Source organism: Theropithecus gelada, chromosome 8 (assembly GCF_003255815.1).
Source record: "Theropithecus gelada isolate Dixy chromosome 8, Tgel_1.0, whole genome shotgun sequence".
Classification (NCBI taxonomy): Eukaryota; Metazoa; Chordata; class Mammalia; order Primates; family Cercopithecidae; genus Theropithecus; species Theropithecus gelada.
The window spans coordinates 123838117-123910205 of record NC_037676.1 but is presented as its reverse complement, the minus strand read 5'-3'; the positions used below and the strand labels follow the sequence as shown (position 1 = coordinate 123910205).

The window sequence follows — 72089 nt, the reverse complement described above, 5'->3', positions numbered from 1 at the left end:
CAACTTACTGTTTAGGACAGTGGAACTATCAAACAGGACAAACTGATAAGCTCACAAAGTCAGGTAACCTAAAGATAACTAGGAGTTGCTCATTCATCTCTGCAGCATGAGAAACACTTAAAGCACAACATCTTGAGAGAGGAAAGAGACAAGCTGCCCTTAAGAACAGAAGATACTCTTTTCTTTAGGTAGGTCTCCAAAAATCACCAGCCCAGAACTTAAAATCCGTAACACCTAGGCTGTTGAGGTGTTGAGTCCTGTAGGAAACAGAAGACAGAAGCTAACCGTCAAACCATCACAGAGCTGTCACGGATTTTAGATTTCTAATCCAACATTCTTGTGTTACAGATGATGAAATCAGGACACAGAGAAATGTTTAAAATCTAGTCCCAATACAAATCGCTAATGGAGAAGGACAGAGATCTAACACTAATTTCAGTACCTCAGGAAACCCAGCTATTTATTGCCACTTTTAGCATAAACAAGGCTACATGTCAACTGACACACAGTTTATCTGCTTTTGACTGGAATCACATCAGCTCAGCATGGTCCATTAGTTTCTCATGGTAAGACGAAATAAGAATCAGATGAATATAAGATGGTCTGATAGAAGAAAAAATATGACTTTAATCTTGGCTCTATTAACCTTTAGCAAATTGGGCAAGCCACATAAAGCCTCTGAGTCACAGCTTTTTCACCTACAAAACAGAAGATAATTCTCACCTGAATTGAAAGGATTCCAGATGAGGTATGAAAAGAAGTCAACATAGCGTTTCGCCCTGTTTGTGCTCAATAAATAGTAATTGTTGTTGTTGTTGTTAAGCACCAGAAAGACAAATTGCCAAATTGAAGTTGAGAGGGTAACTCGCTGAATCCTTTCTCTATAGATTGCCAACTTTACAGAGAAACTGTTTTTTCCATTTTTGAAGAAACCCTAGCTTGTCTACCTGGGAGCTCGTATTCAAGCCTTCACTTAAGCTCTTGAATCCTCCAACGAAATGCTGCTCAAGCCTTCTTGTCCTGAATTACACTGTGTTCTTGGATACACTTGCATCCCACATACATTTATTGTGTTCTAAATGTTTCTGGGGTTGCCATGGTTTCAAATACTTATTTCTAATCTGCAGCAGAAAGTTTGAACTAAGTTTGCTAGTTAAAGGGAGGGAAGAGACACGATCATGACAGATTTTACTGTTTTATATTTGGTCACAAATTACCAATCAAACCTTATATTTTTCTTATTTATAAAATAGAATCATTATATACCCACCTCATGTTCTTCATATTTATAAAATAGGACCATTATATGCCCATTTCATATGTTTGTCATGAGAATTACAAAAACTAATACATGTTATAACATGTAGCTTTCAGTGTATCAGGTATTTAATACATATGATTATTCTTTATTCCCCAGGATGTCCTATCATAAACACTACATTACCATTACTCTGGTTAACTCATCCTATCATAGACACACAGATATTTTTACCTCTCTTTTCTCTGCTGTCTTTCCAGGCAGGTTTTTTCCCCCCTCTCCTTTTTAACTACTTAATCAGTTGTAATTAGCAAACAGTAAGATTCCTTTTATTACTGGCTTTTTGTTACTGGTTTTATTTCTCTTTATTACACCACCTGAACTAAGCTGCTAAATCATTAGGTACGCAAGAAAAGATCCCAGAGAGGACAGACTGTCAGTCTTAGTCATTTACATAATTCCACTGTTGAGCAAAAAGCCAGACATTTAATAGGCATTCAGTGCGTATCAAAAGTTAGGCATGTGACTTTAGAATCTGAAATCTTCTTGCTACCTTTGAACTTCAGACAAGTTACTTAACCTTTTTCATCTCTACTTCCTTATGTGGAAAATAGAGATAAAGATGGAACTTTCCTCCCTGCTGTGTTGAGGATTGTGAACTGAAATTTATGGGAGGTCATTATTTTGGGCTAAGCCCCAAAAGAACGGACAAAATCAAAATGGAGCCACTTATGCTAAGATTCCACATCACCAAACCAAAACCACATTGTTTATCTGATCTTCTGAGAAATCAGGAGACAGATCATAGTCAAATTCCCACACAGGCCAGTTTTAGCCAGTATGAATGAGGAAATCCCCTCTGCTTTAACACTAATAAGGAAAATTACCAGAAACAACCTGATGTCAGCCAATCTGCTCTTTGTATTATGCATTTCTTTATTCCTGCTCAAGCTATCTGATAAAAACCAACCATTCTGCCATGGCCATAGGAGTTCCTTATCTAAATCTTTAGATGAAATGCTGCCCAGTGCATAAATAGCTAACAAAGGCCAACTAGATCTTTAAATTCAATTTGTTGAAATTTTATGTGTGTAGTTTTTTTTCTTTCTTTCTTACTTTTTTTCTTTTTTTGAGATGGGGTCTTACTCTGTCACCCAGGCTGGAGTGTAGTGGCATGATCACTACTCATTGCAGCCACTAGCTCCCAGGCTCAACTAATCCTCCAACCTCAGCCTCAAAATTACCTGGGGCTACAGGCACATGCCACCATGCCTGGCTAATTTTTAAATTTTTTGTAGAGATAGGTCTCATTGTGTTGCCCAGGCTGGTCTCGAACTCCTGGCTCAAGTGATCCTCCCACTTCGGCCTCCCAAAGTGCTGGGATTAAAGGCATGAGCCACCATGCCCAGTCACATTTTTTTTTAAATAAAATACAAAATGCTTAGCAGGTTGCATATGTAAAAATTTTACATATTTATAGTCATTATAACTAAATAACTATTAAAGTATCACACATAATTGGCAGAAAATGCACAGGTAATTTGATATTACTTACCCTCTAGATCAAGGATTAGATGAACAGCTAGCTCAAGGCTTTTACAAAGAGGGTTAGATGGACAGCTCCCTCCTCTGACCCTTTACAAAAGGGCACCCCAGGCAAACCACACTTTCCTGTTATAACAATGCGTTTGCAGAGGCACTTTATTTCATTTTGAATGCCACTTCCTTTTCAACTTTCAGAAATCCTATCTTCCTTTCAAGATTCAAACTGAATACAAAGATCATCATCGTGTCTTCCTGGATTCTCCAGCCACCTGCCTCCCACAGTCCCCTTCTCTCCCTTCAAAATACGCAAGTCTCCCCATCTCCCCAACTTCCACTATTCTGTGACAACCTGCTCACACCTCCCTGGCAGCACTGAACATAACTACTTGGCTGGCTTCTATGGCTTATCTCTATTAGATTAGAGACTTCCTGCCAGCCAAGTCATCTTCATTGTTTATCTCCCAGAGTAGAGAACACAGCAGGCCTCTGTTCCATTCCATTGGATACATTGGATTGATTTAGTTGGAATTGACAGCAGTTTGTGAAATCATTTGCCTCTGCTGTGTCTCATTGCCTTGTTAATTTGACAATTTACTCTGATTACATCTTACTGGAAGTGTATTGTCAGTTTCGTTTCTAGAAATTCGTAATTAAAACAATAAATAGGATTGAATGGGGTGGGGCTGACTTAAGAGTGATTATAAAGGGATTTAAAAGCAGTATTGTAGAGACATGCAAATCAGTACTAAGATTCCACCTCACCTTGTAAAGTCTCTATTCTTTTTTAGGAGCTGATGAACTGAACACAAGTTTTGGTGTAATTAACAAGCTGCCTGGAATATGCATGAACTCCCCTAATTTTATGGATGCCTTTAATTCTGAAAGCATCTTCTGGGAGAGCTTAGCCCTTTCCATAAGTATGGATTTGAAAGCAAGCAGAATGGAAATAAGTCTGTGTTGTTCACATGTGCTTTAGTTTATGTGCACTTAAAAGTTTTAAAGAACTTTTTTTAAAAAAAACCTTTTAATATAACTCTTTTGTAAAAGTAATACTTAAAATAAAATGTTTAATGATTTAAAAAAATCTTAGAGAAAAGAGCCTCCCATTTCTTTTTCTTTTTTTTTTTCCCCCGAGACGGAGTCTCACTGTCACCCAGGCTGGAGTGCAGTGGCGCAATCTCGGCTCCCTGCAAGCTCTGTCTCCTGGGTTCAAGCGATTACTCTGCCTCAGCCTCCCGAGTAGCTTGGATTACAGGCACCCACCACCATGCCTAGCTAATTTTTGTATTTTTAGTAGAGACGGGGTTTCACCATGTTGGCCAGGTTGGTAGTCTCAAACTCCTGACCTGGTGATCCACCCACCTCGGCCTCCCAAAGTGCTGGGATTATAGGTGTGAACCACCATGCCCGGCCCTCTCATTACATTTCTAAAAAATATTTGCACAATTAAAATATCTCCATGTGGGCTGGGTGAAGTGGCTCACACCTGTAATCCCAGCACTTTGGGAGGCCAAGGCGGGCAATTCAAGACCAGCCTGGCCAACATGATGAAACCCCGTCTCTAGGAAAAATACAAAAATTAGCAGGGTGTGGTGGTATGCAGGTGTAATCCCAGCTACTCAGGAAACTGAGGCACGGATCCCTTGAACTCAGGAGGAAGAGGTTGCAGTGAGCTGATATAGTACCACTGCACTCCAGCCCAAGTGACAAAGCGACATTCTGTCTCAAAACAAAACAGAGCAAAACATAACTCCAGGCACATTGGTATTATATTTTAATGTTTTTTTAAAAGCACATGGACTTCTTTCTGATTTTTAATGTCTTGAAAGTAAACACTCTTATTCCATATAAAGTAGTATTTTGAAATAATACCTCAATTGACATAAAATAATTGTTACAATGAGAAAATAATGAGCCATATTAACATTGTGTGAATAATTGTAAATGAACTTATCACATTTTGAAAATGCCCCATGTTTTGAAGACCAGTGTATTAGTCTGTTCTTACACTTCTAATAAAGACATACCTAAGACTAGGTAATTTATAAAGGGAAGAGGTTTAACAGACTCACATTTCCACATGGCTGGGGAGGCCTCACAAACATGTAGAAGGTAAATGAGGGGCAAAGTCATGTCTCACATAGTGGCAGGCAAGAGAGCGTGTATAAGGAACTCCCACTTATAAAAGCCTCAGATCTCGTGAGACTTACTCACTACCAGCAGAGCAGTATGGGGGAAACCACCCCTCTGATTCAATTATCTCCACCTGGCTGCTTCCTTGCCATGTGGGGATTTTTACAATTCAAGGTGAGAGTTGGGTGAGGACACAGCTGAACCATATCAGCTAGTGCACTGCATGAGTCTGTGCCTCCTTCGAGGTCTAAAAATTAAGCAACCTCTCAGGGTTACACAACTGAACGTATTCTCAGTCTCTCTGTGCTTCCCAATTAACTGGGATATTATTGGTACCTCTCTCATAAAGTGGACATGAGAATTAAAATTGAAAAGGAGGCCTGGTGCAGTGGCTCACGCCTGTAATCCCAGCACTTTGGGAGGCCAAGGCGAGCAGATCACGAGGATAGGAGATTGAGACAATCCTCAGGTGATTGAGACATTCTCAGGTGTCTCAAAATACAAAAAATTATCCAGGCGTGCATGCCTGTAGTCCCAGCTCTCGGGAGGCTGAGGCGGGGGAATCGCTTGAACCCAGGAAGCGGAGGTTGCAGTGAGATGAGATCATGCCACTGCACTCCAGCTTGGTGACAGAGTGAGACTCAGTCTCAAAAAAAAAAAAAAAAAAAAAAAAGAAAATGCACATAAAAGGTTTAGCACAGTGACTGATTCCTACAAATACTCAATAAACATTTCTTTTTATTGCTAAAAAATATGTTAAGTTTCCACTCTTTTCTTGATGTAAAGAAATGGGTGCCATCCTTTCTCCTCCTTTATTTAGAAGAAACCAAAAAAGCTGGAAGAATTAAAAAATACCTTCTAACTACTGATGGCAGGAAGTTGGCCACTCAAAGCAAATAAAAATTGTTATGTTTCTGAAACTGCAGTTAACCAAAACATTCTATTAATTTTGACACTTAAAAGGCTAACGATTCTAATTCCCAAATGGAGTTTGGAGTCTTACATTGATCACATAAACTTGCAGCTTGGCGCTTAGGTGGCCTAAAGGTTACCAACCAGGAGGGTGGACAGTGGCTTTGAGCTGGCTATCCTGGATCTGCAACTTGAACAACCAGTTTTCACTGTCTCGATTGATCTGCTTCTTTGTCTTCAAAGCCACTTCTATTTATTTTTCAAGAGTTCAAAAGTTACTTCCTCTCTGTGTTTTCTATTTGCCCCACACACTTTCAGAAGGATGAATGACCCTGTCTCAGTGTCTCCACTGCACTCTCTTAATATTTCTGTATTATCTACTCTGAACCTACTCTCTCTCTACCTACTATATACTACTCCATACCTCCTGCACTCTAGACCTTCATCTACTATATATCAACTATATCTATTCTATACCTACTTCCATCTACAATATGCCTCTATTAGTATAGAGGTTAATGTGCTCTTTATTTTTTATTTTTTTGAAACAGAGTCTCACTCTGTCAACCAGACTGGAGTGCAGTGGTGCAAGCTCAACTAACTGCAACCTCTGCCTCCAGGGTTCAAGCAATTCTCATGCCTTAGCCTCCTGGTAGCTGGTATTACAGGTGTTTGCCACCATGCCTGGCTAATTTTTGTATTTTTAGTAGAGTCGGGGTTTCACCATGTTGGCCAGGCTGGTCTCGAACTCCTGACCTCAGCTGATCCGCCTGCCTCGGCCTCCTAAGGTGCTGGGATTACAGGTGTGAGCCACCGCAACTGGCCTCATTATTTATTTTCTAAACATGAAAGCAGGACTATTGTATCTGACCATGTTAATATGCATGTCCTTATTAGATGATGTTTCGGAGATTCAGTAAAGATTGTCTTCCAAGAAACTGGAGGACCTAGGATTTAGGTTGTTCATTAATTGTGTCACCATGAGGAGGCTGCTTAATATTTAGACCTTAGTTTCGTCTAAAATGTTAATTTGGACTACACATGCCATGTGATCCCTTTCAGTTCCAGAACCCTATGAGTTTGTAGCATTAAGTAAATTAAAATCAGCATTTTTGTTACCTCTTTATTTCAAGAGTTAGAAGACCAGGGCTCAGAGAATTTCAGCGATGTTAATAGGCCTTAGTAAATAGAGCCTGGCATTTTAGAGATGGGCTCTGGAATCAGAATGCCTAGGCTGGAGTTTCTCCTCCATCACTTGCTCTATGATTTTAGGCAAGTTGTTTAAACTTTCTGTGCCTCTGTTTCGTTATCTATAAAATGGGAATAATAATGCATATCTATGGCATATGATCTTCATATAAAGATTAAACTAACACATGCAAAGTGCTGATTCATTCATAAGTATTAAATGTTAGCTTTCATCTTACCCTGATATTTCACGCCAGTTTATAAGACAGCAGGTCCTGGAACTTAGTCTCCTCACCACACAGATAGTGCTTTTGAAACTATACCACATGCTCTCCAATATGGTGGTTTAATTAATTACAAACATATACATACATACAGGGAGATTGAGCCTGCTATGTATGCAGCACTGTGCTAAGCACTTAACTGTCACAATGATTTTAATATGAATATTACAGGTCCACGATACCTTAGGTGCAATTTCAAAATCAAAGAAGCTCCAAACACCAAAAGTACTTCAAAATTCATTGGATGACTTGAACTCCCCTAGAGGCAAAATCTGCCTTGATTGACATAAAGCTATTTGTAGACATACTTTATTCCATTTAGTGTGAATATTTATCTGATTCACTATAGAAATATTATTAATGATATATTTGGTTGTCTTTCTTTAGAAATAGGAGCCTCGCTCTGTTGCCCAGGCTGGAGTGCAGTGGCACAATCATAACTGCTGGCTCAAACTCCTCGCCTCAAGTGATCCTCCTGCCTCAGCTTCCTGAGTAGCTGGGACTACAGCTGCAGGTCACCATGCCCTACTAATTTCTTTTTTAAAATTTTCTTAGAGAGAGGGTCTTGCCATGTTACCCAGGCTGGTCTTGAACTCCTGGTCTCAAGCCATCCTCCTACCTCCCCAGCTTCTGGAGTAGCTGGAATTACAGATGACAGCAATATCCTTTATAATGCAATACTGTCCCAAATCACCTGATAATGTTAATATGCATTATTACATTGTTAGATAATTATATGATTTGGATCTGTGTCCCCACCGAAATTTCACGTTCAGTTGTAATCCCCAATGTTGGAGGTAGGAGGGCCTGGTAGGAGGTGACTGGATCACAGAGGCAGTTTCACATGAATGACTTAGCACCATCCTTTTGGTGCTGTTCTTGTGATAATGAGTGAGCTCTCATGAGATCTGGGTTTTGAAAAATGTGTAGCACTTCCCCACCTCTCTCTCTTGCTTCTGCTCCAGCAGTGTGATGTGGCTGCTCCCACTTTACCTTCCACCATGATTGTAAGTTTCCTGAGGTCTCCTCAGAAGCTAAGCAAATGCCAGCATTATGCTTCCTGTATAGCCTGCTGAATCATGAGCCAATTAAACCTCTTTTCTTTATAAATTACCCAGTCTCAGGTACTTCTTTTCAGCAATGTAAGAATGGACGGATACAGATAATATACAGTGTTTGCACCTCAGTGACTTTCTATCTTTCAAAACTTCTACATTCTCAGGTCGGACGTGGTGGCTCACGCCTGTAATCCCAGCACTTTGGGAGGCCGAGGTGGGCGGATCACGAGGTCAAGATATTGAGACCATCCTGGCTAACATGGTGAAACCCCATCTCTACTAAAAATACAAAAAAATTAGCCGCGCCTGGCAGCGGGTGCCTGTAGTCCCAGCTACTCTGAGGCTGAGGCAGGAGAATGGCGTGAACCCGGGAGGCAGAGCTTGCAGTGAGCCGAGATCGCGCCACTGCACTCCAGCCTGGGCGACAGAGCGAGACTCCGCCTCAAAAACAAAAAAACAAAAACAAACAAAAAAACAAAAAAACGTCAACATTCTCTCTTTTTAGAATGAGGGAAATGTTTAATAACTCGGTTGTGCTGATAGCTATATATCTGTAAATTTACTAAAGATCAACTTAAAACAAATACATTTTATGGTATGTAAACTATACCTTAATAATGCTATCTTCATGATACCATTAAATTGGAAAACATATATAATTATTAAGAATAATAAGGTTAATCAGGTACACTTGTAACCTTTCAAGTTTAATATTACCACTGACTGTGATGTTTAATGTTTTTAGCCTGAAGTAGGGCTTAGCTGATACAAATACTTCAATGCCATCCATCCAGGGTTTGAATTTATAATGACATGAATGGGACTACTGTTACAATTTTCACAAAAGAGAGAAGAAAAGACAAATATTCTAAAAAGAATAGTAAAAGGAATGTGAAAAATTAATGAAATTGAAGAAACAAAATGGCATAAGATGGTATAAGTCCAAATATCATCTCTTTCCTACTTTTCCCTGAGTTATCCCACTCCATCAGAATTCATTTTCTCCCTCTGAACTTCCACAGAATTGTATATCTCTATAATGAAATTGAATAACTCATTCCAGTCATCTGCATCTATTATACAGAATAGGGGCCTACCCTAGACAGCAAAGACAATTTGTATTCATTTTTGCATTATTCATGGTGCCTAAAAAATGCATAAATAGGAGTTTAATAAACATCTAAATTATACTGAACCATTGTCTCAATAAAAGTTTGTACATAAAAATGTTTTTCTTCTAAATTCCAAAACACATCTGAGTTCCAATAGTTTTGATTAAGGAATGATAGGTCATTATTATCACATCGTTTTATAAAAGCAGAAACCAAAAGCTGGAAATTTTAAGTTACTTGTTTAAAATGACACAGCAGTGACTGAGTGTGGTGACTCATGCCTATAATCCCAGCACTTTGGGAGGCCAAGGTGGGGGACTGGCTGAGCTCAGGAGTTCGAGACCAGCCTGGGCAACATGGCAAAACCTGTATCTACAAAAACACAAAAAGTAGCTGGATGCAGTGGTGTGCGTCTATGGTCCCAGCTACTCAGGAGGCTGAGGTGAGAGGATCTCTTGAGTCCAGGAGGCAGAGGTTGCAGTAAGCCACGACTGCACCACTGCACTACAGCCTGGGTGACAGAGTGAGACCCTGTCTCCAACAGAAAAGAAAAAATAAAAAAATGATGTGGCTATCAAACAGTAGAGCTGATATTTCAATCTATGTCTAGCTGACTTAGAACCCAAAACTTTATCTGCTTGTCTTGAAGATATTTGCAATTGTGAGTACAATATTAACAAATAAGTCATCTTGATTTAAAAAAATTCTCTGTAATAAATTAGTCAATGTTACAGACATGTAAAATTTTCTAATAGAGTTGGAAATATTTTCAGTTTGGGGGGTCAGAACATTATTTGGTTTACTTTCTTCTCTTCAGAACCTACCTGTTCTAAAGGAATACTCAAAACTATTGAATTTTTATTATTTTTCTTTAACTATTCTCTTTAAACAGTAAGAATTGTGTTATTAATCTGTGAACTAAACAAAACAGTCAGAAATAGATAAGCTAGTAAAGAAAACACCCACAAAAGAAAACAAAAGTGTTTATCATCAATTCCGTTCTCTTTTTATAAGGCACTTTAGCAAATTATCTCCCAAAACCTATCTTAGCATGATCCAGTTGGGTCCTTTGCCACAATGAGAAGCCACAAGATGAACCATCAGATTTAAAAGGCAATAAATATACTATAGTCCAGTTTCCTGGGAAAGATAAAATGTTTTGAATTTGACTTCCTCTGTATCCCTAAAATTACTTCGGAAAGAAAATACTGATGAATTCCTCATTGGTCTTTTTCCTTTGTATGTTTTGTTAGTTGTTTTTTTCTGAAAAAGAAACAAAAAAGGAGGCTGTGAAAAGTTGTTGTTCATTAATAAAACTCAAAAAGTAGTCAAATCCCTTTGAAGTTTAAGACAGCATCTGTTCCAGTGTCCAAAGAGAGTAGAAAATTAACATCTCTATCACATGGCTTTGAATGTCAAGTTACTGCCACCCAGAAGTTGCAGGTGCAAGGATATAGTTTTGTTTTATAAAGCATATTTGTGTGTGTGTGTGTCTGTGTGTCTGTGTGAGTGCATGTGTACAAAATAAGGACCAGGTCTCAAAAAAATTCATGTTTTTAACTAACTTGCAAATATACTGAGACTTATTAAGCTAAAATTGTCTTCAGGTGGATTTTTCTCAGTTCTCTGTCAAAAACCGTTTAGAGTTCAGTCAATAATGATCTGGGTCCTATTGTAGAAAATGAAAACTTTCTAGTGGACAACTTCACTTTACCAGTTCAACTAATTGAAAGAAATATATTTAATAGTGGGAAGTCAGATTTAAGCAGCATGTAGAAGATGCTTATATCTCTTCTCTTTCTCAGTCGAGGTTTTTAAAAGTTCCATTCGAATATTATAAAAATAATGATAAATGCCATATTTTATTTTTATTTATTTATTTTTTTGAGACAGAGTCTCACTCTGTCGCCCAGGCCCAGGATGGAGTGCAATGGCACTGTCTCAGCTCACTGCAACCTCCACCTCCCAGGTTCAAGCGATTCTTGTGTCTCAGCCTCAAGAGTAGCTGGGATTACAGGCATGTGCCACCACACCTGGCTAATTTTGTATTTTTAGTAGAGATGGGTTTCTTCATGTTGGCCAGGCTGGTCTTGAACTCCTGGCCTCAAGATATCTACCTGCCTTGGCCTCCGAAAGTGCTGGGATTACAGGACTGAGCCACCGCCGCCAGCCCCATATTTTAACTTCAACTTTATATATATATATATAAAATATATTATATAATATATAATATATAAAATATACAGATATATTATATATAAAATATAAAATATATAATATGTATAAAATATATAACATATATAACTTGATATATATAAATATATAACACATATGTTATGTATATTATATATAAATATATAACATATAACTTTATATATGTTATATACAACACATAACTTTATATATATTATATATAACACATATAACTATATATAATATATAACATATAACTTTACATATTATATATAACATATATAACTTTATATATATAACTTTATATATATTATATAACGTTATATATGTTATATATATGCATTAATTTGTCCATAGCTTTTTTTGTTAGTTTTTTACGGTATAAGGTTAGGTCATTTATTGGAGACCTTTCTTCTGTTATAATGTAGACATGTATTGCTATGAACTTCTCTAGTAGTATTCCTTTTGCTGTATCCCATAAGTTTTGGTAAGTTGTAGTTTCTTTTCATGGGTCTCAACATATTTTCTAATTTTCTTTTTGATTTCTTATTTGACCCAATGATTTGACTGTGTTGCTTAATTTACACATATTTGTAAATCTTCCAGTTTTCTTTCTTCTTTTTTTTTTTTTTTTTTTTGAGACAGAGTCGCACTCTGTCACCTGGGCTGGAGTGCAGTGGTGCATTCTCCACTCACTGCAAGCTCCACCTCCTGGATTCACGCCATTCTCCTGCCTCAGCCTCCCAAGCAGCTGGGACTACAGGCGCCTGTGACCATGCCGGGCTAATTTTCTGTATTTTTAGTAGAGACGGGGTTTCACCATGTTAGCCAGGATGGCCTCGATCTCCTGACCTCATGATCCGCCCACTTTGGCCTCTCAAAGTGCTGGGATTACAGGCGTGAGCCACTGTGCCCAGCCAAGTTTTCTTTCTTCCATTAATTTCCAGTTTCATTCCATTGTATTCATAAATGATATTTGATATGACTTTAGTCTTTTTACATTTATAAAGACTTGTTTTATGAGCTAACATGTAGTATATCTTGGTGAAAGATCTGTGAGCACATGAGAAGAATGTGTATTCTGCTGCTATTGGGTGTAATGTTCTATACAGGTCATTTAGGTCCATTTAATTTATAGTGCTATTTAAGACCTCTATTTCTTTATTAAAAGCCCAGGGCTGGACAGCTCCAGTGATGATTTATTCCAAATATTTAAAGATAGATTAATGCCAATTCTTCTGAAACTCTTCGAAAAAATTGAATAGAAGGGAACACCTTCAAGGTCATTTTGTGAGGCATTACTCTGATACCAAACATAAAGGAATCACAAGAAAAACAAGAACAACTATAGACAAATATCCCTGATGAATATAGATGCTAAAATCTCCAACAAAACATAGCAAACCAGCCAGGCGTGTAATCCCCGCACTTTGGGAGGTCGAGGCGAGCGGGATACCTTAAGTCAGGAGCTTGAGGCCAGGCTGGCCAACATGGCGAAACCTCGTCTCTACTAAAAACACAAAAATTAGCCAGGCGTGCTGGCGTGCACCTGCAATCCCAGCTACTCGGGAGGCTGAGGCAGGAGAATCACTTGAACCTGGGAGGCAGCGTCTTCAGTGAGCCGAAGTCACGCCACTGCACTCTAACCTCAGCGACAGAGTAAGACTCTGTCTCAAAAAAACAAAAACAAAAACAAAAAAACCCACAGCAAACCGAATCCAAAAACAAATTTAAAAGATTATATACCATGATAAAGTAGGATTTATCCCTGGGATTCAAGGATAGCCCAACATACAAAAATCAATTAATGTGATTTACCACATTAACAGAATACAGAAAATAAACCACATGAGATCAATCACATCATCTCAACAGATTCAGAACAAATGTCTGGCAAAATTCAACACCCTTTTCACAATAATAAGTCTCAACAAAGTCGAACCAGGAGGAAATTACTTCAACTTAATAAGGGACATTTATGAAAAACCCAAGCTGTCACCATACTCACAGGTGAAAAACTGAAAACTTTTCTTCTAAGATCATGAGATCAGGAACAAGCCAAGGATGACTGCTCTTACCACTCCTGTTTAAAATAGCACTACAAGTCTGAGCCAGAGCAACTAGGCAACAAAGACACAAATGGCAGCTAAATGATGAGAATTTATGGACACAAAGTGGGGAACAACGGACACTGGGGCCCACCTGAGGGTAGAGGGTGGGAGGAAGGAGGAAACCAGAAAAAATAATATAACTATGGGGTACCAGGCTTGGTATCTGGGTGACAAAATAATTTATACAACAAACCCTTGTGACATGAGTTTTCCTGTATAACAAACCTGCACATATACCCCTGAATCTAAAATAAAATTTAAAAAAAAAATACAAATCAGAAAGGAAGAAGTAAAATTGTTCCTGTTTGCAGATTATATGGTCTTATATATACAAACTAAAACCTCCATTAAAAAATCTGTTAAAACTAATACATAAATTTAATATAGTTGCAGGATACAAAATCAACAGCAAAAAATCAGTTGTCCGATATACTACCAATGCATTATGTGAAAAGGAAATTGAGGGGGCTGGGTGCGGTGGCTCACACCTGTAATCCCAGCCCTTCGGGAGGCCAAGGTAGGTGGATCATGAGGTCAGGAGTTCAAGACCAGCCTGGCCAAGATGGTGAAACTCCCATCTCTATTAAAAATACAAAAAAAAAAAAAAAAAAAAAATTAGCCAGGCGAGGTGGCAGGCGCCTGTAATCCCGGCTACTCAGGAGGCTGAGGCAGGAGAATTGCTTGGAGGTTGCAGTGAGTTGAGATCGCGCCACTGCACTACAGCCTAGGCGATAGAGTGAGACTCCATCTCAAAAAACAAAAAAAAAAAAAAAAAGGAAAAGGAAATAAGGGAAATAATCATATTTCAAATAGTACCAAAAAATAAAATAGCCAGGTATACTGGCTCATGCTTATAATCCCAGGACTTTGGGAGGCCGAGGCAGGAGGATCACTTGAACCCAGGGGTTTGAGACCAGTCTGGGCAACATAGCAAGATCTTGTCTCCACTTAAAAAATTTTTTTTAAATTAGCAGGGAATTGTGGTGTGCCCCTGTGGTTCCAGCTACTTGGGAGGCTGGGGCAGGAAAGTTGCTTGAGCCCAGGAGGTCAAGGCTACCATGATCATGCCACACTGCATTCCAGGCCTGGGCAACAGAGCTAGATGCTATCTCAAAAAAAAAAAAAAAAAAAGAATAAAATATCTAGGAATAAACTTAACTAAAGAGGTGAAAAATCTGTATACTGAAAACTACAAAACATTGATGAAATGAATTTAAAAGATAACAAACAAATAAGAAGGCATCTTGTATTCTTGGACTGGAAGACTTACCATAATTAAAATGCCCATACTACCCGAAATGTTCTACAGATTTAATGCAATCCAATCAAAATCCCAAATGGCATAGTTACAGAAAGAGAAAAAAAAAGGATCCTAAAATTCATATGGAACCATGAAAGACCACAAATAGCCAAATCAATCTTGAGGGAGAAGGACAAAGCTGGAGTCATCACACTTCCTTATTTCAAAATATATTACCAAGTTACATAACAGAACTGACATAAAGACAGACATATAGACCAATGGAACAGAATAAAGAGCTCAGAAACAAATTCACACAAACACAGTCAACTGATTTTCAATAAGGGGATTAAAAATACATAATGGGGAAAAGATAGTTTCTTCAGCAAATGGTACTGGGAAAACTGGATATCCACATACATAAGAAAGAAATTGGACTCTTATACCACACACAAAACTATACTGAAAATGGGTTAAAAATTTAAATGTAAGACCCAAAACTATAAAACTGGAAGGAAATTTAGAGAAAAAGCTTAGTTTTGAGGATACCATGGATATAGCACTGAAAGCACAGGTAAAAATAATAATAATAAACATATAGAATTACATCAAACTAAAAAGCTTCTTCATAGCAAAGGAAACTAACACAGTGAAAAGGCAACTTGTGGAACAGGAAAAAATATTTCCAAACCAAATATCTGATAACGGGTCAATCTTCAAAATAGAGAGAGAACTTCTACAACTCAGTAAAAACCTAAAATGCCAATTAAAATATTAGCTAAGGACTCGAATAGACATTTTTCCAAAGACACACAGGCTAACAAGGATATGAAAAAAATGTTCAACATCACCATTCTCCAGGGAAATGCAAATCAAAACTATACAATAGCATCTCATACTTGTCAGGATGGCTATTATCAAAACAACAAAAAACAAGTATCGCAAAGGTGTGGAGAAATTGGAATCTGTGCACACTGTTGTTGGGAATGAAAAATGTTGCAGCCACTGTGAAAAGTAATATGGAGATTTTGCCAAAAAAAAAAAAAAACTTTAATGTATTTCAACAATCTTTCTATTGGGCATTTATCCAAAAGAGTTAAAATCAGAATTTTGGCCAGGCACAGTGGCTCATGCCCATAATCCCAGCACTCTGGGAACCCAAGGTGGGAGGATCACTTGAGCCCAGGAGTTTGAAACCAGCCTAGGCAATGCAGTGAGACCCCGTCTCTATAAATTGCTTTTTGTTGTTTTTGTTGCTTTTTATTAGACAGGTGTGGTGATGCATGTCTGTAGTCTCAAGTACTCAGGGGGCCAAGGTGGGAGGATCCTTTGAGCCCAGGAGTTTGAAGCTGCACTGACTGTGATTGTGCCACTGCTCCAGCCTGGGCAACAGCCTGTGCAACAGAGTAAAACCCCATCTCAACAGACAAAAAAAAAAAAAGAAGAAGAAGAAGAAGGAAGTTAGACAAGATATTAGCACTCTTAGTCCATTCAGAACAAAATATTTTAGAGAATTTGTCACCAAGCAGACCCACCCGAAAAGAATGGGCAAAAGATGTTCTCTAAATAGAAAACTAATAATAAAAGAAGGAATCTTAGAAAATTAGGAAGGAAGAAAGAACAAGAGAAAGAGTAAAGGTATGAGCAAGTGCAATGCATTTTCTTTTTCTGCTTGGGTTTTCTAAATTATGTTTGATAGTGGAAATAAAAGTAGCAACTTACATGATATGATTCTAAATATATGGAGAAGAAATTTTTAAGACAATTATAAAAGGTGGAGGCTAAAGGGAGTTAAAGGGAGGTAAGGTTTTTACATTTTACTCAAGTTGATTGACTCTCAACACTAGTAGTCTGTGATAAGTTAGGTATATAAAATGAAATATATATATTATATAAGAGGTATATGTATATATAAGAGATAGACTGAAAAAAATTATAGATGAAATTTTTTAAAATGTTTATGCATCCCATCAGAAGCAAGGAAAAAAATATAGAAATGGAAATCAGAGAGAACAAGCAGAAAACAAAAATTTAAACGGCAGGCTAAAGCCCTAATATAATAATAACATTAAATGTAAATGGTCTAAATACAATGATTAAAAGACACAGATAAGCACATTTGAATAAAAAACATGACACAAGTATGTGTAGTCTATAAGAAACTCATTTCAAATATAATGATATAGGCATGTTGAAAATAAAAGGATGGAAAAAGATATACTATGCAAACATTGAAAGAAAACAGGAGTGACTGTATTAATATTACCTAAAATAGATTCCAGAGCAATGAAAATTACCATACACCAAGAAGTACATTATATAATAATAAAAAGGTCAATGTACCAAGAAAACAATAATTCTAAATGTGTATGCATCAAACAACAAAACTGTAAAATCTGTGAAGGCAAAACTGGCAGAATTGAAAGGAGAAATAGACAAATTCACAATTATAGTTAGAACTTCCACATATCTCTCTCAACAACTGAGAAAACAACTAGAGAAAAAAACCAGCAAAATAATAGAACTAAAAGACATCAAAACAATAGAACTTAAAAACATCATTAACCAACAGGCTCTAATCAACATTTATAGAACACTCCATCCAGTAGGAGCAGAATACATTCAAGTACCCACAGAACATATACCTAGAGCCAGGGGTGGTGGCTCGCGCCTGTAATCCCAGCACTTTGGGAGGCTGAGGCGGGTGGATCACCTGAGGTCAGGAGTTCGAGACCAGCCTGGCCAACATGGCAATACCCCCATCTCTACTAAAAATACAAAAATTAGTTGGCCATGGTGGTGCGTGCCTATAATCCCAGCTACCCTGGAAGCTGAGGCAGGAGAAACACTTGAACCTGGGAGGCGGAGGTTGCAGTGAGCCAAGGTCAGGCCACTGCACTCCAACCTGGGCAACATAGTTTAAAAAAAAAAAAAAAAACACCTAGAAAGACATATCATGGTTTATAAAACAAACCTCAAAAAATTTAAAGGAATTGAAATTATAAAGAATGTGTTTTCTGGCCACAATGAAATCAAACTAGAAATTGGTAACAGAAAGGGCAGAAAGTCACCACACATATGGAAATTAAACACTTACATTTTAAAATAATCCATGGGTCAAAGAGAAAGTAATAAAGTACACTTAAAAACACACTGAACTGAATGAATACTAAACAAAACAAAAATCCCAGCATATCAAGATATGTGGGATATAGCTAAAACAGTGCTGAGAGGGAAATTTTTGGGCTACATACTTACATCAGAAAAGGGGAAATGTCTAAAAAGCTATGAGAGTTTTAAAAAATACTTAGCTATTAACTTAGGTTTTCTTATATATATGGTCTTATAATCCTAGTTGCTATTTCATTCTACTACTACTAGTTTGCGACTGTATATGACTATGAGACAAAAAAAGATGTTGCTAATTGGCAAAGTGAATAACAAATCAATAAGTATAAGAAACATATAAGCATCTACTATGTAGTAACAGTGGTAGAATAAGGTAACACTGATATTAAATTACTATCCTGGATTTCCCTTGGTGTATATTACCTATCATTTCCAAATTTCTACTAGTTTTTTCTTAATTCATTATTTTTTGCTTGGCTTAAAACAAATCTGTTTAGCAAAAAAAAAAAAAAAGACTCATGAGTGTGTTGTATTTGTGTTAGTCAGAATGAAATTCTGTCTCTTGTTTCCAAGTAAGCTTGACACATTTATATTCATTGTAACTACCATTATAATTGGATTTACTTTTACCTTCTGGTTTCATATATTCTATTTATCATACAATTATATTTGTGGAAACAAAAATGACATTTTAGATTTGTGCAATTCACATACCTCATATTGATGGCTCATTTGAAATGAATTTATGACCAGAAGACCTGTTTATAAATACTGAGGACCGAAACAAAAGAATGATATTTGAAATGAGATTGGATTTGAAAAATATTTAAAGGTAAAATTAAAATGATTTTATTGGTAATTGAATGAGGGAAGTAGCAGACGAGAAGCTAATCTCCAGCTGGGAAAACTTAGTAAAGGTTGGCACCATACAATAAATGAAGTAAAGTTACACCAAATATCCCATTCCTCTCTGTACAAGTACTGTCCCCTCAGGGCCCTCTCTGTGGGAATTTGGAATTACAATGAGCTATGACCACACCACTGCACTCCAACCTGGGCAACAGAGTGAAACCCTGTCCCTAAATATATATATATGTACGTATGTGTGTGTGTGTGTGTATGTATTTTTTGTTTTATTTTTTATGTTTTTGAGACAGAGTCTCACTCTGTCACCCAAGTTGGAGTGCAGTGGCACGATCTCAACTCACTGCAACCTCCACCTCCCGGTTTCAAGCAATTCTTCCGCCTCAGCCTCCCAAGTAGCTGGGATTACAAGTGTGTGCCACCATGCCCAGCTAATTTTTGTACTTTTAGTAGAGACAGAGTATTGCCATGTTGGCCAGGCTGGTCTTGAACTCCTGACCTCAGGTGATCCATCCACCTCAGCCTCCCGAAGTGCTGGGATTACAGGCATGAGCCACCATGCATGGCATATATATATATATGTTTTAATATATGTGCGTGTGTACATATATATGTGTGCATGTGTATATATATGTATATGTGTATACACATACACACACACATGCACATATGTTGCAAACTTGACATATATATATACACACATCAACCCAATTGCAAACTTGACATATACATGATTGTGTACATATATGTATATATCACATATATATACATACACACAATTGCAAAATGATATACATATGTACATACACATAAAAGATGATGACTATGATATGAAAGTCATGGAGTACTGTCACAGCTAAGAGACGGAGAGATGAGTTAGAATACTGAAGTGGACAGAGATGGAAAAAAGTAGTTTAGACAGAAAGAGTAGTTTGGGACTGAGAGGTATTGTAATGAAAATGTGCACTAACTTGTTTAATATAATGTACTGTAAACAAAAAAGTTTGCAATTAGGTTGGAAAGTTTAAGGTCAGATCAGACTAAAGAGTTTGGAGGACAGGGGTCCACAAAGAATGGTGCAAGGGGGCCTGATAGATGGAGTTGTGGCTGAGCTTCAATGTGCAAGGCAGGATATTCAAGGCATGTGTGCAAAGCCCATCATGTTATGGGATGCGGCCATAAGTGGAGAAAAAAGACGGATGGACTGAGGGCCAGATGCAGGAGACTGGTACCTAGGTGCTGGTGGCTGCTAGTATGTTCTCCTTGCACTGTGGTTCTGGCATAGTATGCTGAAGCATTTGAGAATTCTAAATTTCAAATTGGCCTTGCAAAGTTTTTTGTCAAGGTAGAAAGAACTAATTTTAGCAAGTATTTCGCCAACTTGTTTTATAACTATTAGGCATGTAGACATATGGCATATGAGCCACTATAAGTATCCTTGTGCAGAGTCCTGCAAATGCTAATGACAAGACTTGTGCCTGGACTATAATAGATGCTTAATAAACTTTTGGTGAATGAATATGCAGCAACAGTGAACATGATGGCTCAAAATAAGGAGAGACAGCCGAAAGTAGATCAAATTGGCCAGAAATTCCAAGAGGTAAAGTCTTCTGCTAGGGTTCTAATGTGATAGCAGTATAAATTCAGTTATTTGGAGGAGAGTTAATAAGTCATGTCTGAATTACTATATTTAGAAATTTTTTTATTTTATTTAGAAATTGGAATTGAATGAAAACATCAATAAGAAAAAAGGTATCCTTTGTCTTTGCTCTAAAACAAAGGTGTAAAGACTCAGTTTTAGCTAACCATTTATTCTCAGACACTCCTAGAAACTTGTCAAAAGCCCTGGCACAAAAATTGAATTTGGCCTGAATCTCTGACTTACTGTGTGTTACCTGGAGGGGTCGTTTGACCTCCTCGCACCTTAGATCGTTCAGCTGGAGGCATGCGATGAAGCAACGGTGTGCTGAAAACCAGATGAGAACTCTGTTAATTTCACTGGGTAAATTACAATAGGGAAGAAAGAAAACAACTATTTCTTTCTTTCTTTTTTTTTTTTTTTTTGAGACGGAGTCTCGCTTTGTCGCCCAGGTTGGAGTGCAGTGGCGCAATCTCAGCTCACTGCAAGCTCCGCCTCTGGGTTCACACCATTCTCCTGCCTCAGCCTCCCGAGTAGCTGTGACTACAAGCGCCCGCCACCACGCCCGGCTAGTTTTTTTGTATTTTTAGTAGAGACGGGGTTTCACGGTGTGAGCCAGGATGGTCTCTATCTCCTGACTTTGTGCTCCACCGGCCTCGGCCTCCCAAAGTGCTGGGATTACAGGCATGAGCCACCGCGCCCGGCCAAAAACAACTATTTCAAAGAAGTATTTTAAACTTGTCTTTTAAGCCTTTTTGAACATGGAGTTTCCTATTATTTAAGTAGACATGGTTAATAACGCCTATAGTAAATTCCTTCTAAACTACATACTTACGCCTGATACTTAATTAGTACTTTAAAGGGATTTTCTTTAGGAATTAAAAATAACATTTGTAGCTTTTAAGCCTTCAAAAAGTCTTGACCAGCTTTTTACATTTTTAAATTCTGAGCATAATCTAGAAGTATACAATAGCAGGAAGCCTACCAGAACAGGGGAAATTGAAAATCTTCATTGTAACCAAGGAGCAAGTTCTTAGGGGTGAGTACACGTATCATCTTTCAACCTAACAGTGTTTTCAACAACACCCATAATTATGCAAACATTTATTTCTTGCTTATCAGAGCTTTCAAAGGATAATTTTATTTACTCCCCACAATGAACTCTAAGTAAGATCTTACTACCATGTCTATTTTATATACAGAGAATATAAATACAGAGAAACTAAGGCTTAGAGAGATTGAGCAATTTTCCCAAGACCATGCAGACAGAAGTGTGAGGGTGCCCCAAATCGGTAGTTCAAGTCTAAAACCCTCTATTTTATACTTGATATTTTCTCACTTGTGATAGAAATCACTGGATTAATGTGCCAGCAGATAACCTATTGATTATATAAGCCTCAGGGTGTTCAAGACAAACATACTGTCATTAAAGAGAAAAAAATTTGGAATTTACAATCCTATTCTGCAAAAACAGGCATTGTTACTTTTCTGTTATCCAATTAGAGTTAAGGACACAAATATAACTGTAAAGAGTCATGTGTAAAAAGCTTAGGAAACTTGTGTTTTCATCTACAACACCCCCCAAAGTAAAAGTCCCAAGCTTCAGAGTTTATATAAGAATGACCTGGGGAAGTTTTTCAAAGCAGACATATGCCCAGAACCCATTACTATAAATTCTGAGGAGCTAGGTCTGGGGTTTGGACACAAAATTTATATTTTTAACAGCAGCCAACTCACTGCAATGGAGGCCACTCTCAGACCACTTTGAGAAGTACAGCTTTACATTCCTTTTCACCTCTGATTCTTGAGGCCACCTGGATTTTCAAAACAAACAATTGCTTAATTAGAAGCCTGATGAATTTGGTGTGAACAAACAACAGGTGCTGTCTGCAAGAGATGAGTCAGGAACAAAATCAAACTAAGTCCTGGTTCTCTGCCTACACATAATATACAGCTAGAACCACTGAACACTAAGTTCTCAATCCCGCACTGATCTGGGTTGAACTTGGAAACCCTAAAATACTAGAAAGAAAATGCTATGATAGAGAACACACCTATAATTCACAAAAATATAATTTATTTGGTAAGCTTCTCAATCACTTGCTTTCATCCTCAAGTTACCCTGCTATGGCTTCTACGGTAGGCAGGATGTGACTAATACCTGGAGTCACACTTCTTAATGGCATTATTGGGACTGCTAGTGACAGTACCAGCCCTTGAATTGGAATAATTGCATTATTAGGACTGAGAGCGACAGAACGAGCCCTGGATTTGCAAATGGAATGATAATTCTACTAACTGGGTCTTGGAGCTAACACCTCTCTTGGATAAAGGTAGGAAGTCTCAATTTACTGAATTGCTTTAGGTCCCCTCCATCCTGACAAGGATTTCAGCCACCTGTGTGTGTGAACACAGGCTTCTTAATTTGAAAACTTGGAATAGAATTTGGATTTCCTTATTCTCCTAAAAATATAAAATCAGGTGTCAATACCTGAGAAAAGGGAAATGTAATGGATTCTTTAAAAATCTTATATTCCCAGTTTCTTAGCTTTCTCCCAAATGACTAAGATTTCTTTAGTTTGAGATCTTCTCTCCCTCAAATTGATGCATCAAAAGAAAATTAGTGTAAATCATTAGAAAAAATTAAAGTTGGCTTGACTTCTTTCTCCCTTTGTCTTCTTTTTAAATTTGTAAGTACTTTGAAGATTGGGAACTTCTCCTTTATGGATGTTGTAGATGAAAATACAAGTTTCCTAAGCTTTTTACTTTGTAATTAACAATTTTGGATTTTTTAGTCTTTCCAAAGACCACACAATATTTCTATCGGACAAGAGGCTTTTTAATCTGTCCATGAACATGCCTGAGGGATAGCAGTTTGTAATGTCCCCAAAATTGTGAGAGAATGTTCAAATGCATATTTATTAATTTGGGAACAGAGTCACTTTTTATCCCAAATTATCAAAGATTCTTTTACCCAGAAAAGCTTAGCAACTACACCCTCTAATAAGAAACAAATCAGTTTCCAGAAATTAAGCACATCTTTTTGGGGTTTGAAAAAAGCTGAAGGCCAGTCACGGTGGCTCACACCTGTAATCCCAGCACTTTGGGAGGCCAAGGCAGGTGGATCACCTGAGGTCAGGAGTTCTAGACCAGCCTGTCTAACATGGTGAAACCCCATCTCAACAAAGTACCAAAAAAAAAAAAAAAATAGCTGGGCATGATGGTGGGTGCCTGTAATCCCAGTTACTCAAGAGGCTGAGGCAGGAGAATCGCTTGAACCTGGGAGGCGGAGGTTGTGGTGAGCCGAGATCGCGCCATTGCACTTCAGCCTGGGCAACAAGAGTGAAACTCCATCTCAAAAAAATATAAATGAATGAATAAATAAATAAATAAATAAATAAATAAATAAAAAGCTGGTAAGTTTGTTAAGCTTTTCAGGAATAAGATAAAATGCCATGTAGTTTCCAAGGAAGATTATTTCTATAATGTAGATACTTAATCTGTTTCTCCCATCAAGATTATTAGCAGTTGCTATGGACACACACACACACATTTTAAAATTTTATCTTTAGGGATTACAATTAAGGCCATTAAAATATCAAAGGAAGATTAGATTACAAACCTTCCCCCTGAGTAGCACTTTCTGCTGTTGTTGATTTGTCCTGTAAAGCACAAACTTTTCTTGACAGAAGTTGCTAACATTTAAATTAAGGATAGTTTTGTCCTTTTCTATAATCTGGGTCCGGAAAAATGCAAGTGATAAACATGTTATTTAGGCTATGTAAAATAACTTTCTACCCTTAGATCTGAAACACACATGAATCTGGAGATAATTCTTAAAATTTAAATAGTTCAATAATATGAAACTTTGCTCCTACATAATTATTCAGTGATCTAATGTAAAGTTCAAAAATATAGGACTTTCTTTTTCAATAAGTGATCCAGATGGCTATATTTGATGATTTTGTTGCCAATCAGATCACAGTTTTTGACCTTAAATACTTTTGAATACCTACCTACTGTTTAGGGTACAGCTTTAGTCATATAATATTTTAAAGCTAATTTCCTCATCTGTGGAAAGGCCTATTGAGAGATATTATAAAGAGTTTTCTATGACTTTTGGTTTTTGTTCCTTTCATTTTCACTTTGGTAATCCTTAAAAAGTAACTCAAGCCAGGCGCGGTGGCTCACCCCTGTAATTCCAGTACTTTGGGAGGTCGAGGTGGGTGGATCACCTTAGGTCAGGAGTTCAAGACCAGCCTGGCCAACATGGAGAAACCCTGTCTCTACTAAAAAATACAAAATTAGCCAGGTGTGGTGGCACATGCCTGTAATCCCAGCTACTTGGGAGGCTGAGGCAGGAGAATCACTTGCACCTGGGAGGCACAGGTTGCTGTGAGCCGAGATCGCGCCATTGCACTCCAGCCTGGGCAAAAAGAGTAAAACTCATCTCAAATTGAAAACAAACAAACAAACAACTCAAATAATATTCAGAGTCTAATTTGAAAGGATCAAAGATTAACAAATTACTACTCCGATATAGTGAAACCTTCAAAAACTACAAGGATAAATAAAATGATCTTCCTCTACCTATATCAATCAATCAATGAGTATTTTAATCTCTTCCAATCTGTTCATTCCAATTTCTTGAGTGTCTTATAAATGCTTAGATCTCCATCTCTTCACATTTTAAAATCTAGTGACCATCATTAACACAGCCATACCACCTTCAACATTTTCTCTGCATTAATTATAGAGCCATGGGAGTTCAGGCTTGGAATTAACATTAAAAGGCAAGTAGTCCAATTTCTATGAGATGCTGGAAATTCCTTTGCCTCACGCAAACTGGAAATAAAAAACTAAATTTCAGGTTAATTCTTTCCCATCTTTACACAGTCAGACTCTTAAGAAATTCCATCATTTGTGGAACTGAAATACGATATGTTTTAATCCCCAGTGGTATACAGACAGTCTTGGGATCATAGGGTATGTGCTAAAGCTCGTATGTGTTTCCAAGGCATGTAAGTTTCCCAGTGTCTCCTGCGTCCTCTGAATCTTCTGTGTCACACTAAGCATTACTAATTCCTACAGCCATGCATCATGAAACAGAGTTGCTATCAATATTCCTGTTCTTATTGCTAGGTATCTTCTCAATGTGCAAAAGTTTGTCTATATTCTCAAAGTAAAAGATTTGTACACTACCGCATTTGGTATGCTTAATACAAACCAGTATTTTCTATGTGGTTTGTAGATATTTGGGGGACCCTGAAGCCCTTTCAGGGCATCAGAGTGATTTTAATATTAATTCTAAGGCATTTTAATCTTTCACTTTGTTGACATTTATACTGATGATGCAGAGGCAATGATGGGCAAAACTGATAGTGCCTTAGCTGGAAAATAGTAGGAGCAAACTGTACCAGCAGTCATTCTCACATGCTTTACCCCCAAGCCCTCACTAGGAAATAAATAGCAAGTTTCATTTAAGAAGATCCTTGATAAAGCACTAAATAGTTGTTTTTTGCTTTTTTTTTTTTTTTTTTTTTTTTGAGATAGATTTCCATTCTCGTTGCCCAGGCTGGAGTGCAATGGCACAATCTTGGCTCATCACAACCTCCACCTCCCAGGTTCAAGCGATTCTCCTGCCTCAGCCTCCAGAATAGCTGGGATTACAGGCATGCGCCACCATGCCCAGCTAATTTGGTATTTTCAGTAGAGACAGGGCTTCTCCATGTTGGTCAGGCTGGTCTCAAACTCCCGACCTCAGGTGATCCGCCCACCTCAGCCTCCCAAAATGCTGGGATTACAGGTGTGAGCCACTGTGCCCAGCCAATAGTTTTAATTTTATTAAATTTTAATCCTTCAGTATTTGGCTTTTTAACATTCTGTGTGAAGAAATAGAAAGGACACACCAAGCTACCCTGGTTATCTGGAGGAAAAGCTTTCATGTGATTGAGTTGCAAGCCTCGCTGGCCACTTTTATCATGGAACATAACTTTTACTTGAAAGAATAATTAACAGACAAACTACTATTATTCAAGTATGGGCATTTGGAAGCCTTTTTTTTTTTAATTGAACTTAGTGAACCTGTCACTACAATGCAAGCAACTGACAGTATTTATTGCTAATGATAATATGTGAGCTTTCAAGAGAAAACTAGAATTTTGGGAAACTTGTATTTGCCACCATGGACATGACAGATTCTTAATATTTGAAGACACTGGATGGGATTGGTGGTAATATTAATGATTGTGATCTTTTGTGTTATCAAAAATGAAATGTGTCAACATTTAGAAAATCTGCATAACTCATTGGACCTGGCTGGGCACAGTGGCTCATGCCTGTAATTCCAGCACTTTGGGAGGCCGAGGCGGGCAGAACACGAGGTTAGGAGATCGAGGCAATCCTGGCTAACACGGTGAAACCCCATCTCAACTAAAAATACAAAAATATTAGCCGGGTGTGGTGGTGGGCGCCTGTAGTCCCAGCTAGTCGGGAGGCTGAGGCAGGAGAATGGCGTGAACCCAGTAGGTGGAGCTTGCAGTGAGCAGAGATTGCACCACTGCACTCCAGCCTGGGCAACAGAGTAAGACTCTTGTCTCAAAAAAATAAAAATAAAATAACTCATTGGACCTGTATTTTTTAGATAATCAATACACAATATTACAAATTCATAAATGATTATAAAAGATTCATTTACAGTGTAAGACAGAACAACAGATAATGTATTATCAGAGTATACAAAATTCACTCATACTGAGTACACACTGACAGGCCTTGCTGGGCTTCCTCACTCAGTCAGCTAGCATTAGATTATGCCCTTTTTGTCTTGTCCTATTTCTACATGGCTGTCCATTCTTTGTTAAACTTAAGCATAAAAACAGACAATTTCTTCTGTATCTTTGGGTCTTCATTCCAAAAGCCCCTGTGTATGTATACACATTAAATAAATGTATATGCCTTTTCTCCTATTAATCTACTTCATGTCAGTGATTTTCAGCAAATCTTCAGAGGGCCAAGCCCTGGGCCAATTCACAACATTGTAACTTACCAAGTTTTGATGTAGTATAAAGGAGGAATACTTTAAAAAGCCTATGTAAATACTCTTCCATTTTTCAATTATATATGTGTATGATACAAGATTTTTTTTCTTATACTTCAATCAGAACAATTGAATGCAAAAGCAAATAGGAGAATCCAGCTGTCTTCTATCAGCTAGACAGCAAAGAGATTTACAAAAATGGAAAATAATGACACTTTTCTCACTTTTGGTTTTGAAAAATAGCTATTTTCACAAAATGTTATTAAGTTGGTATGTAACTGCATTTATTATTACTTTAAATGACTTAAGTATTTTAAAACTTTTTAAGTCAGCTTTAAAGTCTAATGTGGTAAATATTGATAGACATAACATATAAACTGTTTTTGAGGTTCTCAATAATTTTTAAGAGTATAAAGAGTTTCTTTACCAAAAGTTCTAGAACTACATATACAGAGGATTACGAAGGTACTAAATCCTTGTTCTGGATACTTTGTCTCTCAGATATATAAACATACGTTTTGTGCTGTGGGATGGAGGTCAGCAACAATATACTGCTAAGTCACATCTACTCAAGTAAAGACTACCATGTTTTCTCTGTTGCCTTGTACAGGTGAAAGCATAACAGGTATGTGTTCCATAAGGTATATTTTAGGATGTCAAAACCTGAAAGGGATGGCTGAAAGGATGTCATCTTCTGATCCAAACAGCTCCTGTAAGATAGAAAGCTGAGGGTGAATTATCCAATGTTATTCAATTGGTTGGTGCCATAGCTTATTTGTGAAACTGGATCTTATGTCTCTTAATTTGGTGCTTGTGAATCAGTACTCCATGACCGATAGTTTGGCCTGAGACTCAGAAAAGAAGTTGCATTAAATGTGAATGTCTGGGATATATTCACGGGCACTGACTAAGTCAATCTAAAAGAGTGAAGAGGTCAGGCAAAGTAGCTCACATCTATAATCCCAGCACTTTGGCAGGTAGAAGAAGAAGAACTGCTTGAGCCCAGGAGTTCGAGACCAGTCTGGGCAACATAGTGAGACTCCATCTCTATAAAAAACAAAAATAAAAGAGTGAGGGGACAGTACAAAGCTGAAGTAGGTCAAATAAGGGAACCTAGAATGAAACCATGGTTAATGCTCACCAAGAATAATTTAAGGAATATAAGGCCAGGAAAAGAGTGCAGTACTAATGTTTGTCTGAATACCCACAATGTTGCAGGCACTGAGCTAAGCTCTTAATATAATTTAACACATTATATCATCAAAACCACTTTGTAGCTATTTTCTCCATTTATCAACCAGGAAATGAAGATCCAGAGAGGTGAAATAGGCTTCTAGGATCTCACAAACAGCAAACATCAAAGATAGGATTTGAATGTAAAGTCTCTCTCAAACTTGAAAGTTTGCTTTCAAATAACTTTCACCTCTGGCTTCACATTGTATTAGTCTCTTACCTCTTTCTTTGGGGTGGAGATGGGAGGACGACAGAAATGCGTCACTGTATAATCAGCTTTTACATCCATTTGCAGTCAGAGAACATTTTACTTTTGTTTTATGGGTAATGAATTACAAGTAAGAGGCGAGAAACAACAAATGTGTTTTTCTATAATAAAGAAACCCAGTTTTAGCAAATGTGCTTCTTGCTTGAACTATTAGCACAGGCACAGTTAAATGCTAGTAAGCAATAATAGGTATTCCCGCATTATGTATCATATTCATGAAAGTTTAGAGCTGGAAGGTTAAGTGTCTCCCTGGGGTCTCACAGCTAGACACTTGGCACCCCACAATTTCCACTCTACCTCCAATCAGTTTAATCCACGTTATACGTCAGAGTACAGAAGTTAGGTGATATATTTAAAATTATAATTTAGCATTTGAAAACTACCGACAAACTGAATCAGGAAGCTCGAGTCTGATGAAGTGGGATGAAATTGTGCTCTGAAATTTAAGCCAGTCTCTTGAAGCGTTGAACCACCTAAGGCAGAGTTTAAACAAAGGCTGAAGCGTGAAGGTTTGCTGGGGGAAATCAGTGGGTTCCCCTGAGCAGCGTGAAGTCATCAGGCCAAGGTAATGCTTCCCAGAGGTGTAACCGCTGTGTGTGGGGGTGGGAAGGGGGGCGGAAACGCGCAGTACTTTGCAGGTCGGCCCCTGGGGACTGGGATGGCTGACTACCTGGTATTGCAGTAAAATGCTTGACCTCTAATCACATGCCCCAACACTACACCTTGTGCGACGTGCTGAAAGCATCATTTCCAGTTTATTCGACTTTTCTGTTTCGACTTATTCATTATAGCCCATATATGTGATAAGGACTAAAAACCCAGTCTTCAAAGTCCTGTCGAGTTCCAAAGAAGTCCAACCCTCGGAAGATCCTTGGAAGGGGAAGAAGGAAAGAAAGAAAAACCTGTTTTATCCTGTAACAGTTTCAGTGCAATCTCCGAAGACCAAGTTGGTTAATTTGTAAACTCACTCTCATTTTTTCCTAAACAGTGCCACCTACTGTCCATTTTAAGTCATCAGCAGGCTTGTTGGCAAGGACCAAGGGAAAGAAAGGGGGCGGGGTGTGGGGGGGAGGAGTAACCAAAAAACGAACTCTACCCAGCCTTGGGGCATTGTGAAAACGACGAGGACAGGCCATCTCCACGCAAGACATATTTTTACTCGTTAACTTTGCAGAAGGCTTGCAAGAACCAAAAGCCATTTAAGCCATTTCCTTCGAGATGGCTAAATACAAGTCATCCAGAACACAATTTTTATTATTGTATTTTTAATGCGCGCTGTTTGAGTACTTTTACGTTAGGGGACCAGGTTGAGCAAAAATATACATATAATTATTTTTCTATTTTTTCTGCCCACCCACGGCAGAAACCTCTTTATGAGAAAGGCTTTGACACTTGACGTCAGCTCAGAAACTTTTGAGTTGGCGGGAAGAAAGGGTTAACAAGTGGTGGACCAGCGCGGTCTTTTTAGAGTCCCAGCCGGCTGTCGAAGGCTCCAGGTACACACACACATGCACACTTACACACACACACACACACACGTGCACACACCCCTCCCAACTGTTCCTCCTCGGGTCGGTTACTTAGCTGAAGGGCACCATTTGGCTTTAAAACAAATTACTTAAGCGCAACAGGGAGTTTATCGCTTGGAGGGAACTTGTAACGCGGGAGTTCAGGGAATTCCAAGAGGCGAGGGCTCCCACCGCCGCCGCCAGAGGAGAGTAGGGAATCAGGTGGTGGCCCCCTATGTGTCTTGCATTTCTCTGCACACGTTAGCAATCAAGTTAATTGAATTCATTGGAGTTTAGAACCGGCCTCTAGCTCAGAGAAGGCTTTGAATGGCCAATTTCTCTCTCTCCCTCTCCCCCTCCCCGCCTCCCGCCCGCCCGCCCGCCCGCGCTCCCAGTTCCCTCCCCTCAGGGTTCCCCAGTCCACCCCTCCCTCTCCACTTCCCTCCCCCCCCCCCCCACTCCCTCCGCCGCCCTATTAAAACACCCACCAGCTCACTTGTTAAGACCCCCTTAAGTTGGAGGAGGCAGAAAGGCAACAACGGCGAGGAAGGAGAAGTCAAGACGTCTGGAAAGAATTACCCAGTCCTGGCTTCGAGCAGCCCATTGAACCAGAGACTTGAAACAGCCCCAGCCAAAGACTTTTCTCCCGATTCTGCGCTTCCTGGGTTCTGCTGAGTCTTCCACAGTCTTTTTTTTTTTTTTTTTTTCCGTAAGGCGAAAAAGAGATTTTCTGTTATCGGGGGCAGAAAGACTGAAGCAAAAAAAAAAAAAAAAAAGAAAGAAAGAAAAGTTAATTTATTTTTAAAGCATAATTTTTTTTTAAAGAATTAGACTGAAGTGCAACGGAAAAATAAAGAGACTATTAGTGAAATTATTTTTTAAAGTGGGGGAGAATCAAACATTTAAGACTCCCCTGTCCTTTTTAAATGTTGTTTTTAAATTTCTTATTTTTTTTGGCCGGTCGTCTCAAATTCATCTGATCTCTTATTACCTCAATTTTGGAAACTGCCCGCCACCGACCCTCCGGGACCACACAGACAGGCTGAGGACGCCTTTATGACCAAGAGCTGAACAAGGTACGTTACACTGGCGCGTTTTGGTGAAGGATGAAGGTCCTCAAACAGGCCAGGGAGAAGGAAGAAATTATCCATATAATTGTTTTTTAAAAATTGAAGCCAGTTTCGATAGAAAAGTTGGAAGTTTAAAAATTTCCAACAGACTGAAGATCAGGGAATATTTCAGGTCACTGTCAGGCTTAGCAACATAGCCCTCTTTTCCCATTTCTGAGGCTCTCGCTAGAAATCCGCTGCCTTTCTGGGGACACAGGTAACCTCTCTGCCTGGGGAAGGCTGCACGTCCCCAGATGTACTTTTCCATTTTGCATCTTCCGGAGCAGCAGAGGGGCTCCTGAGTTAGGAAACAAGAATTCCCAATGTGTAAGGAAAATGCATTCTGCACAGCCGCCCCCACCCCTTCCCTTCCTTTTTTCCCCCACCACACACACTGTGGGGAGAAAAACTGAAATAGCCCAGCGCGTTTTACTTTTAAGTGAGAAACTCGCTTCTTGCTGGGAATGCAAAGGGTTAAGCAATCTGGGCTTCCAGCTCCGACAAGCGGGGACCCTGGAGAAGGAGGGTCCTTCTCTACCTCCTCGCAGCTACCGGCCCCCTCTCAGCCACTCCCCCCTTTCCCGGGCCTCCCCTCCTTTGCACTTCCCGCACCCCATTAAAGTGTCAGGCTCGTCAGTCTGGGCTCAGCTCGGCTCCGGAAGCTTTACTCGGGCCAGGGGTCCCTGACGCAGGCAGTGGCACCCGCAGATGGGAGCGGGAGGAGGGCGCGCATCCTTCCTCTCCGCGCCGGGCCACCCTCCGGCCGCCCGGGGGCAGGGCGTGCGTGGGGACCGCGCGCTGCGCTTCGGCAGCTGCAACGTCCCCAGAGCCAATTCCGACGTGGCACAGCGCACGCCGGCGCTTCTCTCCTCCGTTGCAGCTGGGGACACTGCCCGGTGGGAGATCTGGGGGCGCCGTCTCGAGCGCCCAGCCCAGGAAGGGGGCGAGGGGCCTGCGGGAGCTGGGGTGGAGGTGGGAGGGAAGCCAGAGGCTGGGTTGGGATGGATAATCAACACCTTGGGCGGAATTCGTCACTCCAGTTCCCGCCCAGCGTGAGCCAGGGCTCCGAAATGGGTCCCTGTGAACAGGAGGGCGGGTCTGAAAGGAGGGTCTGTATGAGGGTGAGAAGCGGGAGGCGAGAAAGCCTTCTTCCTCTGACCACGGAAACGCAGCCGCGGGGGAACGGCGCTAAAAGGATAATTAAGGCTGCAAAGAGGCGCTGGGAGCACAGGGGCGGTGCCTGGGGAGGAGGGCTTGCAAGACCCGGGTCCTATTACACAGTCTTAGGTGCCAGTTTCCCCCAGTTCCTCTCCGTCCCCGAAACGCCTGCGCTGAGTAGATTCAGGGACACCGCGCGCCTCTGGGACGAACGAGCTGCTGCAGCCGCGCTCCGGGAGGGAACGTGTAGAAGCCCCATCAGCCCCTCCCTGCCCACTTCCTCACCCTTGGGACCGTTGCTGCCTGTTGGGTCTCGGGAGCAATTGCCCAGAAACGCGAGGCTGCTCCAACCCACGTGTCTGCGCTGGGATTACCTTTGACGTCACACGCAGGGGGGAGGTGTGACGCAATAGATAGGGAAGCCCCGATTGGCCACCAAGGGCTTCCCCCAACTGGAGGCCTGAGTATATATAGACCATCAGCTCAGTGTTAGAATAAAGCGAAGGAAGTTGGTAGATGGCCTTTGCTGGAGGAGTGAGGCCGCTTGTTAAGAGGGAGACAACTTCACCGCTCATTGTACATTCCAAGACTTTAACTCGGATTTCTCACTGCGGTTAAGGCATATGATAAGTACTTTTGGCGGTATTAAGTCAGGTTATTATTTTTTAAAAAGGTTATTTTAAGAATAAAGTTTTTAACGGTCAACACATATTTACATTCACGATATTAGATTTAAAATTAAAATATGTATTTCTATAGATCCAAGTCCGTCAACCTCTTCGTAGATACAATTTTAAGTTTTATAGTTCTGTGACTACTGAATTGAAAAGAACTTTTAAATTCTAAATTTTTATTTCCTTCCAATGTGTGCAAGTTGACTCATTCATTAGTTTCCACCACATTCATCAGTACAGCTGAGGTACTGTATTTTGAGTACCATCATACTCCACCAAAAGTTTTGCCAATAGTTTCAGGATTCTTTTACATTTCCAATGACAATTTAACCCTTTAAGGTACCTGTTGCATTGATAGATTATGTCTTGTATGTCTCCAATTCTGGGAAGATAATTCTGATTTCTTAGTGGACATTTCTAGAATAAAATATTATAGCTAAAGTATCATCCCCCCTATTTCTTTTTTCTTAGATATCACCTGAGTCTGGTAAATAGAAAAATATACTGTAGACGTGCTGACAAATGCGTATTACCTGAGTTACTTGTACTGTACCCAGAGTCGAATCCCTTTATCAAAGAAAGTTATGCAGTTTATAAAAATTCAAGGACTTAACAAATCAGTGACTAGCATTAAATTCTAATGTCACTCTCCACAGAGCAAAGATATTTAGTCAGCTACCTTCCTGGAAATGGGGAATTGTGCAACAAGTGAGTAAGAAACTGTTACTAGAAAGTAAGTTAGTTGGAACCACTCGTTTTTGTTAGGTCTGTAGAATATAGCCCCATAGTATTGAATTTCATAAATACTTTCCCATACATGGTTTCCTTACCAGGTAAGAATTTTTTTTTTTTAATATTTTTTTTCTTGAAATTTTAAACACTTTTCACTGGTTCATTTATTTCCTGTTGTTAGCACTCTGGGGGAAGTCCTTTGTCAATGGATCAAGGTAGACATACCCTTTTTCAAAGTTATATTACACAGTTACTTTCAAAGTCTAAGAACAAGTAGTTTGTTGCATTATTAGCTTCCTGGCTCTTGTATGAAGTGTGATCCTTGAGTTAAAGTTACGGGAGGACAGAGCATAACCCCCATGTCTCCTTCTGGGTTCTCCTCTTTATCCATGCAAACCCAGGCTGTGTTCCTGTCAGTGACAGAGTTGGTGGCAGCTCGTATATCAATGGAGTGGAGGGACAGCTACCTGTAGAGAAAACTAATTTCCATCACCCCAACTTGTTGTTTTATCCTTTCCCCTCTAGCAGCGATCTATGTAGAGTAAGTATTATCCTACTGCATACAGCCTTAAATTATTTAAGTATATTTTGCTCACTCCTGTAATCCCAGCACTTTGGGAGGCTGAGGAGGGCAGATCACCTGAGGTCAGGAGTTCGAGACCAGCCTGGCCAACATGGTGAAACCCCGTCTCTACTAAAAATACAAAAATCAGCCAGGTGTGGTGGTGGCCACTTGTAATCCCAGCTGAGGGAGGCTGAGGCAGAAGAATTTCTTGAACTCGGGAGGTGGAGGTTGTAGTGAGCTGAGATCTCACCACTGCACTCCAGCCTGGGCGACAGAGTGAGGCTCTATCTCAAAAAAAAAAAAAAAGTATATTTTGAATGGTAGTCATGTGGAGTTCATATATATGCTGCCTTTCCCACAATCTAGGAGAATGTTACCGATGAGACTCAAATATAACAAGGTCACACTGTTAAATATTTTTCTTATTTAAATTAAATAAATTTATTGATGAATGCCTCTTAACTGAATACATCTATACTGCAGATAATTTAAAAATTAGTTAAAAGTTTATTTAATGAAATTTAAAAATATACTGTAAGACAAAATATGATTTGGCCCATAAGAAACAACAGCTATTGTTTATCACATGTCTAGTATGTTTCAGGCCCTCAACTGGATGGTTTACATACATCTATCTGATCCTAATCTGCAAAGAAAGTTTTGTAAGTAAAAGAACTTTGCCTCAGAAAAGTTAAGCAATTCACTCAGAGTAAATTAATTAGTAAGACGTGTGGATGGAATTTAATTCAAGAATTCTTGGAATATAATGCCCTTGAATTGAATTCATGCTAATTTATGCTGTAGCTGCACTAGTCAAGTTTTATGGGGGTTCATATTGAGAAATCACATCTGATTGAGAGAGATCAGTAAAGATTTCTTAAAGAGACTTGGCATTTGTGCTACATTTGGCTCTGTAAGTAGGGTTTTGACCTATAGATATAATTCCCAGGAGCCAATGTAGGTACATATAAAACTAAGATTCCATGCCATTTGGTAATTATTTCCCCCTACACTGTGAACTAAGTTTAGGATGGTGAAGTTCAGGAACCAGTAGAGCAGTTGGAAGAATACACATCCTAGAAAGAGTTGATTAATATAGATGGTGCAAAGGAAAAGAAATCTGAAACCTACAGTTCTGAACCCAGACACCGCTGGGGTGACAAGTCCTGTAACAAAGGCTTGTATCATAACCCTGGAAGCTTGGCTCAAGGGTCTTTGCTAGGATAACTGCAGTGGGACTGGAGAGAAAAAGGCAGACTTCAAAGCCAGAGAGGAAGAGAAGGTCAGAAGGGGAGAAGGGAGGTTGGGAGGGGGAGTTGGGAGGGTTTATCCTTTGTGTTCCAGGGGGGAATGTGTTGAAATGTGAAACCTGCTGGGGGGAGACTTCATTTGGGTCCTCCTATCTCAGATTTCTACTTAGGGACAGTAGCAGAGGGAATACACATCAGGGATGGGTATCAATGTGAATGAGGTCATGAAAGTCTTATTTTACTTTAACCTAGTAGTTGCCAAACTTTGTTATATAGTTGAATTGCCGGAGGAGATTTTAAAACTTGTGATGACCTGGGCACAGCCCATATCAATGAACTCAAAATGTGGGAGCCACAGATCTGTAAATTTTATGAACTTGTGGGTAATCTGCATATATAGCAAAATTTGGGAACCACTACTTTTTAACCTTTTATTCACCATACCTTCCTAATCCGCTCTTAGCCAGCAGATAGCTACCACCTGACCTGAGTATGTCTGCTTAGAAGCAGATCTCTATTATCCCTGCTAGTGTCACCAGGCTAGATTAATATTCCCTATTCTAATTATCATGCATATGATTTAAGGCCTATTGCCCCTTCTCCCATACAACATGAGTTTATGCATAAAGACAGCCTGTGTTTTAGAACCAGTTCACGCCTTCATTAGAGAAACATTCTTTAAATGTCGCATCATCTTTTGTGCCTTTGTGTGTTTAAATACTTGGCTATAAGTTAAAAAGACACTGAACCTAGTCTTGAGTGGATTTTCAAATATAATGATGAAGAGACACAAGCGTACTTTACAACTTAAGTTCAAAGATATTAATTGAATTGTCCAAGGACACATGACTTATTCATAGAACCCTCAAGCGGTTTGTCTGAGCCAGGTTGCTAATATAAGGCAGAGTGCAGACTTGAATCCATTTCTTCTGATTCCCAGTCCTCCTTTTCATCATGCCATAGTTATTACTTGTTAACCCATAAGTAATGAGTTAAATGGAAGGAGAGTCAAGGTTATTAGGTAGTTACTGGCAGGAAGCTAACATCACTAAGATCTCATTGTTGATAATTTCTTTTTAAAATATATACTTAGATTCCTTTTTAAAATCTCATCTGTTTTATGAGTCAATATGATTAGCTCCATTTTATAGATGGAGAAACTGAAGATGACAAGTATTGTATAACTTGCTCGAGGTCATCTAGCCACTAAAAGAAAGAGCCAGGATTCTATCCCAACTCAGTCTAGTTCCAGAGGTCAAATTCTCTGAAATTGATAGTAGATGGCAGAGCTGGGATTTGAATACTAGTATAACTGATTTCAAAATATTTGCTAATCTGGTTAATACTAGATAATTTATTTAGTTGAAGAGACAAGACATACATGCACACATGCTCACAAGTCATTAGAGCCAAAATATAGAGCAGCATATGGATCAATGGACAATAAACACTGTAAGGGTACTGGAATTCAAGATAATAAAAGTTGATGCCCCAAACTTGACCCCTGAGCTCATAAGATAGCTCAGATTGCAACTCACAATCCCTGTAAATGCTCTTGGGGACCATCTGCCTTTTCTATCTTTGCTTTCCAAAGGCCTTCTAGACCTGGTCTGGGAATCCCTGTAACCATTGCCTTTAGACATCTGGGTGAAAAATTATGGAGATGATTTCTTAAAAAAAAAAAAAAAGACTATTTGAGGGGTACCCTTAAGGGTTTGGTTGTCTCTAGCACATATTCACTGCCTCTGCAGTAAAGATTGGGGTAGGACCTGTATCTGTCAGTCTACATTGACTGCCTGAGTCCAAATGGGCTTATTTATTTATTGAAAATCTATTTATTGAGTCCCTGCTATGAGCCAAGCCCTGGTTTTCATGCAAGGACAAACGAAATCATTGAACTACACAAGCCCCCAAGGCCACAAAGTATGTACATATATACTCTATGGCCATATATATATGTATATACTACTTAGAAAATCAAGCAGGTTAAGGGGAGAGAGCATGGTGGGGTGAAGAGAGGGCAAGGGTGGAGGAGTTGCTTTAGAAGGACAGATAAGCTAAGGCCTCCCAGAAGAGGTATCATCAGACCTAATTGTATTCTTTCCCAGATGTAGACTCAATAAATTTGAATTCATTTCAGCTTCTCCCAGATCCAAAATGGAAGGACCATTTTATGAAAACTAGGGTAACTCCTGCCGGGCACAGTAGCTCATGCCTGTAATCCCAGCACTTTGGGAGGCCAAGGCGGGTGGATCACCTGAGGTCGGGAGTTCGAGACCAGCCTGACCAACATGGAGAAACCCCGTCTCTACTAAAAATACAAAATTAGCCAGGTGTAGTGGCACATGCCTGTAATCCCAGCTACTCGGGAGGCTGAGGTAGGAGAATCACTTGAACCTGGGAGGCGGAGGTTGCTGTGAGCCGAGGTCGTGCCATTGTACTCCAGCCTGGGCAACAAGAGCGAAACTCCATCTCAACAAAAAAGAAAAAGAAAAAGAAAACTAGGGTAACTCCATTGAACTCAATTCTCACTGTTGCACTGGGGCAGTGAGAGTAGATGTTATTCTCCTTTCATTCAGCACTTCGCTCTCTGCTTAATACAAAAAGGTCAAGGGAGAGGAAATGGCTTCGAGGTCCAGTGACCTGTAGAGTCCCACTGGGGTATATGAGCCAACAGCAAGGCTGTATATCTGCTCCACAGGTGGAAGAAGTGGGAACACCAGTGCCTTTTCTATGGTACGACAGGATTTTGGCTGTTGGCATTAGGAGCAGAATTGCCGTTGCATAGATGGAACCAGGCTCTTCCTTTGAAACAAGCACTTTTCATATCTCTTTAGGTTGTTCCCACATAGAAAATATATGAGGCCGAAATCTCAGTGTTGGCTAGCCTTGTGTCTGTACTTGAGTGAGTGCCACTTTCCCATTTTCTATCGCAGTAGGGAAACAATTTTCGGGCCGGGTGCAGTGGCTCCCGTCTGTAATCCCAGCACTTTGGAAGGCCGAGGCAGGCAGATCACCTGAGGTCAGGAATTCGAGACCAGCCTGGCCAACATGGTGAAACCCATCTCTACTGAAAATACAAAAATTACACAGGCATAGTGGTGCATGCCTGTAGTCCCAGCTACTCGGGAGGCTGAGGCAGGAGAATCGATTGAACTCGTGAAGGGGAGGTTGCGGTGAGCCGAGATTGCACCACTGCACTCCAGTCTGGGAACCTGGGTGATTTGAGATTCCATCTCAAAAAAAAAAAAAAAGGTAGGGAAACAATATTCAACGTTTTTTCCTAATCTTTCCTTATACGATGACATTTTATTAGCCAAAAACAAAAGAATGCCACCTATTTTGTCATGAGGATTCAAATATATTCAGCAAATTTATTGAGAATAATTATCTGGCATTATGCCAATGTGTGGATCCAACTCCTAGTTTTTTGACTATGACAAGTTAATTAAATACACAGAGTCTTGGTATCTTTATTATATGAATAGTTATATGTAACATGAGATTAATAATGTGCTTACCACCCAAAGTCATTAAGAGTAAATAAGATTATGCTTAAAAAAAAAAAAAAAACTTGCCCCACTGCCTGAAACCTAATAAATGATGAATAAATGTTAGCTGCCATTATAATAATGATAATAATGAAGATGATGATGAATACATTTGCACTCATGCATTCAACAAATAGTTACTGAACACCAGCTAGCTATAAACCAGGCAGTGTTTTATGTCCTTGGGACACTTTAGTGAAAACAGATTATCTCCATTGACTTTCTGGAGAGATATATAATGATATGCATTATAGTATAGCAAGCTGTTCTTTAATACTTGGCTTGACCTAATTCTCTGGAGAATACAAGTTAGTAAATATTTGGTATCAATTAATAGGTCAAAGTCTCATACTGGGGGAAAAAAATCTGAGTTTTTAATTTTAAATATTTAGAGAGTATAGATTTCTAAATCATCTTTCTACCTAGTAGCAAGTACTTATAATTTAGGATTGAACTATTTTCCAATTTAACTACAAAGCCATATGTCTGACAAGGAGAGTATGCTTATGAAACAGTATTTGAATTGGGGGTTGTCTCAGAAAGTCTAACACATATGGTGCCCATATCAGTGCAGTTGCCCAGGGGAAATTAGAAAGAAACACGTCCTGTGTGTCATTCCCTGAGATCAATGTATTCCCTCAGCAAAGCTGGCTCTAAAATGTGCCTTTTGCCCTTTGGCCTGTACCAAGATGCTGTGTGTGCAATACTAGACAACACTGAGATATCTCGCAGAAATACAAAGGTTCACTTCTAGCCACGTTGCTGTAGTATGCTAGTAAAGTACTTTTCCCAAGCTTCAAAAGGACATTCTGTAGAGTCTTATGATGTAAGAGGGTGTTCCCACTTCAGCTGTGGCCAGCAGATGCTATGTCAACACTCTCTGTGTCCACGTGTGCTGATAAAAGCAAGGAAAATGTGAATAATGGAAAAGAATGGCAGGCAGTTCTTTTGCTGGCTATGGTCATTTTAAACACAAGCTAAATACACACTTAAGCTTCTCCCTGGCAAAGTGATTTAGTCCCCTTGAAATTTTTCACTCTTGTGAGAATGACTCACGTCTTGGAAATGACAAGTTCCAAGTCTGGTGCTCCCAGCACCTTTAGGCATTGGTTAATGTACCACGTGGGAGTTTTCAGCATCCCCTCAGCTGTGTTAATTAACAAGAGATGCTGTACTTGCCTGCCTTTCACTGAAAACTCAGCATTTCACCATTCCCCAACAGTTTAAACTTTCCACTTGGGTTAAGGTTACATTTATCAGACTCCAACATTACACGCTATGGTGTCCCACATAGTTGCTAGAAGTGGAACACCAATTTTCTTTTTGTTATGTTTGCTTTTTCGCTTCCTAGTTAACTGATCCTTTAAGCTGCAATGCATTTCTGGTTTTTAAAAACACTTTCATAAACACTGTTCCATTTTGCTTCTCACCACAGCCCTGTGGGGTCTTTGACAAGTTCTGTTATTTCCATTTAACAACAATAAAGTGACGTCCGCGAGCTAGAATCCTGATCTCCAGGGTGCTTTGCATTATTTAAGTTATACTAGTTGAATACACTGAGCCCCAAATGCATAATGGACAAACAAACATCCAGAAATTATTTTGTGCTAACATAAGAGTCCATGGCAGGTATTCCTGTTTGGTGGGTGGCTCCCTTTCATATGGCAATCTAAGGACCAAGCTCCATCTATCTTGGGGCTTTCCAATTCCCTAAAACATTGTTGATATGTGTATCAAGCCTGTTGAAGGGCCAGAGAGATGAGAGGGAGTATATTATCTTTCTTAAAAGATCTCACTGGAAGTGGCACATCTCAAATTTCCAAAGCCTGGAAAGCCTTGGCCACACCAAGTCTATGCTCAGGAAGGAAAGGTAACACAATTGGTAAGAAACCACACTAAGGTTTCCCAAAAGTACAGTGCAGATCCCCTCAGGATCGTCTCAATGTACAATTGCAGGGAATAGCAGGTGACTGTGTGAATGGTGCCTCTTGGAGCTGAGCAACGTGGTGGCCATGCAGCTGTTAATAGCCTAGAGGATACTGTGTGAACAGTCAGTGTTAAGTTGGCACGTGGATTGGGAAATTATAAATAGCACATCAAGCAAAATATTTTGCAAAGGTAATTGCTTAGTCTAAGTTTCTATTTGAAATAAATTTACTTAGCTTTTAAAAATCAATTGAATTAAAGAAAAAGATTAAACACTAAATATGTGCAAATATGAGAAAAGCCCAAAAATGGATGCAAATGACTAAAGATGAGGATGTTACATTTATACCAATTATATCTTATTTGATAGTTCATCCTTGGAAGAGGAGGAAAATAAAACTCCAGGAGGAAAAAAATAAAATAAAAAGGGTTGCCAACCACCCCTTTAATGTAAACATCGGAAATGCTTTGGGAAATATAAATCCTTTGGGAAATACAAATGTTTTAGGAAAAATGGTCCTTTGGTCCCTGAGTTGTTTAAAACTTTTTTCAGGAGATAGACAAAATTTAGGGATGACTACAAAACTGACTATTATTGAATGGAAATGTGTTTCAGGTCTAATGTACTATAGCTTTTAACAGGATGGAAACTCACTTGCTGAAATAAATCATGATGTTATTTGTCCTTTAATGTGTTCACTATTTCTATAAACATTTATTGTGTTTACTGTGTTCCAGTAAGGTTTGTGATGCTCCAGATCTAATCATCTAGTATTGGTGATGGTGGATGGAGGAGATAGACATTGGAACAAAGGAGTACAATTCAGAATTATGAGGGCTTTGATAGATATCTATGCAAGGTACTTAAGGATGGAAGATTTTTAGCATCAGTGGGAACTTCAGAAATAATCAATTCTAAAATCCCTCATTTAACAGTTATTTTTACAAAACAACAACTGAGACCCAGAGAGGTATGGGGACTCACCCAAGGTCACACAGTTAGTTAATAAGCTAGTACTAGAATCCAGTATCCTGATCTCCAATCTCAGCTGGCTGCATGGAAAGGATTTAAGTTGAGGAATACGCTTTGGAGGTGAGATTAAATTACACGTGAGAAATTTAGCAAAATCTCCAGTGGATGTTTTTCACTGGCCAGTATCAAGGGGTGAGGGGACTATATAGAAGAATGACTGCTTTGAGTGTTAGAAACTTCAGGGTCCATGGCTGGCTATGACCACATATATAGAGTACAGCCTTAGGCAAGTGATCTAACACATTAAAGCAATGTATGCAGTATTCATTTAATACATTGGTTTTCAGTAGTATCCTGTACCATCATCTCATTTGACCCTTGAAACAACTCCCTGAGGTATGCTAGAAGGGCATCCTTATGGCTATTTTGCAGATGAGCAAACTGAAGTGCAGAAAGTCACACAATGAGTTGGGTGAAAAATTGAGTGTTAAAACTCCTGAATGCTTCTAGTCCAATGCTTTCCCTGTGATACTAGGTATATAACAAGTGTGGGACAATCATGGTTAACCAAAGTATCATTTGATTATATTACAGATGCATTGTGAGAGGTTTCTATGTATCCTGAGGATAATTGGAACCACACTCTTTGGAGTCTCTCTCCTCCTTGGAATCACAGCTGCTTATATTGTTGGCTACCAGTTTATCCAAACGGATAATTACTATTTCTCTTTTGGACTGTATGGTGCCTTTTTGGCATCACACCTCATCATCCAAAGCCTGTTTGCCTTTTTGGAGCACCGGAAAATGAAAAAATCCCTAGAAACCCCCATAAAGTTGAACAAAACAGTTGCCCTTTGCATCGCTGCCTATCAAGAAGATCCAGACTACTTAAGAAAATGTTTGCAATCTGTGAAAAGGCTAACCTACCCTGGGATTAAAGTTGTCATGGTCATAGATGGGAACTCAGAAGATGACCTTTACATGATGGACATCTTCAGTGAAGTCATGGGCAGAGACAAATCAGCCACTTATATCTGGAAGAACAACTTCCACGAAAAGGGTCCTGGTGAGACGGATGAGTCACATAAAGAAAGCTCGCAACACGTAACGCAATTGGTCTTGTCCAACAAAAGTATCTGCATCATGCAAAAATGGGGTGGAAAAAGAGAAGTCATGTACACAGCCTTCAGAGCACTGGGACGAAGTGTGGATTATGTACAGGTAGGTCTCCAAATTCCTGCCAGGGCAAACATACATTTAAATAAAGCAGCTTTTGTATCTGTCCAGTCATATGCTATAGCCCATCCTTGTCCCTTCTGAACACAGTACTTCTTTCAGTTCATTTGAAAATAGCATGACTGTTGAAAGCACATTTTGAAAAAGAGAAAAAAAAATCTTGTAAAACTGTTGAGACTATCTATGAAAATGCTTAATTTGTGCCGTGTTATTGGTTAAAAATCAGGATTATTTTGACAGGAGACCCTTCCTTCCTTCCCTTCTCTCCCCCCTCTTACCTTCTTTGCCCCCTTGATTCTGCCAAGTCAAATCCAACGTCATTTTCCACACTCTAAAACTCTCCAGCTTTGTAAGAATATAGTGTCTGCCTGAGCAGAAGGGTCTTGAGAAAATCTGCAGGCTGAAGGGAGGCTATAAAATGTTTTTTGCAGAGACTGAGCAAAATAAGGGTGGTGAGAACAATTTTGATTTAAAAGAGCAAAAAAAAAAAAATTAAAATTGAGAGAAGGAAAAGGAAAACAAAAAATGGGAAAAAAAAATCTTAGAGCAAAAGCAAAGTAATGTTTATTTCACTCTCCAAACAGCATTACCTCACTCACTGCAACTTGACCTTTGAAAGCATTTGTGATGGTGTTTGCCTGCATGAAAATTAGGCAGGCTGTGTCTCCCATTAATTTCCTGACAGCTCACTATAGGGGTTCTCCTCTCCTGGTTCTCATTGAAGCTTCCTTCTTTAGAACATTAGTAGGGTCCCTGTGAGTTTCTAGTTTTAATTTTCTGCAGATACTTTATAATAATTAGATTTTGGCCATGATGGTATTGCGAGGGGAAAAATGTCTCTGGTTTAAGAAAGGCACTGGGATGGTCTTCCTCTCCTCAAGAATTTCTAGTGAAATTCTGGTTTTTAGAAAACCCATCCTATTCTTTAGGGTCCTTTACAGCCACAGAGTCATGCCTAGTGGTTGTCACGTAGTGAGATAGGAATGGACATTGGCTTTAGAGTCAATTGACCAAAGTTCTAATCATAGAGATTACTAGCTGGTTGACCACGGGCCAGACCACCTCTCTGAGTCTCAGTTTTCTGTATAGAATAAATTAATGTATTCCAAGAGTTTGGCAAAAGTTATTTATGATATTATCATTGATAGAATGAAAGCTTTTTATATTACTATTGTTATTTATTACCATTTAGTCCTTACTCAAATTATAGTACCTGTCATTTGCCACCATATGACTAATTTCAGTTGATGTCTGAAGAGTTTAGAGGCATTTCTTCATTATGTTAATCTGCATGTTAATCTCCCTTCTAGACAGTTGGGAGCATTTCTCTGTCAAGTTTCTCCTAATTTCTCAAAGGTAAAACTTTCAAGTTAAGGTAGTTTCAGTTATCTTTGGACATTTGGTATTTACATAGTATAACTTTGGGCTTGGATGAGAGGATAATAGGCTATTTTCAAAGGGAAAGGATGATGAGAACTTATAGAGGATATGAAAAATGAAGTTCTGGGCTTTAAATGAGAAAACATCTGTTTTGATATTTTGTCTTTTAGTTAAAACAATTGCCACATTTGTCATTTCTAATCAAGGCCTCATTGTATGGGTTTTTCCTTACTTTTCTTTAAACCTGCTCCTCCCAAACCCTCTTCTCCCATCATTTTTGTTTTGAATTTGTTTGTATCCTTGACAACTTTATGCTGTGCCTGTCCAGGAAAAAAATAATACAAAATATGAAATATTAGAGTAGGGCTCCTGCTAGAGCCCTAATTAGGCTTGAGAACTTTTCTTCCTCCAGGCTGAGATAGGGGAAGTCTCCAGATATACTGACCCGACCAGCGGCTCTTAACTGGGCCCTGATGCCTTCTGGGACTCTCAGCCAGTTCCAAGCACTCACACAGGAGTACAAATGTCTTAGCATTCTGAAACTGGTAATTCCATCTTGCCATCCCTCAGTAAATCCCCCGGTATTTAACCATATTTGACCTGTAAAAATGGCAGTTTCCTAAGGTTCAATCCACAACACTAAACACTGCCATCTTCTATTCTGACTGACTCAGGGTTTGAGCGTTACAAAGCAGAAACCACAGAAAGACAAATAAGGGAAAAAGGGTTTGAGGATGTTGGCTGCTAAGCATTACAAGTGATGGAACTTGGAGTGCAGGCTGGTTAGGGAAAGAAGGAAGTGAAGTTCAGGTGGTAATACGCAAGAGAAAATGGGGGCTGGGCAAGAAATTGACCATGCTCACAAACTTGCTGGAGAATTCTGCTTAACTGTGCAGAGAGATGGCCAAAAGGATTGGTTTCCAGTTGCAGCCGAATCCTTGGCACTCTTCAGCACTCTTTTCACTTGGTCTTGAATAGATGTCTTGCTTATTGCTCTCATAGCCTATTATTTCATACCTTCACCACTTTCCCAAAACCCTATCCAAACTCCTCTCTGCTTAACTACTAACAGATGACCTTGTCTCCTATTAAGGAGAAAGTCAAAAGTACTGATTCTGAATGCTGTCAAGATCATCTTTACTCTCTTCTTAAACTGTTTCAAGAGTATCCAACCTCACTTCTTGTTTCAAGGTTATACTTTTGATCTATGCCCTTGAGACCACTGGACCCGCTTCCTCTTGTCTCCTCGGGAATAAAGCTTTCTCAGTTACCAGCTCTAACTCTATCTGTCTCGGCTTTCATCTCTAGTCTTCTCTACTGACTGCTCTCTCAGCCTTGTAGCTGTTCAAATAATTAATGCTGACATAGATCAATGAGGGAGTCAGTAGTCAAGGAGAAACCCAGTGTGGTAGCAAATTTATCTGATGATGCTCATGGGTGCTTTCAGAGATGAAGATAGAAAACAGGAAGGGAAAAAATAAATTGAGAAAAGAAGTTAAAGAGGGCCAGTGTGGTGGCTCATGCCTATAAGGGCAGTGCTTTAAGAGGCCAAGGCGGGAAGATTGCTTGAGCCCAGAAGTTCGAGACCAGCCTAGGCAACATAGGGAGACCTCATCTCTACAAAAAAAGAAAAAAAAATTAGCTGGACTTGGTGGTACACATCTCTGGTCCTAGCTACTTGGGAGGCTGAGGTGGAAGGATTACTAGAGTCCAGGAGGTCAAGGCTATACTGAGCCATTATCATGCCAGCCTGGGTAACACAGCAAGACCCTGTCTCAAAAAAAGGAAAAAAAAAAAAAAAGAGTTGAAGGGAATGAATTTTTTTTTTAAAGGAGAATGAGCAAGATTTTTAAAATTCATAGTCAGTGTATTTTCTAGAGAAACTTTGTTTTAAAAAATGGGTAGATTCTGACCTGTTCTGAGTATGGCTTAGTGTTGGACAAAAGTTTGGTGTACCTCTTTGAAGTAGTGTTTATATTGGCTTTTTTATTTACAAAAGTAACACAGGTTTATGGCAGCATGTTTCAAAAGTATTAAAAAAGTACAATAAGCAAAATTAAAGTTATCTTAAACAAATACCCAACCAATTGACACTTTCCAATGTATATTTTTCTATTTTCCCCTTGTTTTCAGAACACTTTGGGATTATGTTAATTTTTTATATCTTTTTAAATGTAATTTTATCAGAAAACTTAAAATATATTGATGTCTTGATTATAAAATTGCTTTATTCCTATCTCTTACTGAACATGCATATTACAATTCAAGTGGCCACTAGTCTATGAGACAAAGGAAAACAAAAAAATCCCCTGATGTGTGCATGAGGGACTTCCTAGGTAGAAAATATATAACAAATAAGAACATCATCTAAGCTGGAAGATTATAGGAGGAAATGTTATTATTGATTTAATCTCATAGCATTCTACATATCCAGAATTCTCTGAGTCGGAAAAAAGTAAGGCTTTATTATTGATAACAGTAGAGTTGACTGTGATTATTACTGGATTCTGTATTTGTAAATTTGTCTACTTGGTAAAATGTACTTGTAACCCTAAAATCAATAATTGCAGTCATTAGGTGATCATTTGCTAACAAGCACACAATGGCAAAAAATTTGACTCGTCCAGTGTGCATGTTCCAGCTGAGGTCAAACAAGGTGATGCTTTGGCTTCTTCTTTCAGCTTTTATACTGTAAACAATTATCCTCTTCATGGTGTCTTTAGTGCCACATTTTTCCCTTTTTTGTGCTTTTCCTTGGCGGTGTAGCTGTTTAACATGGCCTCGAACTGTAATGCTGAAATGCTATCTAGCGCTCCTAAGCACAAGAAGACTGATACACCTCGTGCAGATGAATTTCCTTTAGGCATGAGATACCGTGCTGTTGGACATGAGTTCAATATTAATGAACCAACCATATGTATATTAAATAAGGTACATATAAACAGAAGCATAGGTAAAACAAGATTATGTGTTGTCAAAAATGTTGTGGCCAGAGGTTCAGAGGAACCTAGCCCTGTGTTTCTGCTAGAAGCACATTTTCAGTATTTTCCAGTTCAATGTTCCTGGCAACTTTATGTAATATAACTACCATAATGATAATCAACTGTGTATAACATTTGGCTGGTTCCTGTTTTGTTCTGTATAGAAAGCCTGAGCAACTGAAATATTCTGCGGGCCAGTATTGAGAATAGTAAGTTTATTTGTGTCTTTCATTTTGGAGGATAAGACTAAGAGCTCACTGAAATAGGAATGAGGAAATCTGAATTCTGCACCCAACTTTGTTGTTTACCTGCTATGGTCCTGGCCTTAATGAATCATCAATTGAGGTAGTAGACCAGATGATCTCTAAGATCTCCTTCAGCTCAAGATTGTTAAGTCAGTATTGGTGTAATTCTTCTGACATCTTAATTATATCTGGCAACATCCTGAAGCTCTGCTGGAGCAAGATCAAAAGAAAAAGCGATATGAGAATTTTCATTTGTCGGTTACTATCGTGTTTCTCACTCTCACTTTTAATCTGCCTTTTTCCCCCAGATTGCTTCTCTAATATAAATCTTGATTTAAGGGCACCATTATGAGCTTTCCTGATTCTCTTCTTTAGAATGAGAATTTCAAACATTTGGAATAAGGGTCCTTCATGGTTTAAGCCTTAGAGGTGACAGCATTTGGTTTCTCACTTTGCCAGCTGGCTCCTCACCTTTGTTTTGCACCTTTTATAACTTTCGCTCATTTTCAACTTTCCTAGAAAGGAAAAGAGAATAACCAAATGACTCCTTTTTTTTCACTTTAATAATTGGAAGAGATTGGTTGTCGGAAGGCAGGAATTATTTTATAATAATTTGGATAATTCATTCTACTAAGGAATGCTTGTATATTCCTAATTCCTTTTAAGAAGAATTACAATGAAGTACCAAACTGCATAGGTGTCTATGACGTAAAGGCTTTCTGTTGGCTAGATTTGAGATCCTGTACCATAAACCAAATTACTACAAGAGAAGAACCTCCTCCCCATCCCCTGTTCCTTTCACAAAGGAAAGATGATGTTTTCATTGAGGAGTTTTTTTTTTTCTGGAATGGTTTTATTCATTAATTTCAAAAAGATTTATAGCTCTAAATTGTTTAGATTTTATGATTTTGCATTTGCTGCTTAATTTGAGGCTGCTTAACTTAGCTATGTTTATATGTAAATTCTATTCATCTAGAATTCATATAAATAGAAAATCAAGATTAAAAAATAAAGTTATACACTCTTGATAAATGAACATGCACTAGAGCTTTGGATTTTTTTTTGTTGTTGTTGTTGTATGAGAAATGTTAAATTGTGTATAATATTCCATCATTGTAAAGTCAACTTCTGTCCTCACTGTTTTGTTTCTCCCAAATCTTGCATGTATTGTGGCCTACTTTTTAGTATATATGAGTTCCATTTATTGAGCATTTATATGAGCTAGCCATTATTAAGAGCCTTACAATCATTATCTTATTAACTAACCATTACAACAAACTTATGAGGTAGGTATGATTAACCATATTTTTCACCTACAGAATGGAAGCTCAGGAGGTAAGGAGTCTGTAGTGAAGAAACCAGTCCAAGTTTACATAACTGGTTAATGGTAGATTGGGATCCAGATGAATTTGATTCCAAGGCCTTATATAGTACTTTTTTTGTTTGTTTGTTTCAGTAGTGTGTTTGCTCTGAGGTTGTACTGGTAGGAGTTCAGGGAGAATGGTAACATCTTGTATTTACTAAGTAAGTATTTGTGGAATTTTTTGTTCCTGCCATTACCCCTTTTTACTAGAGAAATTGGGCTGCGGTGGGGGTGGGGGGGATGCAGAATTTCTATTTACTTTTGGGTTAAGTTGTGGGAGGAACCAAGAACAAATTCTACACATTCTAGAGATAGTCTCACTGGGTCAAGGGTAAGATGAAGGGTGAAGGTTAAGATGAAGGGTTAAGCCTTACAAGCAGGAAAAAGGTGAAGCCAGTAGCCAAAGAAAAAGTTTTGATTTATTTTCAACCTGTTTCCTCATTGAAGGCAGCCAGAGTAATTAAGATTTCTCTCTTGCTGTGTTAGCTGTCAATGCCCTTTGAAGTGGTATGGGAGGAAGTGAGGAGATCCATCAGTCTGAAAAAAGAAGACATTAAAAGTAAAACATGGAGATTTGGCATTTTAGACTTGGATCTTAAAATTTGAAAGGCATCTGGTGGAATAGATAATAGTATTTCTGCAGGAGATTTTTATTTAGATTGTTGTGAGATAAATTAACTCTAAGATTAGTGAGATAAATTAGAACAGACAGGAATGCTATAGATGGCTTCCAGATAAATTTGAGTTTGTTTATGTGGTAAGAGATTCTCTATATGTAATCAATTCCTATGTTCCTATTAGTGATCGTTGCTACTGAGCCATCTATTTGTGATAATAATTGACATAATCCTTTAGGTGTGGGTTTACTTAGAAAGTATAAAATATTGAAGACTATTACCTTATACTAATGGAATACAGTCCTTTGTAATTCACAAGGTACTTTTATTTGCAGTGTCTCACAAATGTCCCATGATGATGGCAAATGGCTCGTTCAAGGTCATAGAAGTAGTAAGTTACAGGGCCTCAGGCTTTAATTAAGACTTCTTGATTTCATGGGTACTTGCTCTTGTAATAGGCAAAATCTTGGCTGAAGAAAATCTAATTTATTAATATCCTATATTTCAGGCTTTTCCTAACACAGGGAGATGGAGACAGCTTTTGCAAAATCTACTAAATTAAAATTGGGCTTCAAACATATTTAATCTCAACTTCACTGTTATTTTTAAGAAAGCAGAACCTTCCCCCTGTAACCAGTTATTTTGAACCTAGGGTTGGCAAACTTTGCTTATAAAAGGCTAAATAGTAAATATTAGGCTTTGCAGGCTATATGGTCTCTGTTGTAACTAGCCAATTTTGCTGTTGCAGGATGAAAAGCAGCCATAAATAGTAAGTAAATGAGCAGGAAAGGCTGAATTCCAATAAAAGCTTATTTATGACACTAAAATTTTAATTTTATATAATTCCCATGTGTCACAAAATATTCTTTTTGATTTTTTTCAACTATTGAATAATGTAAAACCATTCTTGGCCCATGACCCATATGAAGACCAGTGGCAGTCTAGACTTGACCAATAGGCCTTGGTTTGCCAATCCCTGTTTTAGATAGGGAGGAAATGGAGGGAATTAACTCTTGGCTGGAGTAGTGAGGCACGAAGAGTGATGGTCTTATGCAATTTAGTGGATGATTCTGTGGTTAAGACTGAGGTGGCTGGTTCTTCTAAATAATGTGTTCTTGTCTTGACATGTTTCATTTACTCAAAAGTTGGTGACTTGCTTCATTTCCGTATCTTCTAGCGAGAAATCTTACAACTAGTGATCATGTGGTTTCAACAAATTACACTGATGCACTTAGTGTGGCCAAAAAGATGTTTCAGTTTGTTCTCTTTCCTGTGTGCAAATCCTGTCCTGTAATTTTTCCTTATGTGAGGTTCAGTTCTCTTTGAACTGGTGCATGTCTCCCACAGATTCTAATCCAGGACTAACTAGCTGACATTCATGAAACTACATACTTGTTATTGATGAGTGAGGAGATGGCTAGAAAGCCTGTTCTTGCTGTATGGAATTAAGAAGGGCAAAAGTTATGCTCTTTACACCCTACTGAGGAAATTCCCTTGTGTCCGTGAATACACATGCTTTCACAAGCTGTCAAAGACCATGACTTTCTAGCTGGCATTCTATCACCAAACAGCATCCAGAAGTTGAAAAATTTTAAAGCTGTTAAATCCCTCGATAATAAACCCTTTCCCAAGAGATTTCTGAGCTTTTCTTTCTGATATAGCTACATTCACCATGTGAACAATCTCTCTCAGAGAACTTCTGGCACTTTGCTATTGGAAATTGGGAGGGGCAGGAACCAATTTAAATATACAGAACCTCATAAATTTGGTTCCAGTGTAGTCATTTCAAAGAGGCAGTTCTCCTGGCTTGCTTGTGCTCACAAGCAGACGGAGTTATTTGAACATTAACTCTGGATTGCCCCCTTCCTGTTGTTTTTAGTCTTATTTTAGCCTGGTTTTACCTTTTCCAGCTTGAGTCAACAGAGGTGGGTGTGGTCATAAAATCAGGATGCTGGAGGTTAAAGATGAGTTAGACTTTCTTCCTTCACCTTTTTCTAGCCTCATCACAGACCTGCTGCCCAGCTCGTAGCCACATACAAACCAGGGATAGACAGGGCATGGGAGAGGCAAAACATTACTTTCGGGGGAATTATTCTAGGTTCCGGAGACTTGGGATGCTTGGATACAAACCCAAGTGTCAGTAAAATCCTGTTTTTTTATAATGAAAAACGAATGCCTAGCTTCTGCCTGATTTTTTTTTTTTCTTAAAATAAGTGAGACTATGCTGAACCTAAATGGAATGACAAAAATAATCATTAGGGTTTCATTTAGAAAATGAGTGCTTCTAAATAAGGAGAATAAAGTTTTAAAAATTCAGAAGTTAACGCCACAATTGCTATAATTAAACCTAGAAGGGTGATAGGTTCACTTTCTGATGCCCCATATACTCCACACATTATAATTTCCAATAACACATTTAAATTGCTATTTTCACCAGCATTCTTCATTAACATGAAACCTTTTCAGAAAAATAAAAAAGCTATTAGTAAAATTGAGGTTGATACTTTTATTTTTTATTTTATTTGATTATTTTTTTGAGATGGGGGTCTTGCTGTGTTGCCCAGGCTGGTCTCAAACTCTTGGGCTCAAACAATCCCCCTGCCTTGGCTTCCCACTGCTCTTTGTAACACAGGTGTTAGCCACTGCACCCAGCCTAGATGCTTTTAAAAATGTTGGGATTCCTTAGCTCTTTGTAACACAGGTGTTAGCCACTGCACCCAGCCTAGATGCTTTTAAAAATGTTGGGATTCCTTAGTTACTAATGTGAGGGACTCATGCTACATTATCTAGAGTCTCCTTTAATTCTGAGACTATTTATGCTTCTACTAATTGGTTAATTTCTTTTTTTTTTTTAATTCAAAACTGGCATATCAAACACTATTTTCTGTGAGACAGGGTCTCACTTTGTTGCTTAGGCTGAAATACTATGTTTATAGAGTAGTTTGCAGAACTGTTAAATAATTTATTTTGATATTTAAAAATTTGGCTAAATCTTGATTCAGTCTGACCAGTATAGTCAGACTTGATGGCAGAATAATGGGAATTGCAGATAATAAATACTCAGTCTCTGCCAATCATGCCATTCATTGAATGGGGATGTCAGGCTGATTAATCACATGACAATTCTGATCAATTTATATTTGTTAAGACTTCGCAGCATTCAGCAGAAAATAGTATGTCCAATTAGTAAATGTTGCAGGGATAGAGAGATGGGGACTTTTTTTTCCTACTTTTTTTCTATTTCTGATTTTCTCTGATCATATGGAGGAAGTTCCATTGGCAGGTATAACCCACCAGCCTTTTCCAGCTGTCTCACTCCTTTCCTAAGAGAAAAAGAATGACATAATCTTATTAGTGAGTGTGGAAGGAATAAGGGGAAACCCAGCTCTTTCTCCCTGGCTTTTGGGAGTGGACAATCCCCCAGGAACAGGTATCAGCTGTACCTTTTGAAGGGCCATACACTGTATCTGCAGGAGGCTAGTCCCACTGAGAGCTTCTCTGGGACTGAGTAAAGTCTCCAGGACTGAGTAATTCTGGGAAACAGAATTATGAAGCCCACTTTTCCACATATAAAGCCCTATTCTCCATATCAGCTTTGTAAGTGTACAGGTAATAGTTTGTTTTTCCATTTGCTTTGTTATTCTTCTGTTTATTTTTTCAATTGATTTGGAAATCGGTCTGGAAAGAAAAGCACAGTTTATAGCCCTGTGCCCTTGAGCCTCCAATAGAAATGTCTGTTAGGAATACACAGTTATAAACTAATTCCAACAATTGTCTTGAAGTTGTGGTTGGTCTGGTTTCAGACTTGCTTTTGTCTGGCTCATAGAAAAATTGTGTTTAAAAACAACAATGGGCATTTCCAGAATAGCTTAAAGTGATTTATATCCACTTTTAAATTCAGAGGGCTAGATGAACACTTAATACTTCAGAATAAAAAGGTGTTGAAGGTCCTGCAAATCCCCTTCCTGATGCAGTGTCATTTGCTAAGCCCAGGTCATATAAACTTTAGAACTATATAATCTTTAGAGCTATACTATTGCTTTAGAATTACACAATCCTATGTAGGAGAATTGCTGTCCTGTCATTTATTTACCATATTAAAATGAAAGGTAAAATCATTAAATGTGTCTCCCTTTCAATAACGTCATAGAATTTTCTTATCATTCAGACCTGAAAGACAAAAAAGCCTAAAAGCCTTATTGAAGGTAACTAAAAAACATTTTTTTTTCCTTAAACAGACCTCTAGGGGGACCACCCATTACAGTTTGCCAGGACTGGAGGTTACCTGGGATGTGAGACTTTCATTGACAAAATGGGGAGCATGTATGGCAAACTGGGACAAGTTGATCACACTACAAGTCATACTTAGCACATCGCTTCAGCTGTTCTACCCAGCAATACCATTAACTTAAATATTGAGTTTGCTGAAAAACAGGCTCTTTGTGTTGGCCATGATATAACAAGGCCTCTGTTATCATCATCATATCTCTGTTACTGAGGCCTTGTGACAGTAAGATGAGGACACAGTATGTATGCGAAATTTTGACTACAGGGCATGTATTTATAGTTCTTTAACTCATTTTTCATTTTCTTCTTTGCAGGTTTGTGATTCAGATACTATGCTTGACCCAGCCTCATCTGTGGAGATGGTAAAAGTTTTAGAAGAAGATCCTATGGTTGGAGGTGTTGGGGGAGATGTCCAGGTACATGGCTTCATTTTTTTTTTTTTTTTTTTTTGCATGAAACACTTTCAAGAGCACTTTTACTCATTGACTCATTGAACATACATTTATTAAACACTAACTCTGTGCCAGGTGTTGTTCTTGGTGCTTGAGACACATTGAAATGTACCTTGGATCTGCTTCACTGCCTCTTTTCCTATGTAAATTGAAATATAATTTAGAACTTTCTTGCTTAGTCCTGGGGTATAACCCATTTCTGTAGTAGCTGATAAGTTATATGCAAGTTAAAATAAATGTGTAATGATTTCCACCATCTATCTTTGGGCCATAACTTAATATTTCATGTTCTGCTAAAAATTATTTCATTACAAGGATTAAGAAATAGAAGTATGAGCCAGATGCAGTGGCTCACACCTGTAATCCCAGCACTTTGGGAGGCTGAGGCAGGTGGATCACCTGAGGTCAGGAGTTTGAGACCAGCCTGACCAATATGGTGAAACCCTATCCCTACTAAAAATACAAAAATTAGCTGGGCATGGTGGCGTGTGACTGTAGTCCCAGCTCCTTGGGAGGCTGAGACAGAAGAATTACTTGGACCTGGGAGGTGGAGGTTGCAATGAGCCGAGATCATGCTCCTGCACTTCAGCCTGGGTGACAGGGTAAGACTCGGTCTGAAAAAAAAAGAAAAAAGAAACAGAAGTATGGTAAGAAATTGACATATATCTTATACCTATATACCTAAAGGATGATCAATATGTGGTTGATTAAAAAAAAAATCTGAGTCAAAAAGGAATAAAAAAAAACAGCAACTCAAATTTATACTAGTGAGAGAGGCAAAGAAAGGATAAGTGGTTTTCCAATATTGTTCATCATTTGTTATTGATGAAGAAACAATGAAACAAATATTAATGGAGATAATTTGACATTTGGAAAAATGAATATGTGAAAATATGTGAAGATTAAAATAAGACTGCCTTGCAAATATGAGGTTAGATTTTAGCAAAAGGTAAGAAAGCACATGGAAAATAGACTTTAAAATTTAGATATTATCTGGCTGTATAACCCATTTTAGATATGTAGTTTGATAGCAAAGGCAAAGAAATTACATTAGAAGGGACATAAAAATAGCCTGGTGATTTTAAAGAAAAGGAAGCTTGCAAAATCCAGACGAAAACTGAACAAAATTGAGACAGAGGAGAGAATTTAGAAATATTGCCAAAAAAGCTGATAATTTTCAATAGCCTTTATAAAAAGCATTATTTCATGATTCAAATTTTGCAGGAAGGCCATGGGAAACTCTCCTATTGCTGGTATTGCCAAAAAGCATGGATAAAGGAGAGGAAAATTAATAGCCAAGGATAGGATCAGTTTGAAATTAACCAGCACAGGAGGAACTGGGACCCAAAAACATTCATATCTTAGATGTTATGAAAGAGTGCCTGGGAGAAAAGAGTTTAGGAATTGAGAACTAAAGCCTAAAAAAAAGATCTCAATTTGGCCGGGCACGGTGGCTCACGCCTGTAATCCCAGCACTTTGGGAGGCCGAGGTGGGCAGATCACCTGAGGTCAGAAGCAAGACGAGCCTGGCCAATATGGCAAAACCCCGTCTCTACTAAAAATACAAAAATTAGCCAGGCCTGATGGCGCCCACCTGTAGTCCCCAGCTACCGGGGAGGCTGAAGCAGGAGAATCACTTGAACCAGGGAGGTGGAGGTTGCAGTGAGCCGAGATCATGCCACTGCACTCCAGTCTTGGTGACAGACTGGAGTGCAGTCTCTAAATAAATAGAGACTCCATCTCTAAATAAATAAGTATCTCAATATGATAACACAACAAACAGAATAAGAATAGCAGAAAGAGGATAGAGGATGAAGTAGAAAAAGATATTCACCGTCAAAGAATCGCAACACATGCATACAACGTAACAAATTAGTAGCAGAATCAGAGAATCAGAGAAAACATAAAATAACCACACCAAAAAGAGGAAGGATGCCAAAATAGGAGAATAAAATAACAAATCTTACTCCAGGTAGTTACCTCAGGATGGAACATGTTTTGCTGGAATTTTTAGCTAAAGCTTACCTTTTACTTATGTTTTTCTTCTTGCAGATTTTAAACAAGTATGATTCCTGGATCTCATTCCTCAGCAGTGTGAGATACTGGATGGCTTTTAATATAGAAAGGGCCTGTCAGTCTTATTTTGGGTGTGTCCAGTGCATTAGTGGACCTCTGGGAATGTACAGAAACTCCTTGTTGCATGAGTTTGTGGAAGATTGGTACAATCAAGAATTTATGGGCAACCAATGTAGCTTTGGTGATGACAGGCATCTCACGAACCGGGTGCTGAGTCTGGGCTATGCAACAAAATACACAGCTCGATCCAAGTGCCTTACTGAAACACCTATAGAATATCTCAGATGGCTGAACCAGCAGACCCGTTGGAGCAAGTCCTACTTCCGAGAATGGCTGTACAATGCAATGTGGTTTCACAAACATCACTTGTGGATGACCTATGAAGCGATTATCACTGGATTCTTTCCTTTCTTTCTCATTGCCACAGTAATCCAGCTCTTCTACCGGGGTAAAATTTGGAACATTCTCCTCTTCTTGTTAACTGTCCAGCTAGTAGGTCTCATAAAATCATCTTTTGCCAGCTGCCTTAGAGGAAATATCGTCATGGTCTTCATGTCTCTCTACTCAGTGTTATACATGTCAAGTTTACTTCCCGCCAAGATGTTTGCAATTGCAACAATAAACAAAGCTGGGTGGGGCACATCAGGAAGGAAAACCATTGTGGTTAATTTCATAGGACTCATTCCAGTGTCAGTTTGGTTTACAATCCTCCTGGGTGGTGTGATTTTCACCATTTATAAGGAATCTAAAAGGCCATTTTCAGAATCCAAACAGACAGTTCTCATTGTTGGAACGTTGCTCTATGCATGCTATTGGGTCATGCTTTTGACGCTGTATGTTGTTCTCATCAACAAGTGTGGCAGGCGGAAGAAGGGACAACAGTATGACATGGTGCTTGATGTATGATCTTCCATGGTTTGACGTTTGCAGTCACACACAACACCTTAGTTCCTCTAGGGGCTGTACAGTATTGTGGCATCAGATAATGCCACCAAAGGAGACATATCACTGCTGCTGGGACTTGAACAAAGACATTTATGTGGGTTTATTTTCATTCTGCCAAAGTAAAACAATACATCAACAAGAAGAAACTCAGATTTAACCTGTTATTTCTATGAAAATGGGATGAATTCTTTGTTTATGCACTTTTTCTTTACTGTGCATCCGCCTGAAAGTGTTTTGCCCTATATACCTCACTAGCCATGCTTTATGTGGGTTATCATGGAAGAAAAGCATTTTGGAAACTCAAGGAAAAGTTCTTTCAACCTATACAACCTAACTTATGGACTGTTTTGATAGATAATTTTTTTTTTTTTAAGGAAGAATTTTCTTTTTAACTTTACCAAATGAAATGCCAAAGGAAGTTTTAAAGGCCATTGGCTGTGCTGTATTTTGATATAATTGTACTGTGTTTTTAAATTTTGTATGCCAATCTTAAAGACAAATTTTGCATATTCTATATTTTACTTCTCTGCCAAAATAAACCTGTTCTTCCTTTTTTAAAATAAAATAAGTTCTTAAAAAATTTATACTTAAAAAATCCTGCCCAAAATGTGAAGCTTGGTTGACTGATGTTTATGATAGAAAGAATAAAATGTTTCTCTCTCTCTACCTTTTAAAATTGAATAGTTTATTTCTGTGAAAAAAGTATTTAAACTTTCAACATTTTAACTTTTTGTTTTTATTTCTTTTACAAAAGGCCAATATACCTGTCACACTTTGGAAGTAAAAATACACACTTTCGTGTGTATGTTAAAAAAAATCATTGAAAATCAAGGCCAAAGGCAGTGCAATTTTTTCATAAGATTTTTTTAAAAAGGGAATGATAGTCTTTGAAAGAAAACAGTAGGCATCCAGCACTGGACGAAACATGGGTATCAAAGGTGAATAATCTTTGGAGATTCTCGCATTGTTTTCCCAGACCAACTCAAGTGGAAAGTGGAGAAATTATCTGTATAATTTGGACACATACAATGCAGTTTATCAAAGGTTTTGTTCTGTGGCCTGAATTTACTGGGTCCTACCTATACATTGAACATGTTTTGCCTGTCTTTTTTTTTTTCAACTTGCCAGTTCACTTTACATGTTAGTATAATGTTTACACAGGTGAGTTGGATAAATTATAAAACACATAAATTCAAAATTGGCAGATAGAATCACCAAGTATCTATCCTCTTTTACTTTAAAATGAGGAATTTTTTTTTTTCTAAATTATACAGATCATCGCTTCCTATTTCCTGTTCTGGACCTGTATAAAAATGTCTACACAGTAAAAGTGACATCAAGGTTTAATATATCAATGATTGGCACATATAAAAATTATTGAACCAAATACTCTGAACTTGGCCAATATAGTTACTACAAGGCCTCCATTATCCAGTTTTATTTTTTTACACGATTGACCTTGCATTGTAGCTGGTGCTGTGTAGACCTGTGTTGAACAGAATATATGAATAATTGAATAAACAGCATTATGGTGAGGCAGAGACACATGGAGAAGTGTTAAAAAAAAAAAAAAGGGCTTCCTGCCTTTCTGCCTCTTTTTTATGCAGTCATCTATGTTACATCTATCCTGCCTAAGAAAAAGCTGCACATTCTACCTTCAGAGTACAAAAAGGTACATCTTCTGAAACTCAAGACTCTCACTGATTGGAGAGCTTGTGGGAAACAATCACACCATGCCAATAAATGAGACGAAAACTTGAGTTTGCCTTTTTAACTATTTATGTTCTAAGTTAAGCTTTGATAACATTCAAATGTCAAATTCTCTCATTCTTATAAAAAGTTGAATTAATTGCCTGTATTTATTTTAGCAATTATTCAATGTATTTCCAGTATAGGATGTATAGTATAATTAATTTTTTGTAAATAAAATATTTTTGATAAGATAATTGCCTTTTTTTTAAGGGAAGGGGGAACTTTGTTTTCCTGATTATAATGGTATGAATTTAGGAAGGGGGGGTTAAAAAAATGATTGTTGGTAAAAAATAATACGTCATTTAATGTTACTTATTATTAGGTAGAAATCCCCAAAATTGGTGTGGTTTGGAAATCTGGAAAACCAGAGAGAGAGGAGAGAGACTGCTTAATTATCATTTCCCTTGTCTATAATTTTCTCTTCTGCTTCCCTTGAAAGCAGCACAAATTTAGACAATTTTGTTTATTATAGTAACGTATAGCAGGAAAAAAATCAGATATGTAGAAATATTATAAGCAAGCTTGTTTATTTCAGCATTCTTCAGAAATAATAACAAAACCTTAACCTAAAATCAAATGATGAGGGCAATAATTAAATAAATCATGGCATTTCTATAAAATGGGACACCCTTGGCTATTGAAGACAATGTTCTCAGAGAACACATGGATTTTGGAGAAATGTCACATTAAAAAAATAACCATTTTGTACAGTAACATCCCAATTTTATAAAAGTGAAGATGTTTAAACATGACTATCTCTAATACTGGGAATGACTGATTTATATTCCGTGTATGTTTTTGTATTTTCCAAATATTATAAATATGTTTTTATAATGAGAAAAAAAGACAATAAATATCGACTTTTTAAAAAGTGGGTTGGGACATTAACAGCATTTTCTGATCAGAGGAGCTTTGATAGTAATTACCTCATTCTACCTCTTATCCCTCAAATTCATCTTATTTCCCAGTTCTTTTGTGTTATCTGTTTTCTAAGAATCCTTCATTACTTTTGTACTGCTATATTGTAAACTGCAGCCACTGAACATTACTGTCAGATAAGCCAGAAATATTGATGGTTCTAATCTTAATAATTCACTGATGAAGTCACTTGTTGACAATCTTTTGATGTAAAGAGCCTTAAAGTATACATTTTAGGACTGAGCATGGTGGCTCAAGCCTGTAACTCCAGCACTGTGGGAGGATTGCTTGAGGCCAGGATTTTGAGACTAGCTTGGGCAACATGGCAAGACCCCATCTCTACAAACAATTTTTTTTTTTTTTTTTAAATTAGTCCAATGTAGTGTCGTTGCTACTCAGAAGGCTGAAATGGGAGGATTGCTTTAGCCCCAGAGGTCGAGGAGGCTATAATGAGCTGTGTTTGCACCACTGCACGGCAGCCTGGGCAACAAAGTGAGACTCTGTCTCAAAAAACAAAAACAAACAAAAAAAGCAAAAAACAACCATAAAACTATTCTTAATTCACCAGCATTCCCAAAACAGGCAACAAGCCAGATCATCCTGCGGCCCATAGTTTAATGACCCCTTTAGGAATCTGTTGACTTATTTGTACCATTAAGTACTCACACTGACACCTAATTTTTGGGCACATACTATGTTTTAGGCACTACGGGAAGCATGCTTTATGGATTAGTTATTATTTCAGTCCCAAGAAGTTCCATTATTATTGCCATTTTAAGCGAGGAAGCTGAGTGAGGTTTAAAGAAATTTGGTAACTTAATATTATAAAGCCAGTACATTGTAGTGGTGGAATTTAGATCCAGGCATTATGACATCAAGCTTGCCCCTTCAACTAATGCTACTCAGTATTTTGTCCCTCAGCAGCATGTGGGAATTTATCAGAAATCGAAGTTCGCGGCCCTACCCCAGGCCTACTGAATCAAATTCTCTGGAGAATCTGTTTAATAAGATTCCCACCCAGGTGGCTTTTACACACATTAAAGTTTGAGGAGCATTGCCCTAATCTAGTATTTTATATTGTTCCCTTCAAACCCCGTGTCATTTCTAAGATAGTTATTCATTCAAATATTGTATTCTCCCATTGAACTTTTCTACTTGAATATAATTTATGGGTGTTGGCAGATACCTGGTTTTCACTAAGTTTATTAAGTACCTGTTATATATAGGCTGGGCACTGTGGCTCATGCCTGTAATCCCAGCACTTTGGGAGGCCGAGGCGGGTAGATCACCTGAGGTCAGGAGTTAGAGACCAGCCTGGCCAACATGGTGAAACCCCGTCTCTACCAAATATGCAAAAATTAGCCAGGCATGGGGGCTTATGCCTGTAATCCCAGCTATTCTGGAGGCTGAGGCACGAGAATCATTTGAACCCAGGAGGTGGAGGTTCCAGTGAGTGGACATGACGCCATTGCACTCCAGACTAGGCAACAGAGTGAGACTCTGTCTCAAAAAAAAAAAAAAAAAAAGAGGCCGGGCGCGGTGGCTCAAGCCTGTAATCCCAGCACTTTGGGAGGCCGAGATGGGCGGATCACGAGGTCAGGAGATCGAGACCATCCTGGCTAACACGGTGAAACCCCGTCTCTACTAAGAAATACAAAAAATAGCCGGGCGAGGTGGCAGCGCCTGTAGTCCCAGCTACTCGGGAGGCTGAGGCCGGAGAATGGCGTAAGCCCGGGAGGCGGAGCTTGCAGTGAGCTGAGATCCGGCCACTGCACTCCAGCCTGGGCGACAGCGCGAGACTCCGTCTCAAAAAAAAAAAAAAAAAAAAAAAAAGAAGAAGTTCTTGTCATGGGCAAAAAATGAAGTGGTGTACATTGTGTCTATACTCAAAGAGCTTACAACTGAGTAAGAGGGATATTTACACTGTAAGTAAGAGGGTAGTTACACTGGGATTTGATGCAAAACAGAATAATAGAGGTATAAAGAGTGGCATGGGATGTAAAAAGAAGGTGAAGGTGAACATGTACAATTATCCTCATAACGGCAGGTTTTAAAACAGCCTGGGATTTAGGTTGATTCTTTAAAGATGTGCAAACTTGGATGGGAATTAAGGATTTTTCAGGTAAAAGAAATAACATAAATACAACGATAGTGGTGTGATTTTAATATGTGGTGCTTTAAACAGAATTAACAAATTTAATTAAAGTGGAGGTTGTAGTTAACCAAGAGTGGGACGTGATTATAGATAGTAAATTTGAAGGCCGGGTGTGGTGGCTCATGCCTGTAATCCCAGCACTTTGGGAGGCCAAGGCAGGCGAATCACCTGAGGTCAGGAGTTCGAGGCCAGCTTGGCCAACGTGGCGAAACCCCATCTCTACTAAAAATACAAAACTTAGCTGGGCGTGGTGGCAGGCACCTGTAGTCCCAGCTACTAGGGAGGCTGAAGCCGGAGAATTGCTTGAACCCAGGAGGCGGAGGTTGCAGTGAGCCGAGTTTACGCCATCGCACTCCAACCTGGGCAGCAAAGCAAAACTCTGTCTCAAAAAAAAAAAAGCAAGTAAATTTGAAGATGGATGATAGAAGACCATAACACAACTGGGAGAAATACTAGAATGAGGTATTTACATTACTTTTGATAGATGACACACCCATGGAATTTTTGGACAGGATTCTAACATTGTCATAAAATAAGGCACTTTATGATGGTTTGGTTTCGAAGATCTCACATAAAAAATTGTGTCTATAATTACAATTTGGCCTAAGCATGCTTCTAATAAACTGGTATTGCTCTCCCAGGCACCTGACCACATTCATTGTATTTCTTCCCAGGCTGCCTCTTGCTTTACATTCTCAGGTCATCACCTCTTGCCAATTACCCAAGCACTCTCTTCAACTTTTGTTTTGGTATAAGAAGCCAGTAACCAGCTAGTTATTACAGCCATTTGATCCCACCTTTGCCATGTCATTCAAATTCATCTCTCATCCTTGTTAAGACTTTTAAAAATCTCTTAGCTGAACTGTTGAAAACACCTCCTGACGGCGGGGCACGGTGGCTCTCGCTGTAATCCCAGCACTTTGGGAGGCCGAGGTGAGCAGATCACCTGAGCTCAGGAGTTCGAGACCAGCCTGGCCAACATGGCAAAACCCAGTTTCTACTAAAAATACAAAAATTAGCTGGGCATGGTGGCGCCTGTAGTCCCAGCTACTTGGGAGGCTGAGGCAGGAGAATCCCTTGAACCAGGGAGGAGGAGATTGCAGTGAGCCAAGATCATGCCACTGCACTCCAGGCTGGCACAGAGTGAGACTCTGTCTCTAAATAAATAAATAAATAAATAACTAAATAAATAAATGTAAAAATAAAAAAATAAAGAAAATACCTCCTGACTACATTTCTACTCTCCGTTTCTATTTTATCCAATGAATTCTTTGCATTTCTGTTAAAATTATCATTGTAAGGCCCAGTTCTGAATACAACATTGTCAACAAGATAAAAGCATGAAATATATAAGAAATTATTCAAGGTTGATGATTATCTATTTTCTCACTTGCAGTCCTTTACTCCTACAATTTTTCATGTCCTACTAAACTAGATTTTTTTGCGACCTCTTGAGTACACTTTGCCCTTCTCCTTTGTTAGTATTTGCTCTCAATCTTGAATGGCTTTTCACCTTTCCCCCATTCCCATATATATTTGTCAAAATGTTTCCATATTCTTCATTTTACTAGCGTATCCTTTACCCAATACCTCAGTTTAAAATGATTTATTTACCTTCGCTCTTAGTGTTCTATTTTTATCTCTGTCATGCAGTCCAGGCTTTCTTCTGTCTTGTTTCATGAATATTAGTGCACATGATAACAACCTGGTAGACAAAAAGGTTTTTGAGGCTAAGTCTTCGTCTTTATCATTTTTGAATCCTCCATGGTAACTAGCATAGTCATGTGATCATTAAAATTTGGTTAATAGGCCAGGTGGTGGTTCACGCCTGTAATCCCAGCACTTTGGGAGGCCAAGGCAGGCAGATCACTTGAGATCAGAAGTTCAAGACCAGGCTGGCCAATCTGGTGAAACCCCATCTCTACTAAAAATACAAAAAAATAAATTAGCCGGGCGTGGTGGCAGGCTCCTGTAATCCAAGTTACTTGAGAGGCTGAGGCAGGAAAATGGCTTGAACCCAGGAGGTGGAGGTTGCAGTGAGCCGAGATCGTGCCACTGTACTCCAGCTTGGGTGACACAGCAACTCAGTCTCCAAAAAAAAAAAAAAAAAAAAAAAGGTGAATAAGTAAATGAACACATGAACACATGAAGGAACCAGGAAGGATGGATGGATTCAAGTAATAAATCTTCTTTCAGGAAAGTTGATAGTATTCCAGGCATTTTGCTGCAGGATGAGCTTTGGGGTGTGAGGGCTACACATTCTTTTTGCTTTGGGCAGAGAGCTGGTGCTTTTGTCAAAAAAAAAAAAAAAAAAAAGAGTACCTTGGCACTGTCTATCAAGTTAAAGCATTCATTCGACAAACAGTTTTTGAGTAGTGATGATTTGCCAGACACTTTGCTGGGATATCAGAAATAAGAAATTATACTTTCCTTCAAAAAGTTACTTAAAGGAACTCAAAGTAAGCCATGCTCTTACTTTACTGTGGTCGTTTCCAGAAGCTCTTCCTGACCCCACTTCCTCCCACTGCCACTTTTGTGTAGTGAATTCCTATTCTACCCTTCAGCCTCAGCTCAATCCTCACTTCCTCGGGGAAGTCTTCCATGACTACCATTGCCAGGTTTGTTTCTCTATTATATTCTCTTATGAAATTTCTTAGTGCTTATATTTTTAGTTTTGTTTCTATGGCTCCTTGTTCAACATCTGTCTCTTTCAGTAAAGGATAAGCTGGATGAGGAAAGGAACTGTGTGAGGCCGGGTGCAGTGGCTCACGCCTGTAATCCCAGCACTTTGGGAGACTGAGGTGGGTGGATCACGAGGTCAGGAGATTGAGACCATCCTGGCTAACACGGTGAAACCCCATCTCCACTAAACATACAAAAAAAAAAAAAAAAAAAATTAGCCCAGCGTGGTGGTGGGCGCCTGTAGTCCCAGCTACTCAGGGGGCTGAGGCAGGAGAAATGGCGTGAACCTGGGAGGTGGAGCTTGCAGTGAGCCGAGATCGCACCACTGCACTCCAGCCTGGGCGACAGAGCGAGACTCTGTCTCCAAAAAAGAAAGAAAGAAAGGAACTGTGTCCAATCGTATCAGCACTGCATGCTCTGATCTGAGCACATAGTACGTCACAAGTTAGGAACTCAATATAAATTGTGAACAGAATAAAAGCGTGAGGAAATAAAGCTCCCAGTACAGGTTGGGAAACACCCACAGAGTCAGAGTTATTTTTTCTTTTAAGTCAAAATCTTAGCTTTTTAGCTATAAGGAACTCCCTCATCCCTGGGTCGACTTATAACTTAAGATACGAAGAGAAGCTAGAAACAGAAATGCATCAGTGTTGGGAAAGAAAAATGTATGGGCAGGAGGCTGGTCTTCAGTTGTGAGAAGGGTGAAGTAGTAGAGTTCACTAGAATTCCTATAATGAGGATGCACAGATCCCTCCCTAAACAATTGTTTTTATTAACTTACTAAGTTACATGCTAAGTACTACATTTCCTATATTGTTCAATGGTTCATGTTTTTCTTTGATGTAATTTGGACAAGTACCGTTGACACATGTTCTCTTATTATCTGGTTTCCCGGAATACCTAGCCTTCTCATTGAACAAAGGCATTCCTGATACAATGTTTTACCTTCAAATAATAAAATACTAATGTGTATTTTATATGCTATCAAGCTGTATTACAATGCAGTACATCTGAAGCTTTTCTTATACATGCATATCGTATACATTCATGGAATCACCTCTTTACATAGCTAACTCTACCTTGTCATTTATGACTCAATTCGGTACCATTTTCACCAGAAATCTTCCCTGACCCCCCTGTCCCACCTGTATTGCATAGCATGTTTTCTTTACCCCTGGTGATCTCTCTTCCACATATGACATGGTGTGATCATCATCTTGTCCTAGATCCTGGGCTCCCCCACACCTAGCATAGGATCTCCCCAAAAGCAGGAGTTCAGTAATCATGGATTGGATCATGTTAAATTTGTTTCTATAGGAAAAAAATTATTTACACTACAAGTATATGCATATAAATATATATCCTTACTTTACATGATTTCATTCATTCATGCAGTTATCTGATCTTCAACAAATATTTGTTAGGTGTCTACTATATATATGTTTTGTGCTCGGAAAAGGAAAAACTGTTGCTTCAGTGAGTGCTTTCAACATCAGTGCTCCAAGGTATTGAAAGACCATTCATTAATTAAAAGAGTTCTAATCTCAGGCATGTTTAAGAAACACCGTATTTCTTCGCTGTAGAAATTCTCAGAAACTTTTAATGTGCTGATGAGCTTTATGAATCTACAAGAAAGGCCCGTCACATACAGAAATCCCCACACTTACATGACTATGATACTCTTTCCACCAGGATGTCGGTTAACATCTGGATTAACATTATTATTCTGCAGAACATAGTTCAGGCGACGCTGGCATGTATTTTCTGACATCACAAGTTGAATTTGTTTTCACTCACCCTCTAGAAACATCACTCAGAGCTTAACTGCCTTCTCATTTGAGTAATCAGCTCCAGGTGTGGGGATCACAGGGTTAAGAGACAGAAACCTTCAGGTTCATTTGGCTTAGCCTACCAGCTACAGAAACAGGCTCTTCTCTAAAGAGTCCAATGTACCCACCTGTTGTCAGAAAGTTCTCCACACTATGGTTTAGGCAAATCTAAGTGATTTGTTTTAATTCTGCTTTTTAGGGCAACAAGGAGTTTAACCCTTATATGTTGGGAAAATGTACAATTAATGGGTTAGCTAGTCTTTGAAACAACTCTGGCAATATATGAGAGCACTGATGGAAAGGAAGCACTATTGCTTTATAAACCAAGGGAAATTTTGCTTTTTATTCTCTTAAATTGTGTTGATTGTTGAGTAACAAAATCAAATACAATCTTTTTTTTTTTTTAAACCAGGTGAGGATAGAATCACAGTATATATGCCTTACTCTCAGAATGAACGGAGGCACTGGTATGTCATTTAAGTAAACAATTAGTCTCTCCAGACAAAGGGTAATGTGTCTCTAATTTAAAAAAACAGATGCAAGTATTACAAAAATAAAAATCCTGGAAGAAGGATCTCTGGGAATCAAAAATGAATGGCTGTTTTATGAAGCTATTAGTGAAATCACCATAGATAGATAACTTAAAAGTCATTTGGTCCAGTTCAGCTGCTTCAAATGTTTCAGGAATGAAATGAAGCAAGGTATAAAGAAAGAGAGAGAGCAGAAAAAGTTCAAGCTCCTTATCTCAAGTAAGTACACTGTAATCCATTTGATTTTTAGCTCCTGGGTTCTAGCTTCACAACGGGTTACATACCCTGGAGCCAGCATCTGGCTCTCTTTCATCCAGATAAGTGTTTGAGGCCTGCTTTATAATGCAGAAAGCCTCTAATATGCAATTTCTGGGCAGCTTCTCTAATCTTAAACCTGACATATTGAGGCTATGCTTAAGTCCATTCCCTTCAAAAGGAGTTGTAAATTATAAGCTTTCAGGATTACAGGTCTTTGATATTTAGATGTTAAATATAAGGCCACTCTGAGTAGTACAGCACAGTACCTGAAATGTTCAGCTCCATTAGGAAATATCATAACATATAAAAAAAAGTGGAGATTCTAAAGTTCTTGCTCCAAAACAAATTGCTGCCATATTACCCATTTTGGAAGTGTGTAAGGCCAGACAAGTTTGGAGCTCTGACTCATTGTGTACTTGGGCTTTGGTTGCAGATTGACTTGTATTCAAACTGCTGCTCTGCTATTTTTCAGCTGTATAAACTTGAAAAAACTACACCACCACTTCAAGCCTTATTTTCTTTTCTTTTTCTTTTTTTTTTTTTTTTTGAGACGGAGTCGCGCTTTGTGGCCCAGGCTGGAGTGCAGTGGCCGGATCTCAGCTCACTGCAAGCTCCGCCTCCTGGTTTTATGCCATTCTCCTGCCTCAGCCTCCCGAGTAGCTGGGACTACAGTTGCCCGCCACCTCGCCCGGCTAGTTTTTTGTATTTTTTAGTAGAGACGGGGTTTCACCATGTCAGCCAGGATGGTCTCGATCTCCTGACCTTGTGATCTGCCCGTCTCGGCCTCCCAAAGTGCTGGGATTACAGGCTTGAGCCACCGCGCCCGGCCTATTTTCTTTATCTGAATAATAAAGGAAATGACACTCACCTTTCTGAGTTATTGTGTAATCAAAATATTCTATGAAAAATGCATAAGAAAAAGACTTACCATATCATAGGAGTTTAATAAAATTTTACTTTTTCCTTTTTTCATAAACAACTAACTTCATTAATATTCCTTTCTTCCTATGCTTTCTTTACTATCAAAACACAAGACGGAGTACTTGGATATATAACTTAAATACTAAGGAATTTTACCTCTCAAAACTACTTTTTTTTTTGAGATAGACTCTAATTCTGTTGCCAGGGCTGGAATGCAGTGGTGTGATCTAGGCTCACTGCAACCTCCACCTCCCAGGTTCAAGAGATTCTCCTACCTCAGCCTCCCAAGTAGCTGAGATTATAGGCATCCGCCACTACGCCTAGCTAATTTTTTGTATTTTTAGTAGTGACGGGGTTTCACCATGTTGGCCAGGCTGGTCTCAAACTGCTGACCTCATGATTTGCCCGCCTCGGCCTCCCAAAGTACTGGGATTACAGGCATAGGCCACCGTGCCCATGCCTCAAAACTGCATGTTAAGTCGCCCATTTCTAGGCTTCTATACATATTTAAGATATTTTTTTTTTCCTCCGAATAGGTGGCCACCGTCTTCAGACACAGAACTGGTAAACTCATCTAATTGTCTAGTATCTTCTGACATCCAGAATAACACTCAATACAGAAAATTTTACATCTGATAAAATAAACGCTTTGGAATGTCTAAAATATGGTAGGTGGGTCAGTAGGAAAAGCATGATGTTGACATTAGTTGAATTTCAGTCCTGGCTTCACTGGGTTCTGGTTGACTCTTGGTGAATATCTCAATTTCTCAATTTGAAAAGCATAAGAGGTCCCCTGCTACAAACTTCATAGGGAGTCTAACTGAGACTAAAGAATAATATTAGTAATAATAATAGAAGGAAGAGGCCATTGGGAATTCAGAAAAACCCTGCACATTTGAGTTATGCTGATATATTTTGAGCATTAGGACACATGAAGATTTTTACCTTACAAAGGTCAGATAAGGGCCTGAGTCCTGGTGGACTCTTCTCCTCATCATTGTCACCCCCTCAGCCAAGCCACCAGCATCTTACATGTATTGTCAGACGTCTATCCTTTCTCCCACTCTTGCACCTTTCTAACAGCCAGGGTGAGAGCATCTGACTCACCTGCTTAGAAGCCTTCAAACATCTTATCTTAGAATATTGTATTCCACAAGGTCCAACATGATCTGCCTTCTGTATGTTTCCATGACTTCCTGTTGCACCTCTCTCCTTCCTTGTTACATTACACACTGGCATCCTTTCTGTTCCTCAGCCAAGACAAGCTTGTTCCCGCCTCAGGGGCCATTAACCATTGCTATTTATTTGCCTAAAGTGCTCTTCTCCAAGAACATAGCACGGCTGATTTCTTCTTGTTATTGAGCTTACCTCTTCAGAGAGTTATTTCCTGGCCATGTCATCTAACGTGACATCCTGTCCCCCACTCACTTTCTACCATATCATCATATTATTTTTCTCAAAGCATTTGCTGTTGGAAATTAGTGTATTTATTTATTTGTTTACTTGATTGTTGTCTCTTTGAGCACCCAGAGTATAAAATTCAGAGAACAGGGACATCTCAGAGCTCCAGAACATTGTTTCACATACAGAAAATACTAAATGAATATGACTGAATATATGCAGGTATAAAATATTGGTGCCAAATACCTCATTTTGATAAGTGTTGTTTCTGCTTACACAAAATTGAATCATAAGACAGGTCACAGAGGATATCAAAGGAAGCCTTTTTTTCCGTTTCCCCTGATATTCATTTCCACAAATTAACAATTTACCCTACAAGTTAGACCAAGTATAATAAATACTTAAAAATGTATGGCTTAGTTATGTACAGACTGTGGAACTGGAGCTTTGTCTCTTCTTTTTTAAAAATGTTTTAATCAATACTACATGAATGTTTATTTAAGCTCACATCCAGGGTTTTAAATGTTGTAACTCTCTTTGATATCTGATAATATTTTTCAAGTTTGAGTATCCAGTGGGGAGAAGATACTGTAAGGAAAAGAAATACACTAATTTTGGGCCAGGTGCGGTGACTCACGCCTGTAATCCCAGCACTTTGGGAAACCGAAGCAGGAGGATCACCAGAGGTCGGGAGTTCGAGACCAGCCTGACCAACGTGGAGAAACTGCGTCTCTACTAAAAATACAAACAAATTAGCCAGGCATGGTAGCGCATGCCTGTAATCCCAGCTACTCGGGACACTGAGGCAGGAGAATCGCTTGAACCTGGGAGGTAGAAGTTGCCATGAACCAAGATTGCGCCATTGCACTCCAGCCTGGGCAACAAGAGAGAAACTCTATCTCAAAAAAAAAAAAAAAAGAGAGAGAGAGAGAGAAAGAAATACACTAATTCTCTGTGTACTGATGGCCACAGTTACTGCTTGCTCATTTTTAAGCCCTACCCGGGAGAAGTCCCACATCACTTTGCCAGTAACCTAGGCACCGGATGGTGATTTGTAGCCAGCAATAACCTTTTCTAAGTAGAATTTTGGCAGAAGGAACATAGTTAGAGATTAGCAAGTACAAAGAGAGCTGAGAACTTCCATTGACCTTCCAGGACCATGACAGAGGCTGCTTATGTTGCTATGACCCCATTAGATGGCCAACTTCCAAACTGTTCAGAACATGACTTCTGGGCATATAGAGCTCATATCTCACTATATGGATAAAAGCCCAGCCTAAACAAGGTCTTATTAAGAAAGTGTCTCCACAGAAATTATACTATCTGGCAAGGGACAAATCCAATGATGCCATAGGTATTTTCCATCTTTTCTTCCCATGCTTGAGTCATTTCCTTTCTAGAGCAGATAA

The 72089-nt window shown here is 38.9% G+C and overlaps 2 protein-coding genes across 2 annotated transcripts; one reads left to right on the top strand and one right to left on the bottom strand.

Annotated features, from left to right (window-relative positions):
• Window positions 1–29942: 29942 nt before the first annotated feature.
• Window positions 29943–33556, bottom strand: LOC112630202. Its single transcript, XM_025394340.1, has 4 exons — window positions 33356–33556; window positions 32492–33011; window positions 31294–31465; window positions 29943–30076 (listed from the first exon to the last, which is right to left on the bottom strand). Exons 1-4 carry the CDS (start codon window positions 33554–33556, stop codon window positions 29992–29994), a joined length of 978 nt encoding a protein of 325 aa, XP_025250125.1. The 3' UTR covers window positions 29943–29991.
• Window positions 31267–60177, top strand: HAS2 (hyaluronan synthase 2). Its single transcript, XM_025394490.1, has 4 exons — window positions 31267–31790; window positions 43247–43873; window positions 55076–55177; window positions 57266–60177. Exons 2-4 carry the CDS (start codon window positions 43247–43249, stop codon window positions 58193–58195), a joined length of 1659 nt encoding a protein of 552 aa, XP_025250275.1. The 5' UTR covers window positions 31267–31790; the 3' UTR covers window positions 58196–60177.
• Window positions 60178–72089: the final 11912 nt, after the last annotated feature.

What these genes read in the sequence shown, in the direction of transcription:
- HAS2 (XM_025394490.1), top strand. Translation starts at nt 43,247, where the DNA reads ATGCATTGTGAGAGGTTTCTATGTATCCTGAGGATAATTGGAACCACA. An exon ending in GAAGTGTGGATTATGTACAG is followed by an intron (nt 43,874 to 55,075) that starts GTAGGTCTCCAA and finishes TCTTCTTTGCAG; the next exon opens with GTTTGTGATTCAGATACTAT. An exon ending in GTGTTGGGGGAGATGTCCAG is followed by an intron (nt 55,178 to 57,265) that starts GTACATGGCTTC and finishes TTCTTCTTGCAG; the next exon opens with ATTTTAAACAAGTATGATTC.
- LOC112630202 (XM_025394340.1), bottom strand. Translation starts at nt 33,556, where the DNA reads ATGAGCGGTGAAGTTGTCTCCCTCTTAACAAGCGGCCTCACTCCTCCA. An exon ending in GTCAGGGACCCCTGGCCCGA is followed by an intron (nt 31,466 to 32,491) that starts GTAAAGCTTCCG and finishes TTTTTGCTTCAG; the next exon opens with TCTTTCTGCCCCCGATAACA. An exon ending in CTGCTCGAAGCCAGGACTGG is followed by an intron (nt 30,077 to 31,293) that starts GTAATTCTTTCC and finishes TCCCCTTCCAAG; the next exon opens with GATCTTCCGAGGGTTGGACT.